Genomic DNA, 72,089 nt, shown 5'->3' on the forward strand with positions numbered 1-72,089 from the left:
ATACCAGTATTAACTGATGTATACCACCGAAATGTATCATTTTGATAGGAGAAAATATGAGAAGAAATCCTTGCGCACAAATGTCTGTTGTCATGATCACTTTTGTGTCAGAGCTACATCGAGTTTCATCAATGAGGAAATTGCAGGAATGATATTACCATTTTCTTGATTAAGCTTTTAGGAACTGTGAGCAACTGAGTGCGCTGTGAAAGACATCATAAACTAATTGGTCAACATTCCGACATATTTCATCAAATCTGTGGCCGACATTATGCGGTGCAGCATAAAACCATATTTTTATATTTATTGTACCTAATGGAGTCGATATATTTAATTTAATATCATAGATACAAATACGAAATTCTGGAGCTCGATAGTCACATGTTGTCATGGCACACAGACATTGAAAACCGTTCATTGTCATGTCACATATGGCCAGAAGGTTGCGCTGAACTCAGTATCTCGTGTGACCGCCCCGGGCATGCAGCAATCACGGCTCTGCGTCTCCTCGCAACTGACTGGATAAGTTGTGCTTGTTGTGGGAGTGTTGTGGGAGTGTCTGCGGCGTGTTCTGACGTTGACGTACACGTCGATCGAGTTCATCCCAGAGGTGTTCGATTGAGATCTGGAGATCTCGACGGCCAAGGCAAGTCGTTGATGTTGGCATTATGAAGGTACCATGACACGAGCTGTGTGCGGTGGAGCGTTGTCCTGTTGAAACAGCTCCCTCTGGTGGTCAATGATTGGAAGGTGAGGTTGAAGAATTTGATTCCTTTATCGATTTGCAGTCAAATTTCCCTGAACCACAACCAAGTCAGATCTCGTGGTGTAGGATATGTCTGGTCCGATATCCTCCTCAAACTAGGGATGCGTCCTGCAGTTTCCGTAGCTGTGGCATTGCGATGACGTGGGTGCAACAGTCATCGATTTAGGCTATGAATGATGCAGGCTTTGAAGTCAGACAGATCCTGTATATGTCTGGTCACCGGAATGAAGCGTCCATTTGAAGCTATAACAGAGAACGTTCGACTAACCAAAAGAAATCACTGAGCTACACACTATCGTGCCTCAGTAAGTCCAACCGAGCCACCTCAAGCGGTAATCCCCGTCGTCAGCAGCCGTAGTATGACTCAAACACACACCAAAAGCTCACAGAACGTTGATATGTCTCCATTGTCAGCATGAGCCGGGTCTGGATTTTTTCACCGCTAACTTTACTGGGTGCAACTTTTATTTCAAGCGAATGACATTGCGGTAGCCGCCATTTTCTGCCGTTTGTAAAACCAACGGATGTCACTCTAAATGGAATGTTTGGGACGGATAACGTCACGGCGTCACGACTCTCCGCGTTGATATATTTCGCTAATAATAATTAAAGTTTCATGTCTAATGGGTTGTTTTGTTATGATTTATGTATATGTCAATATAAGGATTGAAGTTGTATTTGTTGATGTTCATCAGCTGATGAAGACAGTGCCTCACGTGAGCAAATTTACCATAAAGCGCGCATCGTGGAATTTGCTCACGTGAGGCACTGTCTTCATCAGCTTATGAACGTCAACAAATACAACTTCAATCCTTATATACCATATATCCAATTTATATTCCGGATTTTATTTAGTGAGGTCCAATGGCCTACATGTTACCTGTGCGTTTCATTTTTTTAAGAGTGTATATGATACAATAATAAAGATAGGGGAATATCGTATCAGTCTGTATAAGAATCAGAATTTTTTCATAAGAGGGCCTGATTACAAAATACTGGGGTAAATATTTCATTCTTGTGTTACTGTATTCCGGGCAAATCTTTACCACGTAATATTCATCTTCTGTACCATGGTTACAGTAAAAACATGTAACAGTTGTATTTTCTGTTTCTTGAGTTTTGGAAAATCTGGTAGCTCTGATATGAAAATCATGACAATGACATCTTAATTTTGTTAATACCCGGCACATGTTTAAGTTTGAAATCTGAATAGTAATTTCCAGTTTTATATCTTTTTCTGTGATAAGTCTAGTTATTTTACTGTCCTTCGTTGGCAGGTTTTTATATATTAAGTTTAATTGTATTTATTATATTTAACCCTTGATAGTCACGATATGGCTGAAACATTGCCTATATGACTAACTCACTCACTTAAACTTTCTAACAATCACCAGTAGCTAGAGGAATGGTGTAAATCCTCCTGGGGTACCTTGCAGGAAGCAGATGTATCGTAAGTCCCCATGGTCCCTTGTATGGTGGCCTAACTTTGGTTGATGGTGATCTCTAGCCAATTTTTATAATGTATTGTTCTGAATAGTTACATTATTATGGTTACATACTTGTTTTAAATCTAAACCTGTGATAATCTAGTGCTTTTACTGTTCTTCGTCGACAGATATTATAGTATATGATCATGCATTATTACTGTACACCTTGATATAGCCACGATATGGCTGAAATATTGACGATTTGACTATAAATTTTAACTCACTAACTCACTCACTGAATACTTATTTAAGGATGTCGACTCTTTGATATCGTTGTACCACTCTTGTTGGTAGATGTCTTTACATCTCTGTGTAAACACAAGAATAGATCTTTATTAAGATAGTTGACACAAATGGAACCCAATTAATCTCCACTATCATCTAATTTCTTTAATAAATCATAATATCGTTTAGACTATTTTGTAGAAAGCTGTCTAGTTAGTCTTATCCAGTAAGTTATAACTCTAGAACGGGCATCAATCCATAGATGAAAGCGACCACCTTCTGCCAATATAACTTTGTTCGATGCCTTATAACTAATATTTAGTATAAACTTGCAGAATTTATTGTGAACATTTTTCTATAGAATAATGAAAATTTATATCCAAGAGCTACGAACCATATAATAAAATTGGCTGAATTTTCCCACCAAATAATTTAAATGCTGAATCAAGTGGCAAGTCAATGAACGTTGCTTACCGCTCTCGACAATGGTGAATATGGGTAGCTCCGAAATATTCTCATATTATGACATCAATACATGTGTAATCTGATTTCGCGAAAGCATGCATATTACTATTCTCAGTGGAGCAGCTCTGCACTTTAGAAATTGAGGGAACTGCTTAAATATCAGCAAAATAACATATAGAAATTTGATATTTTAATAGGAGGAATCGGGTTTTGTGGATGTGTGGTGAATGCATTGAATCGCCTTAAATGCTCGTCATGATACGTTGATTCACAAAGCTGAAACGACAATTATTTCCCTTATAGCCCTTTAAAGTAAATTAAATGTGTGCGTGAACGCCTGAGAATGATGGTCTCGAATAGTGCCAAAAGAGTTTCAATAGGGCATACATGTCAACATCAGTGATGACACCAGGGCCCACTTGCACAAAGCGATCTTAGCGCTAAGATGATAGTAACTCCCATACTTTAGCATAGGCTTACAATAGTCTTAGCGACACTCCCGCAATTTTCACTAAAACAGTAAGTGCCACATGGTGTAAAACTGCACGTAAAGTTCACAGCATGGGGCAACATCGTGCATCACGTAGACATGAAAAGGTGTGAATTTGGTTTTGACACAACAGGTTTCAAGACCATAAAGTGGAATGAAATACATAGTGACCTGTCCTTTAATTGAAATTTGAAAATCACCTTTCTTACCAAAAAGTTAAACACGCTTATTTTAAATCAGCAGACATCCTTAAATTAGATTAATGTAAAATACATGACCAACCTATCGGCGGCATTGGACCATGATTGGGATTAAAACCTTCATAACGACGAATCGTTAAACGGTTACTGCTTGATATGATTTACCAACTGAAGATTCAATTTCATATATGTTGTTGTGGAAGTTACAAGTTGCACGACAATATAAATACAAAGATACACGTTAGGTCTGTGTTTTCCCTTGACGTTTTAAATAATTATGCATGGAATTTTAGAAACGATGGAATAAAGATTGTATTGATAATTCCTTTGACCTTTCATTAACACATATCGCTATGACAACAGGGATATATGCCATGTATTTTACACTTATTTGTGTGTTTTGATTCGAAAAGAGAATATAGCTCTAACGTGTGAAAAGCTGTCGTTACTGACACTTTTCAAATCGTATATACTTGAAGGTTTAAATAGCCACAAAAACACACCGAGAGATTTTCTTGAAACTAGGTTTGAAAAGATAAGTTTTCGAAATTTGCAAATACGTATTTTATACACATGGCAAATGATATGGCCACACAATATTCAAATGATAATTTCAAAACTTTATGAAAAAGTTACAAATAATTAAAAAAACCATGCAAATATCGTTTCACATACATATTCATGAATTGCATTTTCGCTTTCCACATATAAAAGGAAATATTGTAGCTCGTGTTCTATACTCCCACGCATGTAAATGTTCCATACAAATAACACCTAAAATTAGCAGGAGTAGAATATCAAAGTTGGCCGTGGGTCATAGCTTTCCTCATTAATTTCATAGGTTCTTGGGCATTGCCGTCTTTAGTGTTTCACAAACAGTTGCTCAGAGTATATTCCCCATGAATGAAATCATGATCGATCAGTAATGTATATATAATGAGGTAAATGAATGTTATCTGAATTAGATATAAAGCTCGGCTTCGAGGCAATTCGAGTTTTTCCGTTCGGCATTTTGGATATTCAAATCTCATAACAGACTGAAGTAAGCTGGATGTTGATCATATGTATATTAAAATCAACTGGAAACTAACTGTAGGTCGTGGTATTAAACATATCAGCCTTGTCTATTTCAAGACGGGGCAGATATAGCACTTCTGAATAATAAACACTAAAAATTGATGTAAAGGTATTCATGGAAATGGTCACGTTGCCAGCTGAACGACTGAAGCCCCGGGCATGCATGATAAACGGCAACAGATCGTTAATACCACCTTTAAGTATTCTTTGGCAAGTGTAAGGACTAGTGAGGCGAAGACAGCATGCGAGGGAGACACTGCCAAACTGTGTGATCAACGTCAATAGTTTACGTCACTAGCCGAGGCCGCCATTGTGACGTTTACCCGCAAGCGGAAGTGTAACGATTTATGCTAACTTCGGAAGGAGACGGTCTCAGTGTTTACTTTTCACAAGGGAGATAATTAAAGATTTATTGAGCTATTCCATTTAACCTGCTCGTTGAAATGGATGTAAACGGACATTGCGCAGCTTACCGTTTGTTGCGACAGGCCATGATCCTTACCCCATGAGCAATACTGAGAGTTGCTCCCATCTCCCACTCTTTCTTTACAGTCCTTGAGGACTTGTGTAACTTAAGAATATAAAGGCATATAAGAGAATATCATGTTAAAAGTAGTATTTATGGAACAGATATGGGATGATTTTAGGATAATCCGTTCAACCGTATGACGGCTGCATAAAAATAACCAAAACGCGTAGTTTATTTAAGTCTTTATCTCATTCAACCTAATGTTTAGATTTAAGATAGGAATTAAAATATCTTAATAAATATTTTCTATGCCATGTAGACAAAGTTCCACGTTGTGATTATTAGGGCTAACTGGAATATATTGATAAAAGATACCAATTGTCAAATTAAAATTAATGAGGTTCACTAAGTTATTTGTTTTTTGCTGATCTGTCTTTGCACGTTCATCTCGAATATTCCTAAAACTCGAAACATGTAATTGTTTGCCACAGTTTCGAGATAACAACGTCCACTGTACATAATAACCTAATAAATATAAATGATGCCCTCGTGGCTTGCTGAAGAGCATTGTTATGGACTCGTGCCTTGGTTATATTTGATATCACTATCTTGGATTCCTGAGAGAAATGATGCGGTCCAACAAATTATGGATAGTATAGTTCTTTAACGCGATAGAAGCCCATACGACTTATCGATGTTAAAACCACATACTTAATCTGTACGTATATTTGTGGTTCAGAAACGGAAACACTTATAATTCGATTAAACGTTGTACTTTGATACAGGTAAACGTGCAGGGATGCTGAAACCCTGCAACAAGTACCGATATGCATTGGGAATGGGTCTTCTAAAGTTTTGTTCTGGGTTGTTGGTTGAAATGATAACCTGTTACACATTGGCTTTAGTGGCATCTCCCGACTGTAAATAAGGTGATAAATATATTGTGTTATACATGTAGAGCTGGGTTACCCTGTAGATTTAACCCCTCTAAATTGAATTTGGAACCGAACGCACATCGTAACCTAGCTCTACATTCAAAACACAGTATGTTTATCTCCATTCTACCATGACTAAATTATACGCGAACTCTTTGGTTTTAGCAAATATATTTAGTGAAGCGGCATGGGTTGAGTCCAGTGTTTTGAGTGGGTTGTCGCTCTGAATTATGAAATCACCGACACCAGCCTGTCAACAAAATATAGCGCTGTATATACTCAAGCAGTTTGTTTACACCGTAATAATTCACTCGAACACATGACAGGCATTGAAAGCATATGAGCACGGAAACTTGGTAAGCTAACATGAGGTGTGCATCCCTAAAGAAAACTAAACAAGCTTTGCAAGGCTTAAGCCCCTATCTCACATTCACGAATCTGAACACGAATGAACACGATTTAACGTGTTTCCTTAAATCGTGTTAGAACGTATGAAGGTCGCGCACTCATTCGTGTTCACTCGTGTTAAGTCGTGGTCGGTCGCGCGCGGTCGTATGGACGTCGCAGCTCGGCTTAAATCGTGTGCAAAAATTTATAACACGATTAAAGCCGAGCTGAAAAGTCGTGTTCAGTCGTATGAAGGTCGTATGAAGGTCGTATGACAGTCGTGTTCAATCGTATGAAGATCGTGTTCAGTCGTATGAAGATCGTGTTCAGTCGCGTTCAGTCGTGTTGTTAAGCGTGGGAAGAAACTCATACGACCTTCATACGTTTTAACAGGTTTCAACACGACGTCGACTTTCATACGCCTTTCATACGACTCCCATACGCCTGAACACGAAATCCATACGTTTGTCAGAGCCCATCACGTGACTGAGTGATGCCTCCTGCCCCTCACCATCAAAGCCATAGCTACCAGAAGTACTTCCTCCTCCTCCAAAGCTGCTTCATGCGGGTCTTGTTCGTTGTTGAACATGGTGAAGACTGACACAGAAATGCTGTTGCAATGCAGCTTATATACTACATGACCCACGTGACCAATATAAACAAAAATATGTCGTATGAAGGTCTTGCTCAGTCGTATGGAGATCGTGTTTATTTTTGTAGTCGTATGGACATCGTAATGATTCGGGATTAATCGTATGGCGGTCGTGGTCATTCGTGTTAAGTTGTATGGGCGTCGTATGACAGTCGTGTTTGGTCGTATGACGGTCGTATTGGGGTCGTGTTAAATGAGGTTAAATCGTGTTGTATCGTATGAATATCTTATGACGGTCGTATGAGTGTCGTGTTCAGTCGTATGAAGGTCGTATGAGGGTCGTATGAGGGTCGTGTTTGGTTAAGAAATTTGCATAAACCACAAGGTCGAGCACGAATCAACACAATTTTTCAACTTTTCTTAAATCGTGTTCGCAATTTCTTAAATCGTGTATGTGAGACAGGGGCTTTACGTTCTACACACGTCACCATTATATATGACGTCATATCACTCATTGTTACGCAAAAGATATGACGTCACAGTCGTATATAGAAAAGCGCCAAATTCCAAGCTCTCTGTTCTCTCCAAAACGTAAATATATTCTCTTTGTAGATTTCTGTCGTGTTATTGCGTCACACCCTTTGAATATTGTAGTAACCGCATCTGTGCATTTTGTAACATGTAATTGTAGATATCATTATTTAAATATGCCTGCAATGACTGAAAAAAGTACTATTCTGTGAATATTAGCTCCCTCGGTGATGCGGCCATCAAACCAGCTGTTTCAATCAGAGGGGGTTTATTGTGATTTAATAGCCTCTGAATGACCAATCAGAATCAAGTAATTTCCAAATCCAATAACGTTTGATATAACTTTAAAAGACCAACTTCGTTCATTAACGCAACCCACTGATCGTGACGTTACCGATCACAATATCGTACTCATACGTATCTTACTGACTAGATTACGATATGACACTTCACAAAATATTAAAATAACAATAACAAAATCAATATTATGGTTGGTATTCATGATAGTTTGGTGTTCGTCTAACCTCTTAATGCCGATCAAAACCTCTATTATTCTATGCTGTGACGACAGCGTTGTTCGCGACTTACCAGTTGAATACACCAGTTGTCCCAATATCTTGACAAATGTGATCATTGAATTGTTCTGCTTAGTAGTCTATTATTGAACGTGTAAGTGTGTATACCCGGAACTAAGATGTATAAGTCAAATATCTAAAGGGCAAATATCAACTATTCTACATTAAGCCACTCCGTGTAGTCACGATACGAATGGCGAGACAAACACGAGATAATGTTTACACTTCATGCTTGTAATTGCACAGATTGGACAGATAATAAAGACATGCACACGATAGTTGCAATCGTACAATCGAGATTTCTTTTGAATATATTGAAAGAGCTTTATCGCTATTATTCAAATATGCAAGCACTGAAAATACCGCTTACATAGATCTCTGTTTTGAATACAGGTGGCCAAACGAATTATCTAAATTCGGTACGTTGAATCATTATTGAGGAAGAGACATTGCCTGTGAATGATCACATCGCACCTTGCGTCACATTTACCGTTACAATACGCTATCAGATCGAACTCTAAGGAACAAGTATCACAACTTTAATGATAAGGTTAAACCGTTAATGTTCAGCATCTTCGTTAATTCGGGACACATTAAAATTTGCATATGAGGCGGATCCAGAAATTTTAGCAATGTCACATACAACTTGTATATTCAACATGATCTAAATGGTCACCGACAGGACCGTCTGTGTCAAAAATGCTCCCTAAGGTAGTCACAAGTATGGCTTGCAAGATTGTCGAGCTCAGACAACGACCAGGGCTTCTAGTAATGCTATGACGACGATGTATGAACCTGCACTGAAATATACATTTGGTTGTAAATAGCATCATCTTGCAAAGGTTAAAACAGGTACTAACCGTGATAGAAATTGATCCTTGGGACAGCGTTGTTTAGGGAGTGGCAGTTATATATCATTCTGTATCCTTCTTGTCATGATCAGTTGGGATGATACAGAACTTTACTTGTGCGCGACTGTACTCATTACCCATTGATAAAATGTCCAATACTTTGTCACTACTTAGTAATACACTACTACATTGATTATATTGACTGAAGGAGTTTACGTTAATATTTTTCATTCACGTTGATTCTTTCCAAACCAACAGTCTGTCATAAAGCTGATCATCTTGCGAGATAATGATTTAATTGTGAATTATTTACAGTTTCTAAGAAAAAGGACGTACGACGTATGAACACATCCATAATGATAAATCAATCATTCAAAACTATTTGAAAACGTTTTCAAAAACATATGCGATAACCTAAACCCATCACGTCACTCACAATTGACAAGGCCTGACATTTCCGAATGATCTAATAATGTATTATAGACATAACAGATCTTTGTGTCCGTAATGTTGAATATCTAAATGTTTTGTGAAAAAAATGTACTACAAATTAAGAAAATGACAACAAACAACTGTCATTTTTGTTCTGTTCAGATTTTAGTTTTGAACGTGGAAACCTGCTACAATACGACAATCAAGTGCATATTTATTTTGTTGGATATTTACTTATTTACCTTGAATTACACAAGAAGGAGATTAGTCACTTCATATGAGCAACATTCGATGATGAGTAACCCAAGTGCTTCACACGAACCTTGTAATCGGTCACAATGTTTTCTTGCAACGGTGGCAATATCGAGCTTTTCTAGTGAATCAGGCGATCTGCATTGCGAACTTCATACTGAATATGCGAATTAAGTTTTGACGCGAGTGGGCTTCATAAACGCGATGTTTTCATTGATCTTGGTATTGTGTCTGTGACGAGTGCGCGAGCAGTTCGCTGTGAGCCCGCCAGCACTAAGTGAGGAAGCTGTCTCCATCTCCCACTGTGACTGCAGCCGCTTTAAGACTAAGTTTTGGACGCTGGATTCCCCAAAGGTTCTATCGTAGTAATTAATTATTAATCTGAAACACGTAAGCAGTGCCTCCCACTGTATCAGGAAGCTCCAGCGATGAGCTAATCAAACTGATGCCGTATCAATTATCACCGATATCAATGCTCAGTAATTAATTGGTTCCGCTACTTGTTTGAGCGACGAGTCACGCCAAAGGGCGGCCGCTATCGGCTATATATTGCGACTCTTTCACCAATCATCTTAGTATTTTCTTTCCAGGCTGACGACCCTCGTGACAGGGAGACAGGTGAGGTGAAGCCAGTTAGATCAGGCGCGGTGAACTCTGGGATACATCTTGCCTGCCAGACGACAATCCCGACTCAATAGTGACTTGACAAACTTTCCTGGCGGGTGACGGACTCCTCAAAGAAACGTCTTTTAGGTACTGAGATATCTTATAAAGTTCAGTCAAATACTTCTTTGAGTCAGAAAGAGCGACAGGAAGAAGACTAGCGGTCTTTACCGGAGCTCCGGGAGCAACACCGGACTCCATCTTTGACTTTTCTCGGTCCTTGTCATCCAAATGGCGTCCACACCAGCTCTGTACACCCTTGCCGTGCTGTTTGTCACATGCATAGTTATTACTACACACGGATTTAGTTTGAAAGGATTCTGTGCCTCAAACTGCGCCAGAGGAAAAGGTGGTAACGTGTGTAAATGTAACGGCTTTCACTTTGCCGGTAAGCGAGGGGTTCCCACCCTGGACTCCGATCTTTTAACAGACTCCATGGGCGACTCGAAAGAAGAAAACTTTCTTGAGTTGGATTCCGAGGGTTTTGGTGTTTTTGGATATCCTAAGGATGACTCGAGGAGACGGACCCTGAAAAATACAAACAGTCGAGGGAATTTTCGTGCTCTTCTAGAAAAATATCTCGCTGAAAGGTAGGTTTTGAAAATTGCGATAATTTCGTTTTTATGAAACATGTTTTTTAATTGTTTTTCTTTAACGAATTTATAAACGTTTATATAAAACGTCAACGCCAGAGAATATCCAGTCTCGATTATCTGCCGAAACAAATCCCACTAGGCGTAAAAGGTAAACTAGAAATGAATGCGAATTGACAAAGTATTGATAATCAAAATATATTAATGTTCACAAGTCGCGCAAAACGTTACGGACATAAGAATGATTAGGACTTTGGCAACTTGATAAAACCATATGATATACCAAATATATAATATACATTTTAACTAATTTCTTCAATGAAAAGGGTTTCAAATTAGCCATTTACGCCCCACACAGGTGTGAATGTCAGACAGTAATGTACATATATACAACCATGCTTAGCTGACATTATCAATCAAATTCTCAGCTATCTTTACGACAGACAGACAAAAAATTACACTGAAAGCATAAGAATCTCTACTGTTTGGCTGATATGCATTATATATGTGTACCCTTTATCTCACATTACGCCCTCGATTCCATAATTCCACTTGTAAGTTTATTCTTGATATTCGCACTGCGCTATGTCAATATATTTCCCCAGAGAAGAAAACTGAAGGGAAATCCTGACTAATGGAAAGCTGTCTCTGTCTTAGACCTGCTAGATAAGGTCTGGAATAAAACGAATGTTACCAGAAACGGAAATTTGCATACGGCTTAGACTTGATGGCTGGTGTATCCTTTGAAGAGACTATTGCGTGTCCATAGATCTATTAATAGTACATTTCGTGCATTTGTAACATGTGCTAATCACCCTTGTTAAATTCAGGGTGGGGTGTTTTGATAGTAAATGTTAATCGGTAGGTTTAATCACATTGTTATATCTCTAGACCTCGGTGGATCCTGTGTCTATTTCATTTAATGTCGTAAAATAGAAAGCGAAACTGTTAATGGTGTTGAAGGGGGTGAAATGGGGATTTTGAAATTAAGAATAAAGTACAATTACATTTCCTGAACGAGTATGACGCCAACATAAAAGCAACCATGGAAACACGGGGACAAACTGAGCCAAGTATTCGGCGTATTCAGGCTTTATCGTTGTGTTTGGCAGTTCCTGGTGCCCAGTTGAATTAGGGGATGCCTAAACCAAATTAAGGGACCTTTTCAGGCTCGGCAACGGCACTCGAGTTTAAATTGTGTAATTATTTGCTAAGTTCGCAATGTTTCGTATAATTTGAAGACAACACTTGTAAGTCACAAGATTGTCTTCAATTTAAGAATACAAGTCAACTTTCCATGCACATAGACATTCTGTTGATCACAAAAACAAGATAACAAGAACAATTTTTCAGATAACTATTTTCAATATTTGTTCACTTTGAATAGTACTGTCTGGAATAGTTAAGGTATTACAAATTCGAAAGAGTGTTAAAAGGGTTGAAACAATAAATCTAACGTCAATGCCACTGCAAGATCCTATATAGACTACAGGGACTTGGTTGATGCATGTCATCGTATCCCAATTGCTGGGATCGATGCTCATGATATTAATCACTGGATTGTCTGGTCCAGACTCGATTATTAACAGACCGCCGTCTTATAGCTGGAATATGGCTGAGTGCGGCGTTAAACAACAAACCAACCAACCAACCAACCAACCAACCTACAGGGATGACAACTCTGGTAAGTGTGTATGTCGTATGAAGTCTGCATCAATGAAAAAGTTAGTATCTATGCATTAACTATTTACATCCTGATGCCATTGGGATTTGTGTTTGTGTCGTATACTTTCTATACTGATGACAGCGTTGTTACGTGTGCACGTCGTATGATTTCTTTTCTGACAACGCTGTTAAGTGTGTATGCCGTATGATTTCTATATCGATGACAGCGTTGTTATGTACTTCACTGAAGAAAAGGTATTTACACTTCCACAAATCGATTTCGCGAAATTAAAAATAACAGCACACGCTGCACTCTTTGATGAACACATTGCCGCCAGGTGTTCCAACAAAAGGTTTGTATTTTTTAACGTAGTAGCATACGCCATGTGTGACGGCAAGATACCTCTGTGTATTGAATATTCATGAAGCACACCTGTGAAATACAATAAATTAAGTACATTGCGCATGCACAAAACACGTTTTGACATGTGAGGTTACACTTGCACAAATATGTTATCTGGTAATGTAAGGGAAAGGGCAATAAACAAACGTACGTCATGTTCACAGAATGGCATGCTTTATTGCTGTTCAAACAACGTGTAGACGTGACCCGAGTTGATATAAGCTCTCTCATGTCCAACGTAATGTCGATTTTAAGCTGTTTAACATCATGGTAATGAATATCTTAGCAACATATTGAATCAATACCAAAGTAATAGACTCTGCAGATGCTGTGTTTTCTTCCAAAAAATATTGACATAGGATTTTATAAATATTTGGATTTCTAAACGGTGTAGGGTGCTATTATAGTTTATAGTATTGATAAAAGGTCGCGATTTTTAGATATGATTATAACTGATCCCTCACCTTAACTAAACAACACAAAGAATCATATCCCCAACCCCGACTAAACAGCACTATGCGTTTTAATGAAACAAACGTTAGAGTGACGAAACTTAACATTGGTGTTAGTATGTGAACAAAAGAACCCTTCTCTGAAAAAACATCCATTCAAAAATTATAGATGGATCAGCAACACGGGGTACAATGTTACACAAATCACCGAACTTTACCACCTTTAATACACATTTTATTACGGTTATCTACGAAAGGACAGTTGAAGGTATTAATAAACTCTCTCCTGATACACATGGCATTTGTAATTCCTTCGTTGGATTGTTTTTTACGATAGTCAATTAACACAAACCAAAGTTGGCATTTTAAGATGGAAGATACTTTGATGCCACCTAACGGTGGAACGGATGTTTCCCTGAGGTAAGGGACTCATGTTGCGTTATGATGCTGAGGGAAATAACGGTTGGATTTAGGAGATGAATTTAGTCAAACGTGCTTGTGAGGTTTCAGATATGTTTAAGCATGAGCCATTCAGGTCTCAGAGGTGCCGATTATGTGCCATGGTTCCAGTATTTTGCGCATTACAGGATCGGAGATGATGAATATGCGCTAGCCATAAACAAATTATGCTGTTTGGTGAGTCGCGCAAATAAGAGACAGTATTTAACTTTGTAGTACACAATTACTCAAATATCGATCATTGTCAATACACAACATTAAGTGTTTATGAACATGACCCACCGCTATACAAAATATCATATCAAAATAGGATGTCTGTAAAGTTACGACAAGCAAAGACAAAGTGGTATCGCCAAGGGAGATAAGTCCAGTACTCGTGACTTCTATTTACTCATACCGTAATCAAATCCTGAACGATAACAACAGGGTACAATGCATTGTAAAGAAAGATGTCACAGCTAAAAGTGATTAGATATGTCTGACGACACACAAACAGTCCATTAAAGAGGGCGTGTACAAGACATAAATACTAATGTGCAATATTTCTTGAGGTATTGTTGAACAAATTGTCATTACACTTATGCCATTGTCATTTTCTTTATACCACGAAACAAAACAGTGTTCTCATCTGCACTGACAGACGTCTATGTCCAAACGAAACCATCTGAAAAGCTGCACTCATACTTGAGCCATGGCCACGAACACATTGTAATAAATGATATAAGGATTAGAAGTTAGCCACTTTAAAGCAACCACTTGAATAATTGTGCCTTCACCATTTTCATGAGTGCCCCAGGAAGTATTCGCAAGTGATCTTCACAAACAGTATAACTGTATGGCACTAAAATGTGTGTTAGCTTGTGGTGAACAATTAGTTATACCACACTCATTTTGGAATACTGATGAAATGGTATCATTCATACCGGGAAAAATAAATAGCTTCACAGAAGGAAAGACATTTTGATATTTGTCTATTGTAAGATAAAAAGATACTGCCCAGTGTTTACGGAACTGTTCCGTTTCTACAAACGCTTGGACTATAAATCTGTAGATTTCTTCTTTTCTGTGGCTCCAATGCCAGTTCAGAGTTGAACGCGGTTATCATACGTAGACTTTTGAGTTTGTTAATCCAGGGTCAGAGCTGTGTAGTAACTGTAGCCACGACTCTGCTGCTTCCAGAGTCTTGTCCACCACAGAATGTTGACTGTAAACATTGCCACAACGTCATTGCGGACACATCCCCTACCAATGTCAGAATTGATTCCTGACCTACATTCATGTCATCCATACTAAAAATTATGATATGTCAAACACAGCGCCACCTGTCTAGACATAGTTTAGATCCATTCATGGTTACGGACTTTAGGTGACCCATTAAATATATCCTTAATTTCTATTATCATACCATTAATGATACGCGAAAAAAGCTTAAATGTGCGGGATTTTAGTTCCTTGGAAGCGAACGAATTATTTCTGAAAAAGGGTGCTATATTCGAAAACTTAAATCGTAACTAGATACCTGTAGTAACAAAGTTTTCTTTGATGTACTGCAAGATCATTCCGAACAACCTTCAGACTGGAGGGATAATATTTGCTTTTTCTGGATTCTTGATTCTGCCATAGTTATGACTGAGACTAATTAGCTTCTTACATATATCGAAAAGCCTTCCACTACCTCTACGGCTCATATATGGTTCTTTTAAAGACAACTATTTTCATTTTGATGTCCCTTAGATTTGATGTTTTAATGTAGGTGAGAGTTATTGTGGTCACAGTGGAATACCACTGGTATATTGCTCATGGAATAATTTTAGTATTTGTATAATTATGTCTATATTATCAGACTAAATGCTACATTGACTTTAAGACCCAACAGATGTGCGTTCAATTATTATTGTTGATTGATCATGATGACTCTATTTATGAAAGAGGACGGTGTCATCTTTGGGACAGCTTCTGTTGAATTGTAGAAAAAAATGTTTGAAACCTGCCTCTGCCTGCCAGCAAATCTTCATAATTAATTCCCTGTTGACGACAGACGTATATCCCTTCTTAGTTCTTGGTGCGTCATTAAAGACTATCATCACGCAATTGCGAACACCAACACTAGTGATGTCACTTAATGATATTATGTAGAATCCCTGATCAATGAATGTATAAATGAATGTAATATTTCTGCGATGAAGTTAAGCGACCTCGGCTAGAACAAACCGGTTACGGATTTGTTTGACAGAAAACAGAACAACCTACTTCAACTCCATAGTGGCGTATTTGTTTTCAACACGCAGTGTATGTCATTGATAAACAGTTTCAGAAGGCCATATTGACAGAATATCTATTTTCCAGTCATAGGCATATTTGCAAATCCAATAAGGTTAATATACATCTGCTGAATGATTTACCATTCGTAAGCACGATGCTGTTGGGAGATGGCCATCGTTTGAACAAGCAAGGAAAGGCTGTAGTGTACTATATTAGTCCAACTACAGAGAGAGATAGTGTTGTGATCAATGCAACACTCTTGCGCCCGTCGCTATATGGATGAAATAATGCCAATGCGACGTTAAATTTTAACTCACTCACTCTTGCGCCCATTTCTCCATAATGGGAAGTTCAGTTCAAATAGAAAATAAATCACAGCGACTGAATGCAATATCAATTTCCAGATATCCTTAGTTTCTTGAGCATGAGTGAGTGAATGATTGGGTGATTGATTGAATGAGTGAGCGATTTTGGTTTGAGGTCTCATTTCAGTTATTTCACTGCCTGTCAGCTTAATTTTACAGGAAGCCTGACGGGATGCAGTTCGTATACGTTTACCACTTTGGTGAAACCAAGGTTCTGTAGTGCTGAAAGCCCAAGGTTCATAATCAGTGCGAAGTTGGAATTAAGACCCACAACTAGGAAGATCCTAGAACCTTACCACATAAGGCCGGCTGTGTCACTTTATGGTTGAGTCCACCTCTACCTTTGCACAAAGTAAATGGTTCTTTTTAGACTCATACAATTGACGAATGTTGCAATTGAACAGGCAATGTTTTTAATGCAAGTGACAATTGCGTCTAAGTGCGTCTGCTGAATGTTTGGAATTCTCTTCACTTATTCAATTTTATCTTCATGGCCGTCTGACCTTCTTGCATTCCAATGTTGAACTGCCACTTTTGAGATGTTGTCAGTTAAGTGCGTCACATTTACACGGAATGTCCTGTACATTATTAAGGAAAGAGACATTCTTATCTAAACTCTTACCCTCAACACGAACATGTTTCATAATTTATACCCGTGCTGTCACAAGTTGATGTCGTTTAAGGTGTCGACCAATCAGAGGCCTTGGATGTTTTGAAAAAAATATTATCTGTTCCATAAAATACTGTAAAAAATAATTTATCACCAGGGTTGACAACAAAAAGAAATGTTCACAAAAATGTGTTGTGAAATAAAGTTTAACTTGCCGAACAAAAATCCCAAACATTGATGGTCGGTGTCGTGAATAATTTAATATAATGAATGACAAACGTTTTACTCAATCTGTAATGACATGCTCAAGAACGTGTATTCTAAAAGGGACCATGGCTGAACATGACGTATCGCTGAATGCCCCAGCATGTCTGCTTTAATGGGTATAGGTATTTCCCGTAAGGTTATTGTAAAAGTTTTGGGAAAGGTCTATGGGACGTATGGATATTTGAATAGAAAGTACATGCATTTCTATAAGGATTTAAACAATTGTTTATGACTTGCCGTGTTTGCTCTTCTTGTAAAGTATTGTATTCTAACCATTATTGGGAAATAAGAATATCTTAATAATAAAGGAGTTTGATGGTTTGGTTTTAACGCTATAAACTTTTGTAAATATCAGCACCGTGAAATGGAGGAAAGCCCCAAGTGTGACATCAACAAGGGGTGTTGCACATTTAGTGAAACCAACCGCAAACCTGAAATCACGAGCCAAATTCTTGCAGCTGTGGGTCGCAACACTTCACGGCTAGATGTACCGCTACCAGGAAATGTTGTATACGTGGATGATCAATTGAGTTAAATTTGAACTGGATGAGATGTCCTTGTGTGCAAATCCGCCACTCGAAGAGTGAGGTAGTTTGATTTCGGTAGTTTGATTGCAAGGGCCATTTTGTGTTTTTCTACAGCAGCTCTGGGAGTCAGTTAATGTTTTCTTTCGACATAGCTGAATCCGTCATTGCATTCATCTCATCCCCCATCCAATCCCTGATGTTGAATTCATATATCCAATTCATCTCTCGCTCTTCCTTTACTTATACTAAATATTGATCAGCGAGGTTTTATACAATGTACCTCGAAGTCGTGAGGACCATTGAGTTCGTACCAAGTTAGCCGGAGTTCGAGACAAACTAATATATATTTGGATGTACTATTAGTAGGCTTTGGTGTATCTCTCCAGAGCCTCTCGGATGTTGACCGTGTGCTGTGCCTACTGTCATGTAGGCCTGACCACAAACTGAAAGAAGACGAGTCTGAAAATTCATCTCTGTGTGTGTTAGGTCTTCACACCTGATGTGTAGAGGAATCTCGCTGCACTGTTACAAAAGCATTGAACGCAACGAACTCCTATGAACATTCAGTAAAGCCATTTATTTAAAATCTGCAAATAAAATGGACACTTCCCATCATTACGTTATCTGCTAATAATGTTATTATAATCTCCCAACTCGGAAAATGAACAAAAAATATACCTTTAAACTAACTGTGGATGTGACCTTATTGTTTACCCTCAATGCCTTAATGAACATTTTTCTTTGAAACATGATGAAAGTTAAAAAAAATTAAAGGTTGTAATGTACGGGGAATGGCTTGATATTCTGTATGTAGTGAATTAAAAAATCTGAAGTCTTGTATACAATGGTCTTATATTAATTATGTACACTCTATGTATATGCCAAAGGTTTTCACACATCTATTGACCTTATTGCAATATATTGTTATCGGTGATCCTTTTAGAAGTATTCGTCATGGTGATTTGAGAATCTACAAAACTGTTTCACTTTTTCATATGACGTCTTTCATGACGGGAATGTACCTTTGCTCTTATACCTATCAATTAGTACATTTTGTACATAAATAAATTACGATATTGGGTAATTGTCGAGCAACGTAACTCCACCCATTTCGATTTCTTTCATTGATCGGGCGTCTCGACGGTCATTACTTCTCTCGTGAACTTGACTATCTGAATGCACTTGTATGTGAACTGACGTAGTGTCATCGGTGGAATGATTGAGAAACAGATGTCAAACGCATTGTAGAGGGGAAATAACAGGCTTCACATTTCATCAGCTCTTTCTCAAAGGGTGAATAGAGGTAGTGAAGCTCGAACGTTCTTCCCACAGACATTAATTGTGTTTCCGTTGTGTGAAGTCATCCGCTGTAGCGTCATGTTCTAGGTATCTGATGACATTAGAAAAGGAGTCTATCTAACTTCAACATAATAATGATTATTGCGGGGTTTATCAAATTATTTGTTTAGGGAATAAGGAGTTGACAGGAAACAACTCAAACAGCTGGCAAATAACTTTCAATCATTGTTCAGTAGGAACATATAAACCGTAGTTCCGGAAAGTTGTTTGATATTTATTATTTCTTCTTGATTTAAAAAAAATAAATGATACCAGATGACGAGATTTCCGAGGAGCCTACACAAGGGTAAACATGTCGTCATGGAAATAGACTGGGCTATTTCCTATTTCTAAGACACCGGAATTTGTTGTATAGAGTGCATGCCTCAAGCGTGCCAGGATCCTCTGGTTGTGAATTCGAATCACAAATCGCCCTGTTCATACACCAAAATAAGTTGACACGCCGTAATATAAATAACTAAAATGCAGTATCAATCGGCGTTAAAACCATTTCACTTCCCCACTCACTCATGTTGTTTCGAAAAGAGAATAAAATTTGGAGATATCATCCATGTAAAACGTCATAAAGGAAACAGTGTTTTTTGACCATTTGTTCGTCATTAATGTTGGTTATTCGATTATCTATTTACTATACACTATGTAGACTTTCCGTTTAAGGATCTTGATCATGTAAGTGTACCCAAACTTTATGTTCAGCTCATTTCCATACCTTATTTTAACATTCAGGTGGAGCAAGATAACCTCGCGTCTCAGATAAACGGTCTTCTCCATTGTCGTTAATGTTTCAGGAACAATAATAATTGCAGTTCATATGCTACAACATATACACAGGTAACAACGACATCAACTATTATGCTACTTAGTAGCAAGGATAACAACTACTACCCCTTATAGTCCACGAATACCAATACAAACTACTATGGTCTATCGAGCATAAACTACGTACAACGATACCAGCAACTATGCTACTACTTTTTAGACGCCACGAACAACGATAAGAGCTACTACTCTTCGACCGTTTATACTCCACGAACAAAAAAGGAAACTACTATACTCCACGACCACCGACAGCAACTACTACACTTCTACCCCACGAACTACGATAACAGCTACTACACTTCTACCCCACGAACAACGACAACAGCTACTACACTTCTACCCCACGAACAACGATAACAGCTACTACACTTCTACCCCACGAACAACGATAACAGCTACCACACTTCTACCCCACGAACAACGATAACAGCTACTACACTTCTACCCCACGAACAACGATAACAGCTACTACATTTCTACCCAACGAACAACGATAACAGCTACTACACTTCTACCCCACGAACAAGGATAACAGCTACCACACTTCTACCCCACGAACAACGATAACAGCTACTACACTTCTACCTCACGAACAACGATAACAGCTACTACACTTCTACCCCACGAACAACGATAACAGCTACTACACTTCTACCCCAAGAACAACGATAACAGCTACTACACTTCTACCCCACGAACAACGATAACAGCTACCACACTTTTACCCCACGAACAACGATAACAGCTACTACTCTTCTACCCCACGAACAACGATAATAGCTACAACACTTCTACCCCACGAACAACGATAACAGCTAGTACACTTCTACCTCACGAACAACGATAACAGCTACTACACTTCTACCCCACGAACAACGATAACAGCTACTACACTTCTACCCCACGAACAACGATAACAGCTACTACACTTCTACCTCACGAACAACGATAACAGCTACTACACTTCTACCCCACGAACAACGATAACAGCTACTACACTTCTACCTCACGAACAACGATAACAGCTACTACACTTCTACCCCACGAACAACGATAACAGCTACTACACTTCTACCCCACGAACAACGATAACAGCTACTACACTTCTACCCCACGAACAACGATAACAGCTACTACACTTCTACCCCACGAACAACGATAACAACTACTTCACTTCTACCCCACGAACAACGATAACAGCCACTACTTTAATAACAGCTAATACTTTACGAACAATGATAACACCACATACACTTCTAGCACTGATACTTCACGAGCAACGATAACAGATACTACTCTTCTACCGTTTATACCCAACGAGCAATGATGACAGCTACTATGCTACAGCTGTTTGTTCTGTGAACAACGACAACAGTTACTACAATTCTACCGCTTATACTTCAAGAACGATAACAGGTTATACTCTTCTACTGGGTATACTCCACGAACAACGATAACACCAATACACTTCTATCGCTAATACACCACTAAAAACCATGACAATTGTTGTAATACAACGGCGTTTCTTCACATGCATCTCATAGTATAGTGTAGCTGGACATCGGTAACAATCTGGAGGTGAATTAATACAAAGTTTCTGAATGTTAGTCCCTTAATGTTACTTCTTCTTTGACCAATATCGCTACTACAATTATTACCACGACACAACGAAGCACTATTGTTGTATTGACACTGTCCTAACATTTATTATTTGTATAACCATCTTTCTTTTTCCTGACAACTATAAAAACGGATTTGCTTTTGTGTATCACCGCAGCTACATTATTAATTTTAATTATCGAACAGAATTACCTATTGTAATTTGTTTTCATTGTTTCTAATATCGCAACACGCACATGTTCAAACCGTAAGCATGCCTTCACTTGGTTGCGCTATTATAAGATGTATAGATATGCTGCAAATCGATAAGTGACAATGCGATTCAGTGGAGACTAGGCTTGGTTTTGCTTTCATCTTTGCTCTCCTCTTTGAATTTGTCTTTTATTCTGTGACCAGTGATATTCGGTTTATAAACAACTGCGACTATGATATGACAGCTGGAAATTGTTTTTAACTACTCCCACAAAATTACAATGAACATGGGCCATACAACTTGTATTTCGCGTCATCACGTTGCGTGGGAAAACGGAACTATTTACCTATTTGACAGTGAATCTGGCAGAAGTCTGCTCATTAGATGCATGAACACATTTCCTCAAGTGAGGCGTAAGTAATTGTCATTGTACGTGCAATCGCTTTTCACTAAACGCTGTTTTTCTGGTTTCGCTCTCTCCACGACGCAGCGATTGTCTTTACCACCAATCCTGGTCGAATCGGGACAACCTCAATAAATAATTTTCAACTTGTCTCTTAAAAGCAGCCCCTCCGAGAATTTAATTGAAACTAGTTTCTGTTATGTGTATCCAATCCTCCTCCCGAGGGAGGCCAATTGCCGGTAATGCCTCGACCGAGATCATGCTTTCTTGGGATTACTCCGGCTCTACCAGCCGCCATTTCCTCCCGGCATCTTCAAAGACGTGGGTCGGGGATTCGGAACCCTTTTTCTAAATCTAAAGGATTTTGGAAATTTGAGCAAGTACCTAAATAATTGCTAACGCGTCTTGGATATTATATGCCAAAAGAACTTCTGACCTTTTTGACAGTCCCCAGTGGTCGTCGCGTTGAATTCTGAACCACGGTTTTTTGTTCCACTCGGTTTATATACATGTATCACGAGAGGACACTGGGAAGCAGTGGAGCAATCTGTCAACACCAAATACCCAAAACAAGGTTTCATACGTTGCATGTCATGCCGCAGAATACAAAATAGACTTCATTATGATTTCTTCGTGACGAATCGATTGTAGACTCCACGATATTTGCTCTGGTTACGGGAGAGTGAAAACGGATCTAAAAGTATGTATCTATATGTGACTTTTGTCATAACGTTTCTGTAACGTGGTAAATAAAACGGTGCTTTTGTCGTGGATTTGGTGGTAGAACGGAACCAAACGACTCTATTTGTGAACTTGCACCCTATTCACGAAAAATAGTGTTTATGAATCACTATCAAATAGTAATAATACCAGGTTTTTGCGAAAAGGTGAGCGTACCCTGCCCCACCGGTGGCGCCCGTCACAAACACAGGCAAAGGCAAGCAATTGGTCACCTGAAAACATACGGAAACATGTATTAGTCAAAATAGAAAATTGCATCTGACATCAGTTTAGTCACTGATGTGTGAAATATAGAAATATCCTCCAAATGAGCAATTTAAATAAGCATTCCTCGGCGTTGATATTGTGCAACGTTGTATATTTAAAAAAACAAAAACCATAATCAATGTCTGTGTGATAATTAGCATATCATAAAACATGCGCATGTATGTATTCCTCTCGATGTATTACGTTCAGCTACTTTCCGTTGAGAATGTTATAAATTGCTCATAAAGTGACGTCATAGTCAAAGAATGGTATGACGCTACCCATGCATGAATTCGCTATTTAAAAAAAGCAGCCGAAATGGAAATCCCATATTTTCAGTTCAACTTATCAGTCAAGTTTTGTATTTTCCATTTGGAACTACAAAAAACTTTCAAGACGTAAATTCCACCTATCTGATTCGACTTATCGGAGGTCAAATACTGATACAATTGAAGGAATTCGTTATAGTTAGCCAAACCTTGAGTTTTGTCCCCGAGTTTAATCAAAAGCTCAACTGCATTTCCCTATCTTGACCTGCACAATATAAAACGTCATCGTCAACGTCAACGAAATGTGTGGGACGTATCTGGCGTTAACGTTGTATATATCCTAGATCTTGATAGATGTTTCAGCTGGCGGACTGAAGTCCCCGACGTTTATCATAAGCTCAGTAGCATTTATCTGTGCTCAGTGAACTACGAAGGAATGTTTGGGTCGTATCTGGCGTTGACGCTTTCTATTCAATGTAATTCACAGATAAAATCTTATAAAAGGAGTCATCTTTCAGAGTGAGATTCGTGACTTTATCGATTCATATTGGCGATAGAACGAGTTTCAAATGTATTTGTGCACTCACTTTCATGGAAGTTTCAGTTACGCAATGAAAAAATATTAAGATATACCAGCAGACATCGTAAATAGCTTTCAGTAGATCCCAGAGATTTGTGGTTTGGCAATGACACAGTGTTAACTAAGTTAGTAATTGCCTTTAAGTACGGTGGCGTTGTTTGTTGTTTACCAACACACTCAGCAGCAGTTTAGCCATGTGGCGGCGGTCTGTAAATAATCGGAAAAGACCAAAGAGTGATTGATATTATGAGCAATGTCGACGGGTACTCGTTCGATGATATTCCATCATGCAAGTCACCCAGTCTGACCACCGATCCATCTATCCATCACACCAATGGTCCGGTTTCAATTACCAACTTGTGTACAGTACTTGATATCCCCTTCAATGATGTGGCTGAAAACGGCGTAAATGTTTACTTACTCACTCGCTCATGTCGATTACCGATATATCGTTCACGTCTAACCGTTGTTGTGTTCGTTATACATTACTTTATGGCGCACTAGCTGGGAGGTAGGAAGCATTATGTTTAAAGCGTTGGCTCGTCATTCCGAAGACCGGGGTTCGAGTCCTCATGTGAATACAATCTGTGAAGCCTATTCCTGGTTAGACTATCGCTTCATCTGTGAAAAAAATTCATTGAAATAATTGTAATATCTTTTCTTAAAAACCTTTCATCTGCTGTTGTTTTCATGTGGCATCAATGAAACTGTTTGATCTAGTTTTGCATAGGCTTTTAGTAAAAACTTCATATATATATTTCACAGTTATGGCGCAGGGCTAATTCTTCGTGTTCCGTCGTGATAATGGCTGGAGTAATGTTAGGAGGGGCGTAAATCTCTCTCTCTCTCTCTCTCTCTCTCTCTCTCTCTCTCTCTCTCTCTCTCTCTCTCTCTCTCTCTCTCTCTCTCTCTCACGTGGAGTCTTATTAAGAGAAATTTAAGGAATCCTCCCCAGCAGTATTACGTGTTGATTTAAAACAAAACTGATACAGTTACCGCGTTTGACTGGAATACAGACGTGCAAACTTGCTCCAGTAGATATGAATGAAAATGAACATAATCTGACTCACACAACTGTTCGAATTCGTGCTTAACTGCAAATAGTTTTTCTTAAAAAACAAACGTTTAGTAGAAAGTAGTCTTAATATCAACACTCATTTCTGTCATCGTGAGAATAAAACACTTGGGCCAATGACACGGATTTTGTGAACTTCTTCCTATCACACATCGGATCGAAATTAGAAAAAGTTGAATTGAAATAACCTGACACATATGTTTGATTGGTGATTCTATCTCGTCATTCAAAGAACAATGAAACCTTTAGTTATCGCTGAACTTGGGGGTAGAGGTGCACATTTTATGTTGTGATTAGCTACAATGTATAAATCATTAAGAGCAGTATCCTGATTTAGTAGAAGACTCTTTGATTGATCTCACATAGTGATACCGAATGAACGCGCTTACCCCCAGGTAGGAGAAGCACATAAAACATTGATCTTAGTCTTTTTAAGCTAAGGATATAAAAGATGTTTTGTGTTCTTGTGTACGGTGAAAACATTTTTCGTATACATGTTGTCATGGTTTGTTACCGCCCTATCTCCCGACAACGGTAAATTCTTAATCTACTGATTCGTTAATGCGAGAGTAATTAGCACACGTTTTCGGAATGGTTAATTATTTACCAGTACATAGTCTATGCCTGAGATACTGATAGGGAGTTGGTCGTACTCTGTCATGTGTTCAGTGGGTGCTTCCCGTGGGCGTGCAATGTTCTCACAAGGCGATGACGCAGTATCATTATGGAGTATAAAGTTATATGAAGTTATTGTTGTGAGTGTTCTGTATGAAATTGTTGTGAGTGTTCTGAATGAGATTGCTGTGAGTGTTCTGTATGAGACTGCTGTGAGTGTCCTGTATGAGATTGCTGTGAGCGTCCTGTATGCTTACCTGTTTGTATGCTTACCTGTTTGAATGCTTTGAGCGGGATTTTAATGCGGATGTGTGTGTGGGTGAATCGGTGTGGGTGTGGGTGTGGGTGTGGGTGTGGGTGTGGGTGTGGGTGTTGGTGTGGGTGTAGTAATATACAAAGTTGCAACTAATTTTTCCTTTCTTTTTTTATATATTTTAAATGTACCATTATGTAATTAGTGTCTCGTAGGCCAACTGGCCGGGTGCTGTTTTTTTAATGAAATGTTTATATGTCCATATATTTAGTACTGCAGCATGTGACACTTTAATAAAACAATTTTCTTCTTCTTTTTTTTTTCTTCTTCTTCCTAAGATACTGATAGGGAGTTGGTCGTACTCTGTCATGTGTTCAGTGGGTGCTTCCCGTGGGCGTGCAATGTTCTCACAAGGCGATGACGCACTATCATTATGGGGTATGAAGTTATAACTCACTATTCTTGGACTAAAACCTAACAATGCAAAAAGTTTGTATATAATAAAATAATAGTTGTCTGACAGTCTAGATACAATGTGGTTATTTGTGTTTTGGACTTATGTCGATTAATTCATTCATACTTTTACAGTCGTGTTATGCAATTATAATATCGTTAAAACTCTAATTTTACGAGCGATATATCATCTTGTTATGAGTGAGTACGGTTTTACGCAGACTTTAGCAACATTCAAGCAATATCATGGCGTGGGGCACCAGAAATGGACTTCCAACATTGTACCCATTTGGGAAATCGAACTCGGGCTTGACGAGCGAACGCTTTTACTATTAGGCTACCCCCATCGACGCCACCCGTTCTCATTAGTACTGGTAATGGTGAAACTATGAATATTATAGTTCCATTTAAGGAACTGGAGTTAAGTCAACGGACATTGCACTCTATATTTTTCACGGGGCTTCTAAACTGCCGGGCAAAAGAAAATATACACTTGAAAATTGGATTTGACCCAAAAATCATAAACGTTATAAAAACGTTACTGGGCTGAAAACAGTCGCCGAAAAACTGCAAACGTAAGGTAGACAACACGACTATAATACCCGTATCAAATACATCATCATCGAATAATTGTTTCTTGTTTGTTTCATTTCTAGCCACCACAAACATGGGTGTATACTTTCATTTGCCAGTCAGGTTATTTAAGTTTTGTTCTTGAATCCATTCATACTAACATCTGTGGATATAAATAGAATAGGCAATTACAACACGTATAATAGTGTGCAACGTGCATGATAGTGAATGAAAAACGACAATTACATCACATTTCTAATGTGTAACACGTATAATAGTGAACGAATAACGACAATTACATCACACTTCTAATGTGTAACGCTTATAATAGTGAATGAATAACGACAATTACAGGACACTTCTAATGTGCAACGCGTATAATAGTGAATGAATAACGACAATTACAGCACACTTCTAATGTGCAACACGTATAATAGTGAATGAATAACGACAATTACAGCACACTTCTAATGTGCAACACGTATAATAGTGAATGAATAACGACAATTACAGGACACTTCTAATGTGCAACGCGTATAATAGTGAATGATTAACGACAATTACAGCACACTTCTAATGTGTAACAGTTATAGTAGTGAACGAATAACGACAATACAGGACACTTCTAATATGCAACACGTATAATAGTGAATGATTAACGACAATTACAGCACACTTCTAATGTGCAACACGTATAATAGTGAATGAATAACGATAATTACAGGACACTTCTAATGTGTAACACTTATAATAGTGAATGAATAACGACAATTACAGGACACTTCTAATGTGTAACAGTTATAGTAGTGAACGAATAACGACAATTACAGCACACTTCTAATATGCAACACGTATAATAGTGAATGATTAACGACAATTACAGCACACTTCTAATGTGCAACACGTATAACAGTGAATGAATAACGACAATTGCATCACACTTCTAATGTGTAATAGTTATAATGGTGAATGAATAACGTCAATTACAGGACACCTCTCATGTGCAACAGTTATAATAGTGAACGAATAACGACAATTACAGGACACCTCTCATGTGCAACAGTTATAATAGTGAACGAATAACGACAATTACAGGACACTTCTAATGTGTAACGCTTATAATAGTGAATGAATAACGACAATTACAGCACACTTCTAATGTGTAATAGTTATAATGGTGAATGAATAACGTCAAACGCTATTCATAAACTGACGGGTAACCTAAAAGTATAATTTAGCTATGTGTTATGTTATATAAATGAAATGATGAATTCAAGCATAAGAACCAAATGACTGTGTGTCTATGAAAAGTGATGACATGTACAGTATGGAAATGTTAGACGCATGTGAGTTGGATCAGTAGAATTCCAGGTAGGAAGGGCCATAAGTTATATTTTGGATAACATTTTCTTAGTTAAGTTCACATTGTAGTAGTTTTTTCCATCAGGGATTCGAAACCACAATCTCAGAGTAGGGCACCTAATCGCCAGCACACAAAGTCAGTGACTTAACATACTCAAAAATGAAAGTCCGACAACTGGTTTGTTGTGTTGTTTAACGCCGCACTCAGCAATATTCCAGCTATATGACGGCGGTCTGTAAAATAATCGAGTCTGAACCAGACAATCCAGTGATTGACATCATGAGCATCGATCCACGCAATTGGGATCGATGACATGTATCAAACAAGTCAGCGCCCTGATAGTGCTGGAATATTGCTAAAAGCGGCGTAAAACAATACTCGTTCACTATTATGTTTTCTTTTGTTTTAGATGTGCGAGATTATAATGCACCGGTAGTCAGACACAGTGACTTAGTTCATATTGTGCAATCTTACAGACTTGGTTATTTACAGGTCGTCGTGATATAGCTGCATATAGGAATTTTAATAACTGGACTGTCCGCCGGATTACCGATTGGCAATGGTTTGTGTAGGTTCATGTAGGTTCATGTGTACTTTTGCTTCAGCACGAATCTGATCGGAAACAAGTAAATTATTTATTAATTATATCCAAGTGAGGAATCAAAGTACGTGACAAGCCACCATTCTGACCTCTCACATACTCCTGAACTGTACAAAAAGCTGATGCCAATCTCAGGCGGAATAGAAAGAACTCGTTATTCTATCAAACAATATTCACTTCCCGTATATACTAAAACTAACGTAGACTGCAATGGTATTCCAGTCCATGATTGCCAGTCATTTACACAGTGCTTTATCTGAACTCCATGGGCCACTGCTGTCTTCTAGGCATACTGCTATGTCCTTATATAATGAGGGAAGTGCGAGAAGAAGCACGTGCAAATGTCATCATCGCCACTTCCGCAACATGATGTCTACTAGAGAGTGAATGTTCCTTCTTTTACGTATCGATAACTTTTAAAGAGTTAGATAGTTTTAATTGATAGACTAAGTGTATTTTCTTTTTTAAGCGAGCTGGTGGAGGCGTTTTCTCCAGCCGGCGGTCTTTCGTACTTGGTCAGCTTTTCGTAATTAAGATATATCGAACCGACTTTTCGATCATCATCACTATTTGATAGTAATTTCTTAACACATTATTATGGAATAGTCGAAATCGTACTACGGCCTCTGCTTTTAGCAGATGTTTCTTATGATTATTGAAATGACTTTGTCGCTTTTATTTATATACAGTGACTATATGATCAAATACAAATCTGATGATTTTTTTATTTGAAATACTGCTTTTCATCCAATAATATAATTGCACTTATTTGTTTGGTATATTTTGCAATAGGCACTTATCAGCCAATAATCATGAAGCACAATCATTACAACAAAATGAACACATGAAACTCATCGGCATCAAACTAAACTCGGATAATACTGTTATACGTCTGTACGATAAATATAGGGAAGTGATTTTTTACAAATCTTCATCACGGTATAAGGCAATAAGGACAACAAAACAAAAGATAACGTATCGTTATGCCCGAGCTTTATACCCGCATTATGCAACCTCAACACCTATGTCGTCTCATTCGGACACCACACTGGAGAGACGCTGTAGTATGGCGTCGCACGTCATCACTGATTTTCAGTGATCCATTCATATACTTTTCATATTTCATTCTTAAATAAACTAAGGATCTTAAGTACTTCGCATCCTGGCCTAAGCGCTGCAGGTTTTGAATTTGTGAGACCTTACAATCGAACTAACTTAGACAAATACACATTATATTATATGACTATGGATGTGTCAGTAGGGGCTTATATATAAGTTAGAAACATTTCAGCGATAGGTCGCCGCTACCTGTAGTGCAAATTACAGCGTCTCAAGGAGTGAGAAAACAATCAACACTTACCCCTTCTAGACTATGTCATCAACGTTCAGATGAGAGTACAGGGTTTACAAAAAATGGATCACTTTATAACAAAGGTACTGTTCACGTTATCTGTACGCATCCATTTTTGAGTACACTAAACTATTGTTTTAATTTCTATTTCTTAAACATATCTATGGAAACATGACGCATATGTGAAACGACCCGGGCTAAGAGTCAGTCGTAATGGATGCAAGTATTTCGCTAAAGTTCTCTTGCAATTTTACTTAAGTTAGTTTTCAGAACTTCTGACCCCCATTGTCAAAACCGAACGAGGGCAAATTAATAAGGGACACGTAAATGATGGGGAAAAGAGAAAACAACCTTGCGCTCCACCTACCCATTATCACGACGATTGAACGCTTAGCGTTATATCGTATGACTCTTGCCATCTGAAGGCCGGATAGAAAGGATAGCGTATCTCAAATGTATCCCTTCTTGAAAGATAGATTATTCTGATTTTTCAGGGTGAGGGAGACAGGTGTCAACCGATCTCTGCTTGTCCTAAGATTAAAAAGCATCTTGCAGGGGATTTTAATCAAGATATGCAGCATTCACGGCCGTATCGTTGTGACGTTAATCTATCACACTTGATGATTAATTTCGACTCTAATAGGGTTCATGGGATTACTTGTGGTAGAGATAGAGCTAGCAAGAAAGGGGATGTGGAATTTTGAAAAATAATAAAGACATACATTTTACTGGATTCATATTAGAAATTTTGTGACAGGTTTATACGTATTGGATTTTGTTAACGTCATTCCGGAGAAAGATACATTGAATGTTGGCTAACCTAGGTTGAAGTTTCATTTATCTTCACCTCTTTTTCCCCATTGTGCTGTCAAAGATGCGTTTATTGAATATATGAACGAACGACTGCAACAATGGATCGCTTTAATATTCCTTTGACTTTCTGGTAGCACTTTTAAAGCTTTGTTGCTAATTATGTTGTTAAGTGGGCGGCCGATCAATTTCTTCGTTGACCTTACACGCTTTTGTTTTGGGCAATGTTGACCGACGTCTGACACTTCCTCATTATAAACATAGCTTTATGCCCCAACACTTGACCATCAGTGTCCAGACCTTAACTGCGTATGGTTTCATGCCTTCTATTTCGATATAAAAGATAATCAGCATTCTGTTCCCTACTATTTGTACAAGAGGAATCGATGGTTAAGCGCCTAAAGTATTTTGTAAAATACGTTTTTCCTAGATTTAAGTAACTTGAGTGATGTTTAACAAGGATAAGGACTCACAGACTGGCAGACAGACGCAGGACAGAGACGCAGGCTTACATGCATACTGGCAGTCGGACTGACAGCAAAACTGGTTGTTTCTGGGGTGTTATGTACTAATATGTCTCAGTCGGCTGGCAGATTGTTGTTGACACTGTCTGGAATCTCAGACGGCATAGATAGACGCCAATGTCATCCTAATTATATTTTCTGATGAAGCACCGTTCTAATGTAATTCCGAAGCCATACTATACTCTAGGTTCGTTGCATCTTTCTCACACGTCTGCGTAAGGCATTGCTGCAATCGCTTGTGCTGTGTAGTTAATTGTTCACAGAACATATCGCCTTTACAACCACTAAATTGCGCGAAACTCACTGATACCCTCAAAACAAACTCGTGCACTCGATTATCATCAGATGAATCTTTGCACTACAATGTTTCATTTAACCCTTTTTAACATTTTTGTGGCTGACAGATTGAGCCGTCAATGCAGGAAGTTTGTTCATTGTTCAAATATGTGTGAAATGGTCAGCCAATCATGCTATTGAGTGGTGGTTTCATTGAACAATTTGGCAACAGCTGGGACTTTCAATATATGTCCTACAGAATGCAAGTATAAACAATAATAATGCTTTTAGAAAGACATGTATGTCTCTTATTCAAAATTCTTGATGAGCGTGTTGGTGTTGAGAGCAAGGTGGGGAACAGATATTGGAATTGGAATTGCTTGCAACGGGACTCTTTGTGTCTCAGACAGGATGACACTGGGTTCAACTGTCATTATGATCCTTGTATCGATTTTGCAAACAGAATCCTGAAAAGGTACCCATACAAACGTGATTGTTCTTTTCATAAACCTTTCTGTTCCCCTGTGAATACCTTTGATATCAGTGACATTTCGTAATCTGGCATACTAAAACCTGAAAATGAATTTTAATTGTTTCAAGAACATTCTCACAGCGGACTTATGACTTGCCGACATTTTGGAACCAATGAAACTAGTATTAATATTTCAAGAGAAGCAAAGACCTCTTTTTATGGCGTTTTTTTGTACATAGTTTTGCGTGGGAAGGACTGATAAAAGTCGCAATGGTCTTATCATGCATTTTCTATGATGAATGTGTCTGAATCGGATCTGACGAAATGCACAGACATATTTTTGTAATATTGTTCTTTTTAAACTGTTTTAGATCCCACATATACATATTTTGTTTCTTTTCACACTTTTTCATACTGTTCCAACTTGTACTTGTATGTCCAATGTGATAATTGTTTTCCAACAATTGAATTGCGGAACAAATACAATATCGTTATCCACGTACATAAACACACGTATCCGTACTTGTTGTTACCCTGTCTGGCGCTCGACATTAAGGGGCTAAAACAAGGACTGGTCTGCTCGGAGTCAGTATACTCTGTCTGAGTGGGGTATTCATGTTAAACTGCGGCATGGTATCTCAGTGGGCTAGCACTATAAACCGGCATCAGTCCGGACGAGTACAAGCAACCCAAAACACTATATAAATGCAATAATCGTGGACGCGACGTTAAACCCCAGTTCACCTCACCTCAACCAACACACGCATTCACACACCAGAAGCGACAAGAGTAGATTACGCAAATAGATATGACATCATTTTAATTCTTCATATTGAAAAAAAGCGCTAGAAAGTTATGTAGTTTTTATGACGTCTGTCACAACTTAAAGCCTGTATGGCATCATGTACGACAGGATTCCTTTAGCAAATTGTAAGATCACATAGTGCTGTGGACATTGACTTTCCAGAAAGTCCTGGTTCTACTCCCCATACTGTCACATTTGGTTAAATAAAGTCCCTATGCGATTTATCCTATACACCTCTGGTTATTTCATTTCGTTAACGAAATAATATATCGGTACATGAAAATTTACGTAAAAATATCAAATAGTTGATAATTTCTATGGTCCATTTTCATTAAATAACATGGTCTACATCCTCAGTATAGACTATCAAAAGCATACCTGAGACTAGATGATCGACCTTGGAGTGATGATAAGAGGTAGTAAAATATGGAACATTAACACCAGAGAATAACCAATCTCGATTATCCGCCAAAAGACATTCATTTGTGAAAAGTATATGAGTGGATCACTGAAAATAAGTGTTGGCACAAAGCCATCTCATTTTGTGAGTTAGGTTTCCAGTGCATAAAAAGGACTCAGACACGTGTATTCTTTAAGAATCTGGAGAGGGAAAACTAACCTCGGTCCTTCATTTGAAATTAATGCATGTGCAGCTACGCTTTGTTTGCTGTATTGTTTGTCATATTGACAATGGTTAATCATCACATATACGTGTGTCGTTATGAACAATAAAGCACTGTAACGTCATACATGTCTTAATTACAGTACAAAGACGCCAAGTGAAAGAGCATCCGTATCACTGTTTGTGAAAAGACATGTTGCCAAGAAACCTACTACAACAAGAAAGATATCACTTTGAACAGAAATCAATATTTAAAATAATCCCACCGGCGCACATACTGATAAAAACACATTGGCTTAAAACGCAATCGTATTTGGTCACATACACGTCATATCGATTCAAATGAATTGCCGATATGGTAAAGTGTGATGAGCGCTCATGACTTTGATCTTTGCTTTGTTATAAATATTTGATAGGAATCGAAAGTATAAATCGCTGATTGCTTGACCCTGTTGGTTATTGGCACTTGGCAACAAGATTGTTTGTCCGCAGTAAACTAGTTTTACTGGCACGTTTGTTAGTATACATTTTACGCTTAAGCATGTACTCTTTCTTTAGATTTAAGAGAAAAGAATATGATAATGTCCGGTTCTATTATAAATAATTTGAATTTAGAGGGAAATGTTCATGATCGAGTCCAATCAACATTGTCAAGCAGAAGTATGTTTTTTGAAACAGAAAACCATGCTGCAACCGTTAATATATAATAGTTGCTTTTTTTGCATGAACATGATATTGGTTTGTCACCGACATATGGAGACTACCTGACAAAAAATAACGATTTCGACATTTGATTTCGTCTAACGTTGCTGTATTCCTACCATACCTGGTCAATATAATTCTATTTCAAGAGACAGCAATGTTACAAACCTATAAAACTTAACAAACAATGTCAATTATTGTATCTTCACCGAAATAGGTTATTTCGTCAATGTGGGAGTTTGTTTTCATAGTTCCATCGCAAACAAATGTTTGAAGTGCACTGGCATTGATGATAAATGTAATAACGATCACGCTACGGATATTTACTGTTAACTCAAGAAATACATCCGCGACTGATTGTATCAACATATCACCATTAGCATGTGCATTGTAATTAACAGTTGTATCAACGTGGCGTTCTTATATCCATGTTTAACATTGTGACTCAGTTGTGTAAATAGGAGGATGTACGTGGATTATGCCAACTTGTAAACCGCGAGACCGAATCCATCGTAAATGACAGAATTTATCTTTACGCGTTCGCAACGTACATTACTTATTATTGGAAAAATATTTGTGAGTGATAATTAAATCTATGTTTTGACTGTCACTAGATTTTCAGCATGGTAATTCGAAGTGAGTGACGGTGAGTTGTGGCGTGACAAGCAATCTCGACCGATTTGTATGGGGTTTTACAAGACAAGGATTGTTCTTTCTTTAACGAGTAATGACAAATCATACAAAATCATACCATACAAGTCATATACAAGAGAGTAGACGTGGATTATTGGCCCGTGAAAAGCAGCTTTCACCATAAATTATGTTTCTCATTACCCTAATACGTCACGTATGTCAAATACAAGTTACCCTCCCCATCTTTGAAAAAGTTTGAGATTTAATCATTGCGATCGCAAAAAGGTGAAATGTCTTCCAAGAATATCTTTTATCGGCTTTTCTCATGACAAAAACAATGACGTACGCATAAATTCCGTTCACCTATCGACAACTTTCACAAGTTAATAAATAATACACGTATATATATATATATTTTTTCGGATCAGTTTTCGTTCTTTTTTTTAAAATGAGATGCCATTGGGAAGACATATCGATTTGTTGTTTAAAACGTAATATTTTAACATTGATCAGCGGATGTATTGTATTGGACATTCATACAGTGATGAGGATGAGATATTACGGTTATAATGTTGTTATAGCACACCCAATGAACGAGCAAACCTTTCCCAGACTTCAAACGTTCTCCTAGAAATTGAACGAGAGTGGCACTGTCACTGCCGTAACGAGCAATACATGCTGAGCCTTTTTGAGTTTCTCGAAATAGCTTGCATCCATGTATGTATGTCTCCAGCTAACAGCCTTAATGACATTGCTTTCGTATTTTTGTGATGGGGCGAAGGAGGCGGCTAATTCTTTGAAAGTATGCACGTAATTACCACGCAGCATCTCACACAATTCTAAGCTGTTGTCACGCACGCTTACACATCCATGTCCGCAGCAGAACAGATAACGTCAGGGAGCGCGGTGACGTTCCAGGAGTTGGGGCGATCAGATGGTATTGACGTGGAGATGTGATCGCAGCATGAGTGACAGCGCTCTCGACACGATCTAGTAACTCCTCGCACCACGACGTCGTCACCGTGAGAACACTCCGTATGCTCATTCAACACGACCATTGTTCTTATTTGTTATTTCAAGTGCTCATCAGTCTGTTTGTAGCGGATAATGACATCTTATACTCGTATTTTAAGACGAAAAATTGATTCGCTGGGCCTTTACATAATAGATATGAATGTAGAATCAAAGAGGAACAAATATCTAGCTTTCTCTGACAGTTGTAAATTTTTCATAGGCTCCTTTATTGAATTTAGGGACAGAAATAACCATCCCTGATCGATGATTCATCGGTATTGTGTAATGAAATACAGACTCAAGCAAATTACATTGATAAGGAACATTGCGCGTCCTTCTAAATGGTGTGTACTCAGTATAGATGCATGTTACCCAATGTTTAACAACAGAGATGACGTAAAGTAAAGATCCGAAAGATCTCACTTAAAGTGATGCGATATGTCAATATCTGGTAGATATGTAATTCCTGCAATGCAAGCAAAAGCAACTCAAAGCACAGGTCTAGTGTTCAAAAGTTTGGTATCAAGACATACCAACAATATTTGACATCCACTGGAACCTTTGTTTGACATTTGAGTTACCCTAAAGTTTTACTTGTCATAGAAAAACTGGACGCATTTAGAATGTGATATCTCACGATGTTATGCTGCTCATTAACTGTTTTTTCCTTTAAACGATTATTGTCAGCCTGATAAAGTCATTATCTCTACTTAGTGACCACTGTTGCGTTTTAGCTCGCCTTACACGTTTGAATGACGAGGCAGGTACCCGGTACGCAAGTCCAAAACAATGATACACCTACGATTGTTGCAATGGTTCGAACACCTGGTATCTTTACTATTTGATAGTGAATCATAAACACATGCTTGTGATATAGTCGGAATCATACAAAGGACTCTGCTTTTAGCAGATAGTTCAGTCTTATGATTATGGAAAGGGTTTTGTCGCTCTTATTTATCTAAACTGCACACATATTGAAAACATGATCTAAAGTTATCTTTTATAAAGCTGCCTTAACGATTAAAACGAAACTTGGTGTGCATGATTCTTCAAGTGATTGCCCCAAACAGATCAGCATGAAGGGGAACACAATTGCTGCCCATGGAGATGCCTACTTCTTGCCTGAATTGTCCTATCCCAAACTTTTACATAGATGCTATCTATGACGAAGTCCATCATTTTACATATTCATTTCCCAGTAATCTTCAGATGACAATTGTTTACATTTTTGATAGAATGTCCTGAACCACGTTTGTAAGAAATTGGGTTTTTGAGAATGAACATGGTATTAATTCCACTTGTCTCAAGTACTTTCTGTGAATATAAAGATAGTCCTTCCTTGATTGTATTAACGAAAGAAGACCTGGGGTAAACACGTATATTTTGATAGATCAGACTGCTTTTTACACACAGGAATCATTTAAAAGAATGCCCGATCACATCTCTTAGCCGTAAGCATTTTTCAGATTCATGAAATAAGCATTTGATATTGACAAATGTTTTGATAAATATTTGATCGGTTCTTGAAGAACCCGAAGAACATTCTGCTAGGGAATTAAACTTGCCTAACTGAAACATTCGGATTAGAAGTTAACGGGTTGCATTCGGAAACAGTGTATTGAAAAAACAGTGAGGCAGTGCAGCCGACGCCTACGCAATATAATTGCAGTCTGTGTGGGACCTGATGGGGTCGAACAAGAAAATGCTTTGCTTGGAGGTCGATAAAGTTGTTGACGCTTTGCTGCACATGTTATCAACGTTCACAGTCTTATTCTGTAAGTCTCTACGGCTTCTGACTCTGGCAACCCTAGATGTTGCACGTATGACATTGCCTGTGTTATAAACAGTCTTCAGTGGGCACTCACATGAAACCTCTGGCAACTTGTCTTTGGACAACGAAAGGGAATGTGTGAAGTAATACTTTGTAAAATAGGATCCAAGGCCCGAAGTATGAGTACTTCAAATGAAGATGATTCGTTTCATTTATAAAATCTGGAGTCGAGCAATGAGGACATACATATTCATTATATTAATATTTTAACAATTTCCTTTCGGTCTGTTTTACCACCGCATGCTGCCAGACATTCAATTCAGTTGTCATGGAGGCATTTGATGTCATCCATTGTACTCTGACGATCAAATCATTGCAGCGTGACGTCATGCCCGTCTCACAGCTGTCTCAGCACACGTACAAGAAGTGGAAAATTACCCCCAGCATTTCGCATTTACAATGTCGATAAACATTGTGTGTTTGCAGATTTGTTTGTGTTATTGAGTATTCTTTGCGCGGAAAGTTTACTCAATAACACCAGCAAATATGAAAACACTTAGTGTCTATTTTCTAAATGACTCCTTCCTGCTGAAAGCACACCGATAATGTCCCCCTCTCAGCGTGGCCGACAATTGTTCGAATACTGTTGACTTACATTGGAAACACAGAAGAGACGTAATGAGTTGACTCCCATCTGCCTTCTGTAAAGTATGTTGTCTTGGATGTGTTTGTGCGATTAGTTTCAATGGTCATAAGAACAGCCCACTGAACTAATCACTACTTCAACCTTGCTGATCATGACTCCGTGATGTGGTGTTCGTTCGATGTAATAAATACCCATTGGATTTAATATTCCCAAATCTAAGGTGCTCAGATGTTACATACATCTCGACTAATAAAATAACGATCGTTCAATGGTAGCAATGTGCAAATGAATAAGTCTAAACAAACACCGTGTTGTACTTTGTTGTGTCAAGCTTTCGGCTGTCTCGAAGTCAAAGCTTGTTCCTTGTGTATTCCTCAAACACAGGATTCATAAACAAATGCTCATGATACATTCGACTCTGTTTTTGGCAGAGATTTCCTATGAATATGGGACGTTTTTTGTCACTTATATCCTTATTCATCATTTTTCGGTTGTGTCGAACCTAGGCTAGCTCGAAGTATTTACGTAGGTCCCTTCAACCTCGACACAACGGTGTTTGACTGTAATGTGTACGTATTATAGTAGGAAAGCGTTCCGTCAATTTGTTTCTGGTCTCATTTTCATCACTCTGACTTGAATTTGTTGCATGCATGAAAACCTCTCAAGGTGATGGTTCATAATGATTTGCTGTTTGATTTGACACAATTTTGTAGATGAAAGATGTCACTTGAGCCAATGTAACATCATGAGATTGAACAGTTTTATGGTGTGGAATTTTCATTAACCATGTGTATGACATTCGCAACAGAGTTCAATTCGTCCAAAATTTTACTGATTCATCAGTAGATATTGCCATTACTTATACATCAATATGTAGTTGATTGTTTCTTCGGCGTTAACCGAGATATCTCCATCACACACAATTTGGTTATCAGGGATCTCCCTTGTGGCACGAAGATAACGTCAGTTTACATGGGAATACTGATCAAATCACACGCATGTACTGTTATAGAAATAACAAGTTCCAGATGTATCAATGTTTCTGCATTAGTTTAGAACCATACACAGAATATGTTCGAAATATGTACCATGTGGTCAAAGAAAAGATAATTGCAGACAACCGGTACTTGTAACTCCTTGAATGTTTCACCTGTCAAAGAATTCTCATATATCTGAATATTTCTTATTGTTGTAGGTATTCCCGAGGGGGCGGATTCGGACCTGCTTCCAACCCGGATTCATGGTCTGAAGTCTACCGTACTGGAAACTGATAACTGCCATCAAAGGGAGGCAACAGCCGTGGGAATATTTGACAACTTCCAGCACCACCATATTTCAAACACGTGACGCCCAGGGGAGATGACTAACATCAGAAATTTGCCGCTATGTCTGTCCAAACATGAATTGAATATTAGACAACATCATACACATACGCAATCAAGACTGTAAATGTTCCAAATGTTGATAGTTATATTCTTGCAGGACTTATAACCATACAAATTGAATAATATAAGGTACTGACGTTTGTTTACCATACAAAATGACTTGAGATTCACTGTTAAGTTATTTGTATCTTAGGGCATTAGTTGTTAGCAAATAGTTGCTCACTTAGGTACATTCCCGCTTCATCTATCCTGACCCCGCCTTGCCCGAGTTTTGAAGAGTGCAGAAAAATGTTATGAAACGCAGCTACTTTGCCAATAGCGTTGACAACTGTGCGTTTCAAGCTCAAATAATTCTTTATGACCACTAAATGACATGATAATGATTCCATTTGGTTCAAAATATCTTTCATTCAAGCATGCAAACCATGTCAACATTTGTCCGGCATCACATTTTACTGGAAACGCTATTGGTATAGTACTCTCACAGAAACAACTTTGAGAAACCCCATTTGGGCAGAGAAACCCGAGCGGGCACGTACCTTAGGAGACACGACTAATGTGTTTGTTTGTAATGTGAAATAAGATGACACGATTAAATCGCTTCCTGGTAACCTGTTGCAATTTGAAACCGACACCATCTATGCCCATTACGGCACATGGTACAGTCATATTGATTATTTTGAATAAAGTGTCACGGACAGATGTGTGAGTTTTTGTATTTAAACTTTTACTGTGTACAGCATTGCCTTTATGAGGGCAAATATAGCCCTATCTATTTTCAACTTATCAGCTACTGAGAGCAATGGGTTAAGGCCAGAGTCCAGCCACAGTATCACTCCCTACTGTCAAATATAATCGAAACACCTACAGTAAACTACGGTTATAACGAACTCAAAGGGACCACAAATTTTAGTTCGTTATAGGCGTAGTTCGTTATAAACATATATACAGCAAATGGCCGGAACAAAAAAAACCCAGTTCGTTATATCCGTTCGTGTTCGTTATAAACGTAGTTTACTGTAGTTTGGTAGGCTATTACATGAGTGGTGGTTCTGTCTAACACTATAGCCATCGGGACACTTTTGAATATGTGATACATATACATAAACATGTGGACTAAAATGAAAACACGTGTGTATTAGACCCAGAATAACACCAAAGAGTCGATTCTGAACCATATCTGGTAAAGGTGAATTTGATTTAGAAACCAAAAATATCTGACAACAGCACATTGATAAGCGAATGTCAATACTAATCATAAATGACACCTGTGATTTAAAATCACTGCAAAACGTAACGTACCACCATCCAGTACATGGACAGATAAGATCAGTCCGCATTGTACATGTGTAGATAATAACAACTCAGGTGTAGGAATAGGGGAACAACACCTCAGTATGTGTTTTGTGTGTAGTTGAGCTTCGATAACCACCATGCATACCTACATTATGTATACCTACACACTTCGAACTCCGATGAAGTAAGATACAAAGAGTTACTCTCTGACTGAAAAACTTCATACACGCACGACCACCTATAGTAATATTTCTTACATTAAGGACAAAAATTGCAAAATGTGCTCATCAGGAAATACCATTTTGCTAGCGATAAACATCATCGTTGAGTTTCGATCACGTGGTTAGAATCCGGGCTAGGTCTGCAGTCAGGTGGCAATTATTGAGAAGCACACACTGATATCTATAACTGATCTCAGTCACATGACTGCCGACCCTTACCCGGACTGGAACCACGTGATTAAATGAAAGCTAACAAAACCCTTTCCATTCCATAGTAAGAATAAATTTGCAGAGGCGAGTGTACGATTCCCGCTGTGTCATGAGCATGTGTGTATGAATCACTATCAAATTGCGATGGCACCAGGTGTCCACTAAAAGGTGAGCGTATCCTTCCCCAACGGTGGCACCTGTCATAAGCATGTCATGTTTTGCCTGAAGAAACACGGGACCATATAGTACAAGTCAAAGTAGGGAATTGCAAATCGAAAATGTCAGTGCATCCTGCCATTCTGGTAGCAGACGTCACAAACACATGCAAATGCAAGTCAATTTTTCACCAGAAACAATACGGAAACCTGTGGTACAGTTCAAAATAGGGAACAGCGTCGGGCATAAGTTGTGTCACTGATGAAATGTCTTCCACAACAGGATGGTCGGGCGCACTATAGGAGCCCATGGGGATGATGATGTTTAACGGTAGAAGAAAATGTGATTTCATCTGCAAACACCCAGACAATTTGCATTTTAGGATAAAAATCTAAATCTTGCTTTCGTCGACTGATTTTACGAGAGCTTTGAATCTTTTCTGGTTCAATAGGTTAATCCGTGCGGGAAGACCAAAGGTATGGGATATCTGTTTCTTTTTTGCTCATTTCAAACATAGGTCTTATTAACATAGTCTGGGGTTGTATGTCAAAACAGCTACATTGTCTGATGTAGTTTTCTTCATGATCCAAACAGATTAATGTTGATCACATGACAAAAACACAATATTGTTGCAAATTGATTGAGTTTGGTTTTACGCCGCTTTTAGCAATATTCCAGCAATATCACGGCGGGGGACACCAGAAATGGGCTTCACACATTGTACCCATGTCGGGAATCGAACCCGGGTCTTCGGCGTGACGAGCGAACGCTTTAACCACTAGGCTACCCGACCGCCCCTATTGTTGCAAAACAACAATCCGCAATAATCGGGGGTGGGGGTTGGGTGGGTGGGGTGGGAGCTAGTACCTTCTAGTCCAGAATGATGCCTGTTTTGTAATGGTATCCCATTGAGATACAATGTCGCAGTTTTAACATAAATATTCTATTCAGACATATTATACTTGACAGCAAGCCGACCAGTCCTTGTTTTAAACCGTCCATATCGAGCCCCAGGCAGGGTAACAATATTTAAACGTTTTATGATGGTATGGCGCGGTCGGGGATCAAACTACCGACCCTCGGGATATGACATGAAAATTTGAAATTGTACACGAAATAACATGATTCCGATGCCTTCGTAAAAATGGGCAGCAGAGTTTAAGCGTGGTATGGAGAGTAGAAGACGACCTGTGACGTCAGCAACACCAGAAATGATCCATAGAATCCATGATATGGCGATGACAGACCGGTGAATGAGCGTCATATTGCTAGTTCGGTAGGCATTACTAGGAAGATATAGCACATCCCATTATCACAGAAAATGTTGCAATGAAGTATCAACACGTTGGGTTCCAAAGCTTCTGACATCTAACAAAAAAGAAACATCGAACACAACATGTCTCGTGGCATTCTAACTCTGTTTGAAGCTAATCCAGAAAGGTTCTTGAAATGATTTGTGACTCTGGGTGAAACCTGGGTTCATCACTTCCAGGAACAATCAAAACAGTGAAATCATTTGACATTGCCACAATCAAAGAAGGCAAAGACTGTCCTATCAGCTTGAAAGGTTATGGCCTCCGTGGTTAGGCCTAGGGTGTCGTGGTAAAATTGAGATAAGAGATTGTTGAAGCTGAGAAAAGGTTTTCTCTTCCATCGGGACATTGCGCCAGTGTACACGTCACTCATTGTAAAGGCTACAATCGACCAACACCCACCTTTTTTTCCTGATCTGACTCCGTCAGACTTCCATCTGTTCCTAAGCATGAAGAAAGCTCTAGCCGGATCTTGGCCAACGTTTTGGACAGCCAAGGGAAGAACCTCTTCCAAACTTCGAAAAAATCCCTCCAACGTCGTTGCAAAAGTGTAGCAAGGAGATTATGTTGAAAAATAAAGCATTATGATGAACTTAGTCTTTCAATGTGATGCTCTGAATTCGTGCATTACATATAGATCATCGATGACAATAGATGGGGAGGTCTGGGTCTCTACATGTACCAAATTACATATAGATCATTGGAAACGATAGATGGGGGAGGGCATGTACCAAATACGTTACGTAGAGGCTCCCTTATTTTTAAGAAATGGAGAGGTACGAGGATATTTCCTTACTTAAAACACATCCCTACTTTTTTACAATATTACAAAACATTCTCGTGTGGAAAATCAGAACTCTTCACAGACTGCATTTATGTTATGTCGCTCTTGAGTGATGCACATGGCAACCGTTCTGTGCCACTGTTGCACGTGCACCAGGCTTCGTCGCGAGCATATATTTACAATGCATTGTACACGGCGCTTCATAATTCCACATGGTCTTAAAGAAGTATTTTATAAACCTCTTGCACGTTTTTGATATATGCTGACGAGTAATATAGGAAATATGGAGCCCTGAAGAAAAGTATATATGTTTAGGTCTTTGAAAGGCATTTAGAAGTGATTCACATAAGGAAGAGAATATATGGGTCACAACTTCTTTATTATGAGGAACACAACGTTTCGGAGTATAAGCTTACTCCTTCATCAGGTGAACGATTGCCTATCTAGCTGTCATTGGAGATTTAACGTGCGCTTCCCGCGTGTAATAAATTACACTTTAGCGTATTTCGCACACGGGGTTGCACTTATACTATTGGGGAAAAAAGCGTGAAGAATCAATAAAGAAGTGCAACCCAAAAATTTATAAAATTTTACGGCCTAATCTAATGAAAAGCTGAGGGGGTGGGGTTTGGCTGGGTGGGGGTGGGGGTGGGGGGTTAAAGAAAAGCCAATAATATGGAAAGGTTTGGCTTCGGTTGGAGGGGTGGGGTTTAAGCGTGAGAAGGCGGCTTCGGCTGGCGAGCGTGTGGCTAGAGGCTTATCGGCGGTGGCCTGCTAGGTGTCTCTTGGTCAAGTTTTCTTCCTCGGGGAGGGGAGACTTGAAGAGACTCTTGGCGAGGAGGGCGGCGGTGTTGGCGATGAAGTGCTTGTTCGTCTTGAGGTCGCAATCTAGGATGAAGTGAGATAGGTCCGAGTAGCTGTGGATGTCGTGCTCGAACTCTTCATCATCTATAGTTTGCACCAAGACGAGCGGTGCCCCTTCTCTGGCGCGTATCTGCTCCGAGGGAGTGGAAATGTAACCACCGCGGAGGTCAGGGTGGGACTTGTAGCACTTGAGTACTAAGTCCGCTTTCTCTGGAACAGTTTTGCGGAAGCCCTGTTCCCGTGGGGGGTCCTCGACCGGAGTGGTCTGGGTTTGGCTGTGGTCTAGGTTGGGCGGCTCCTGAGTGGCTGTCTGGGCGAAACTGTCGGTCAGAGAGGGTGGTGCTGGTGTTGGTGTCTGACACTCAGCAGTAGCGGTGGTGGATGGTCGGGGGGAAGGTTCAGGTGAGGGGATGTCTCTCCTTTTCCTTTTCTTCCTCCCGTAGCCCGTGGCTTTATGCGAGCGAAAGGGCTCCTCCCCTCTGGATTCGAGGGGAGCGAGTTCCAATGCTGCTACTGGGCTTCCTTTGTTAGCTTGTACCCTTTGTTAGTTTCCACCTTTTGTTATCTTATTATTTTTTTTTGTCCCTACATGTACACATACATGCTATCTGCCTCATGGCATTCATTCACCTGATGAAGGAGTACGCATATACTCCGAAACGTTAAGTTCCTCCTATATCCATATGACATCTATATATTGTGTTCCTTATATATGTTTACTTTGGTTTTTGCTCCTCAAAGTTTTATGTAATTGCATTAAATATGAACATGTTTATAGGTAACCCACTTTAACATAACATTATAAACATATTTATTTACCTTTTGTTTTAGCTTTTAAGGATTATTTGAATATTTGAAAATATTTAAAAGTTAATTTCAGACCGTAACTGTGTTTCATGTGTTGCCGTAACTGAGGTCGGCAATTAGACGTGCTCAAATCAAACAATGGGTTAGAATCCGGCTGGGGACACGATTTCGGACAAAACGTAAAGATTTGTCTGATAGTTATTTCGTGTAACAATTTCAATGATGTTAGGGTCACCAGAGTATTGTCTTCGTGATGTTGAAGGAAGGACGTGTATGCTCCATGCACAGGTTTCACAGTGCCATTTCATTTGTAATTTATTCTAAGACTTACAATTTATCAACGCACCTTCACTGTCACACACCACTTGACCGTTGATCGAATGATTCCTATTGACAAAGGCAGCTTCGTTGTCTGATGGTGCCTGCATCCGTACATGTGTCGCGTTCATAGATCCGATGATTACAGGAAATCGAGATCTATGGTAGAATTCCTTTCTAATGTCACCTGTATCCCTTTCGGACGACCAGGTAACAAAGGTGGGAACAGGAGACTCGATGCAAGCGAAACCTTCCAAACAACTCATGAAGCCGTTGATTTGTTCATCACTATTGTGTCGCCAGTGACTTGCAGGAAACTTCCACATGCAAAGAGAACCTGATTTAATGGTTATGAAGAAGCCTTGGATATGTTGATCGTCACGATATGGCTGGAATATTGCCGATGTGACGTAAAGCATTAACTCACTCACTCACTAATTGGATATGTTTAACAAATTTCAAATATATGCACAATGCTTATATCTACTTTGTCATTTATGTTCCTGCGTTTTCATTACGTTTCAGTAAGCGTTGTGTTAAGGATAGATATAAGATGTGTATGCTTTAATAATTAAAATGTTCTTTAAGCCAGGATCGAACACGCAAAACTTTTTCTCTTCAGTGCGCACGACACATTTAGTTTAAGTCTTTAAAGTAACTCTCCCTTATGAAGGGGCGGTCGGGTAGCCTAGTGGCTCGTCACGCCGAAGACCCGGGTTCGATTCCCGACATGGGTACAATGCGTGAAGCCCATTTCTTGTGTCCCCCGCCGTAACATTGCTGGAATATTGCTAAAAGCGGCGAAAAACCATACACACTCACTTATGAAATTGATCATGGCTGACAAAGCCAAGTTGAAAACGTATCTTTCTTGTGTGAAGTGAAGTTGATCCATGAATTTACATTACTTCTAATTGTGAAGTGTATTTACTAGGTGGGTATCATTAGGCTGCATATGTGACTGTACCAACACACGTTAGTGTGCAGATCCACGCAAAACTGCGTATCATTCATTGTATATCGGCTATACATATGCCCGATTTAGCGCTATTATTATGTATTTATTTCAAACTTGCTGAGTTTCCAGTAACGACGTATTAATAATCAAACATACACCCGACGTTCAACAGTTACTGCGAGAGACCTTGCAGATTTGGGGTGTAATTCATCTCACACAAGATCGCAGATATATCTGATGCTTGCCTTCTCGAAAATGTAGCGTGCCCGAACTTCATCTCTCATGGATTAAGGGTTACGTGTTAACTCTTAATGTAAAAAAAGTTTCATTTAGAGTAACAACCCACAACCCTTAATGTAAAAATTATATTTTTTACATATCTCCCCTTATTGTAAAAGATTCTTATAAACAAAGTTTGGTTGGAAATATAGGGTACGTTTTGCTATTTCCACATTTTTCATTGTTTTTGCTCGGTTTCTTGTAATTATTCGTAATATGCGACAGCGTGAGAAACTAACTTTTCTCAGATCGGAGATCAAGAGGGGCTATCATTAAAATGGCAGGCTCGTTATTGAGGACATGCCAGCTACTGCTCTGGAAGGTGATGAGCATCAGTTGTCCGCTTCAGTCGCAGATCGCAACTCAAGTGAAACATCGTCAGCTGTAGATCAGGAGCGGGTGCTGCCGTAAGGTCGAAGGTTTACTCCGGGAAATAACAGGGTGGCCAGGGCTGTTATAGAGAGTCAACAGGCAAAAACATACCTTACATTGCAAGGAATATAGAAGATTTAACCAATAAACTGTCCGGCTTTGTTTCTTTTGTATCGCTACATGACATTGTTGCTTTATATGAAACATAGTCAAAAGAAAATTACTTTAGTGACATTTTTCCATGATATAAACTTTTTCGTTTACTAGCCACAAAAAGGTTGTGGAGGAATATTGGCTTTGATAAAATATTCACCCGTCTCTTACGACTAGCACAGTCGCCTTTTACGGCAAGCATGGGTTGCTGATAAAATATTCACTAGGAAGATATGTTATTGATGTTCGATACAGAGAAACTACTATGACTATTCTCTTGGATTAAAGTATGTTTGGTTTCAGTAGAGTAAATAATCGAGTCTGGACCAGACAATCCAGTGATTGGCATCATGCGCATCGATCCACGCATTTGGGATACGATGACAGCGAGCCTGACCACCCGATCCCGTTAGTTGTCTCGGCATAAAAGTATGTTTGGTTTCAGTAGAGACACATTATGTGTATTTACATATATCAGACCGGAGAGATCAACCTGGTATGATAACAAAGATAGACAAAATGGGGTAGAGACTTTGCTGTATGTGTATTGAGAAGAGTACCCAGCTGTTACCATCATTGTACTTGGATTTGTTTGTTTGTTGTTTCACGCCACACACAGCAATATTCCAGCTATATGATGGCGGTCTGTAAATAATCGAGTCTGGACCAGACGATCTAGTGATTGACATCATGAGCATGGATCCACGCATTTGGGATACGATGACATGCATCACCCAAGTCAGCGAGTCTGACCACCCGATCCCGTTAGTTGTCGCTTTCGACGAGCATAGTCGCCTTTTACGCAAGCATTGGTTACTGAAGACCTACACTACCCCGGATCTCCATTGTATTTGGAGACATGAAAAGTAGAACCGATGTGACGCTGGACTATAATTATGGAGAACGATGTTATTCACCATGTTGAAAGTAATGATTACTCTATAGAATTTGAGATGGAAAGATATTCATATGATAAATTACTAGATAACTTTTGAAAAACTCTTTTGGAAATATGTTCAAGTCTGAACATATATATATTGTGAATGGAAGATTTGGAACTGACTATTAAATCGGTGACTACATTTTGGGGGCATTGAGGTTCAAGTGTGATAGATTATATTTTTAATCTTGGTGGGGTGGGGGACAGTGACATGTCAAGGTTATGTGCAAGAACTGACAATTGACATATTAGATCTCCAGATCCGAGCCTTTTGAAGCATCAGTGCCAAGAAAAATAATAAATCAGCTGGTTTTGACGACATTCCTAGTAAATATCTAAAATATTCGTCCGCTGTTATAATACCTTATTTAGAAAACATATTTAACATCATTTATCAAAACGGTGTTTCCCTGAATGCTGGGGTACTGGGATAATGATCTCATAAGAAAGGGGACGCCTCTGTCATTCCGCGTTATCTTTCACGTAAATAAGATAAATGTCATCTAGTATTTAGTGATTTCTCTAAAGCATTCGACTCCATTCAGCGTCATCTATAGAAGCTATTGTACAAAAATGGCTTGAGTACTAAAATGGGTAAAATGTTACAATCCATCTACAGTATTGTAAAGGCAACAGCGTTTATGGTACATTTGATTGCTTCGTGGGTGTGAGGCAAGGGTGTATGCTTTGTCCCTTTTTGTTTCATATTTTTATAAACGAATTAGTTACTGAAATGGAACAAAATTGTCATTTCAGTGTTCAGTTACATCCGGAATTCATTCATATTGTTCTACTTCTATTTGCTGATGACCTTATTGTGTTTGGCAATACTGTCAACAACTTACAAATGAAGTTGAATATGTTGCATGATTACTGTTGTACATGGGAAATGTCAGTCAATCTATCGAAAACAAAAATAGTTGTTCATGGTCCTGGTAAAGTAGTAAGTAGTATACATTCCTTGAAACCATACTCACCTCACTTTTACTTAATATTATTTGATACAAATATAACACCAATACTTTCATACGGCGTAAAAGGCGACTAACGGGTGGTCAGGCTCGCTGACTTTGTCGATGCATATCATCGATCCCAATTGCGTGGATCGATGCTCATGATATCAATCACTGGATTGTCTGGTCCAGACTCGATTATTTACAGACCGCCGTCATATAGCTGGAATATTGCTGAGTGCGGCGTTAAACAACAAACCAACAACCAACTTTCATACGGGGATGACATTTTGGGGTTCAGTGACATAGAACCATTAGAAAAAGTTCAATTGTATGCCTGTAAGCGTCTTTTAAACGTAAAGTTATCAACTTCAAATACTGGAGTGTTAGACGAGTATGGTAGATGTTCTATTCAGTCACTTGCTGTTTTGAAATGTCTCAAAGATTTGCTGTCTCTTTTCAATTCAGATTAGGATTTGATAATGTCTGGTGCTTTCAAACATGTGGTTCGTAATAAAACCTTATTTTTAAATATCTTACGTCAGCGGTTAAGAGACAACTTCTTTCAGGTTTAGCATAGTGATCTATCTGAAAGCCCCAAAATGGCTTATTATGCACAGTTAAAAACATCCATTTCACTATTTGAGTAGTATAACTGTAAATAATTTCAGGTCCACATTCACTCGTTTTCGGCTCAGTTCTCACAATTTAGAAATTGAACATGGACGACATTTCAATATTCCTCGTGAATTTAGAAAATGTAAAGTTTGTAACCTACACCATATCGAAAATGAATATCACTTTTTGTTAATTTGTCCAGGTTATAGCCATCTTTGGCAAAGTTAAATAAAATCTAAATTTTACATCTTTCCAATATTCTGAAGTTTGATACACTACTGTCATCGCCAGACCCTATTATCAATATGAATACAGCAAATTACTTGTTTTACGCCAATGCTGTAAGAACACATGTGCAAATACTCCAACTTTGATAATATGCAAATATGTTAATACTGCTTTTTTCAAACAAAGAAGCAAAGGAATGTGTTGTATTTTATACTGTTTGCACCTGAAATCTATTTCGTGTTTTACAAAAAGGCCCGTGGGCTACAAATACTGAATAAAGTGAAGACCAATTATTCGTAATAGAAGATATTCTTCCTTCAACGCTTTCTCAGGAGCAACATATAGTAGAGCAATGGAACTTGTATAAGTGCACTGCACCTTTCATATTCTAACAACCTCTCAACAATGACGTGTCATTTAGCCGATTTTGTTAATTCTTGGTACAAAGATGTGTCACTATACAATATGACTTTATTTACGTTACTACCTTGATTCCATGGCAAAAGAAAGCGGCATCTGCAGAGCTGATTGATTGACATTCAGAGATTTTGTTCAAATTTGGTTTTCTTACCATCATGGCAATGTAACCGAGGCATCTGATTGGTCGAAATTTAGTTGTCAGATTTCGTTAAAAGATATTTAGATATAGTTTTGCACACAAAGCACATTTTATTACAATAGAAACGGAATGGAGTACGCTGATTGTCGAAATTAAGATAGTTAACCCTATATAAAACTATTTTCCCATACTAATAATTGCTCTTTATGAAACTAGATGTGAATGATCAGCACAACACCCAATAATATAACCTCATTCAGAAATCCAAGATGGTCTCACAGTCGGCATTTTGTAATTTACGGGTCACAAACATCTAAATGAGAAAATATCTATTTATGAATATCATTTCATTTTTAGTTCGTTGTACCCCTTCTAAGCTACTACATCGATTTCCTTCAGATATGTACCCAGGTGTAGCTACGGACACTGTACGACGTGCCTAAGGCTTCATTTCCATTACCATTGTGGTACCAAGGTAGCGGAACTGAGGTCTCTGATTGGTTGAAATTTATAACTGTCCGATTTCGTTCAAATATGGTACATTGACATGTTATGAGTCTCCGAACTCAACCAAACAGGTTTTGTTTTTACCGTGTCAATGGAAAGGAGGCCTCTGATTTCTCCTTGAAGTACTCTGCCCTATTTCTTTTAATCTTCGGGGGCACGGGTGGCCCAGTCGTCTAAGGCGCCGCCTTTCGCTGTGCAGAGTTGCGTCCCTTGGGTACGCCAGAAACCTGATGATTGTGGGTTCGAATCCCGGTTCTCCCCGATTATGTTTCTAGTTTTGTCAGCACCATAACCGTGCTTGTGGGTTTCACCGAAGTGGTAAACATCTGAGACCTGCATCACTTCGGGCTTTCCTCCCACATTAAGCTGACACGCCGTGATATAACTGGAATACTGTTAAAAGCGGCGTTAAACCCAACTCACTCACACTCACTTGTATAATCTTCAATTTTTTATCCACACATGCAAGATGTTCGAAAGGCTTTTGTGACGTATTGCCGACCGTCTTATGTCAGCTCTCCCACTAAATCGAAAGGTCGGTACCTAGCTGACATGAAATACTCCACAGGTCGTATGCCTAATGTTTTATTTTCGCTGTTTTCAGTCAACAATTGTTTTACTACAGGGTTTGATAAACTGCTATGGAAAGGTATAGACTTCATATCCGAAAAACATATAACTTTTCATGGCTATTTTTGACTCGACACGGTACTTGGGAAACCGACGGGATGTTTTATCTAAAACTGATTAGTCGTAAAAAAAATTACATTAAGAGTATTTTTTAACATTAAGAGTTGTAAAAAGGATGAACCCGCAACCCTTATTGTAAAATATTTTTACATATAGAGTAATTTTTACATACAGGGTTGTAACAACGCGCTGATGACAGCACGCCGTCATTAAGACGTTAGTACAGATGGATTTAATGATACATTAGTTAATGCAGGTCAATACATTATTATCAAGTGATACAACCGGGTTCTGGCTTGACTCACTACTCTCGATGATACAAGTGCAATCGACAATGCCTGAAGTATTTACATAAGGGACCAGTACACCTGAGGATACCCGAGAATCGCCGTCTGGCCTCAGCACAAGTCTGGAGACATATCACGTGATTCATCAAATATACCAGGTTCGAAAACTCAATCCTATCACTTAGCACTATTTGACTTTTTCAACGATGCGTCGATAGATATGATAAACAATAAGTTGGCTAATGATCTAAGGCTACCTCAGCTTCAGGGTACATTTCAACAGTCCTTCGCCAAACAAATTGTCAGTGTCAAGGGTATTGTTACATCACTACGGCAGGAGATACTGAGTATGCGCCAGCAGCTGACCAAGAGAACGGACGGTCTTGTGCACAACAACCGAAGAATAACTGATCAGTGGTTTTTAGGAGGCCCGTGGTGAAGAGGTCGTCATAGACGACGATGAAGTCCGTCCCAACATCAACAGCACTGACATCGACATATGTCATCCGGTGAGAAAGAAACTTTCGGAGACCAAGAGACACATAATTGTGTTCTCTATTAGCCAATCGGACAGACATACAGTCATGAGAAGTTGTTGAAACATACGAAATAATCTGTCTCAATGAGGACCTGACACAATTTTGGAGCAATGTGTTTAGTATACATCGTGACTTCAAAACACAGAGAAAGACCCACGCTGCTTGGATACATGGTGGCAGGGTCCACATGTGTGAACAAGCTCCTTTCCAGCGCGTGACACCTTCGTTACACTCTCGGTAACATCGCTGCCACCAGTGTGGGCGCGGCCATTACAAGAATCTTGAAATTTGCCCTCCAACCCCATATGTAGTAACGTTTATACTTTTGTTTATGTCTTTGGGAATGCCATCATATTTCATTTTGAAAAGGTTTACGACTGACCATGTTTTCCAGATGAATTTACTTTGTTGTTTTGATAATCAGATTGGTTCGAGATTTCAGACAAACGAAAAATCAACCAACTTCTCCCTTACATGCTTACTATATCAATAACACGTTGGTTTTAATGAAACAGAAATTCAAATTGACAAACGAAGAAAGTAATTTAGCAGCGATAAGTGTATTCGGCGTCACGACAGTCGTCACTTGTTCGTAAACATAACGGTCATTCGGTTGCGAGTTCAACTCCAAGCATGGTTGTGGCCACCTATTCACAGTGGGGAGTTTTGACTGGTGGCAGCGATAGTATAGAGAGCTCCGGGAACGTACTATCGCTGTGAGGAGCTTGATGTGTGAACAGCCAGGGGAAGTACTTCATGTTATCCCGTATGAATCAGACGTGCAACATGTGGGAGGGCATTATCCTGCTGCAACGTGACTTTACGTCCCTACCTTAAACAAAGGGTAGAACATTATCTTAGACGATGTCGTCCCGATAGCCTCAACCATTCAAATTGCCATTAACAATGATTCATTGCGTTCTCCCATGAATTGTAATACCATCCTTTACCATTACACTTCCACCTCCAAAGTGACGACGTTGAGTAACGCAAGTGTAACTAAAACGTTCTCGTGGAGAAAGCCCGTTGACCCTTGCACGACCATCAGAGCTCTCAAGATGAAATCTGTGAACAGTAGACTGTCCCAGTCTTGTCCTCTGAACCTCAGATGCTGTCTACACAAAGCTAGGCGTGCCTGACGGTGACGTGGAAGCCAAACTGGGCGTATCGCTGGACGTCGGAGCTGGATGGAGCGTTCCCTCCACTGGTTGACTACGGTTCTGCCACTAATTGATCCCAACCCAGGAATTGTCAAAGCTATTATGTCAGTGTGGTATCGATTTCATATAGTTGCACCAACCGTATATTGTCTTGATGACGTGAGGGGCGGTCGGGTAGCCTAGTGGTTAAAGCGTTAGCTCGTCACGCCGAAGACCCGGGTTCGATTCCCGACATGGGTACAATGTGTGAAGCCCATTTCTGGTGTCCCCCGCCGTGATATTGCTGGAATATTGCTAAAAGCGGCGTAAAACCATACTCACTCACTCACTCACTCACTTGATGACGTGACGTTACGTGTGCACGACCGGCCCGTGGAAAGTCGTGAGTGCTGCCCTTCTGTACATAACATCCCCAGAGAGATCATATTGTGTTTCGATGAACATTAAAATGTTCGTTTTGTGCATTTCTGTTTGCCACGCGTAGACTTTGATTTTCAGCAAGCCGTGTCATTGCGAGAGTTTTATTTGAGGTTCAACAAAAGTTATTTTTATGAGCACTCGGTAACAAAACAATCAGTGTTCTGTTCACATTAAAAACAACGTGTATGAGTATCATGCTTCCAACAAACACGCAAATATCTAAATTGTGCGCCGTGCAATAACATTTGCATGTGCAAATTGTGAATCACGACCTTAAAGTCGAGGCCATATCTTCATTTACATGTATTAAAAGATGCATAATTTAATTTCAGAATAAATATGTTTTTTGGTTTCCATGAATTACAGTTACCTTTTTATATATAGACGTTTATGTTTTCATGACACAGATCGAAAAACGTTTAAGGAATTTCAGAAATCAGTTCTAAGTGAACACGGCTCATGTTTTAGACACACAAGAAACACCGGTGAACGCAGGTTAAGTTTTCATTCTACCCCCTAATCACATTCCCCTAGATAAACAGAAGCAAAACAACATAAGCCTTCAAAGTGCACCGCGATTCTCCTTCCTGTGAATACCTAAAACTTTAAAGTCGGCTCCAAGCGAAGACCAAATTCAATAAGTATTGATGTTTTGCGAATCGTGATCCCATAAAAAACGATAGAAATTGATTTTGCGGTCGAAAGTAATAGACAATATTTATTTTTTTAAAAACTATATGGATACAGATGTGTTTTCCAAGACAATTATTACTAGTGTGTCTTGTGTATGGACCCGACTATATTAAGAACTATTTCTGGAATCACCTCGAGGACAGTGTGGATAATAGGCTCGATAGTACATGTAATTTCGTGATTGTCAGAGATGTTAATGAAACTCATTTGTCTGCGAGAAAGTTTCTTGTTTACGATTTGTCAGACAGGAAAAATATATGCAATGTAATATATGAACCTGCACGTAGTAAGGTGATTGATATTTAGAATTTGATTTGTGATCACAGGTTCACGTACAGTATAAACACATTTGTTAACCAAATAATCATTTACTAGAGATATATGGTGTTATGGAAGATGTGAATATGATAAATTATACAACCTTATTCAATCAAATAATTAGACTGATTTTTTTTAATAAAAGCGACGAAACCATTTCCATAATCATAAAGTCAAAACGCGAACCACAGAGACTACCCAGTCTCGATTATCTGCCGAAAGAGATTCCATTTGGCATACAGGGCAAAATAGTGGTGACAATTACACGAATGAATCCCCGAAGGTCAATCCTGATAAAATGTGTTCGTTAAAAGGGTAAACATGACCTGCTCCTCCGGTAGCACCCGCCGCACACCCGATTTGTATTAAAAAAGTGTAAGTTTGTTGCCTAATGGTGCATCCAGCATTACTCCCATCTTATGAAGGCATCTGCACCAGGAAATCCAGTGACATGATATCGCGTTTTCTGATTCTTTTTAACTGGAAACGACTTTGAATTACTTCTGCTGCGAGCGAGAGCTGGGATTTTGTTGCTTACAGAAGAGGACCACTTAATAACTATGTTCGTTTTGCAACGAAGTGTGGTCAGTTTTAAAGTATCAACCAAAACATACTCTCTATATCAAGTGTTTTATAATTTCTACCACAGGCATAGTCCATTGTACGATTCCGACTAGTATATCATAAGCATATGTTTTTAAATCACTATCACATAGGGATGTTCTCGAAAATGTGAGCGCATCCTGCAACTCAGGTAGCAGCCGTCACAAACACATGCAAATGCAAGTCAATTGTTCAAAACAAATGGGAACATCATCGGACATACTTTTTGTCACTGATGCGTCAAATGCAGTTGTCGGCCTTGATCTGACGTCATTCAGCCGTCCCAGATGGGGTGCTCAGTTGGGATTTAAATCGGGACTGAGGGCAGGCCACTGCATGGTTCTGATGCCATTCTGCTGGAGGAAGTCTCTTGTTGCTCTCGCAGTGTGGTCATGGGCGTTATCATGCTGAAACTCGTGGTTGCGGCGACGTGCCAAATGAGGTATGGCGTGTGGTCTCAAGACTTGATCAATGTACCGAGCTGCTGTGACACCACTGCCTCTCCCTGGACCGATGTTCTGGAAGGCCACAGGGCCGACCCTCTGTGCAAGACCAATTCCACCCCACAACATGATGCTCGGCCCACACCATGATGCTCGGACCACCCCACGAGTCTCTCTCAACAACACAAGCATCCGAATAACGTTCCCCACAGCGTCGCCAGACTCTCCCTCTGTCATCTGCTGTTGAGCTACAGTAACGGCTCTCATCTGAGAAGAAGACTCTTCTCCACTGCTGGTGGCGCCAATGCTGGTGCTGTGTTGCCCACTGAAGACGGTTCCGGCGATGACGTGGTGTCAGAATGGGTCCTATGACTGTAGGGGTGTCTGCTCGTCAATCGTCAACGCACGGTGTCCGCACTAATGTGTCGCTGGTGTGTCCGCATGGTCTGTCGAGCAGTTTCCGCAGCAGTAACAAAACGATCTGTCCAGCTTGCGTATAGGGGAACGCATGGGCATTTCAATTTGCGCGGAACTCATGTGCAACGGGTTACCATGGCCGTTGCCGTGATGCGTTTGGGCGATCGGTTTTATTGTCATCTGCTTTGTTTTTTATCATCAAATTTCATTTTTCTGGACAAGGTAATGTTACATTTTAGAAACTTCGACAACTTTTCATGCAATGTAACTTGGGGTGACGTTTCTTTTGCGGTTCAGTATACATGTCTCTTTCGTATTGACAGCAAACACACAGACAATTTGCTTTTTGGGATGACAATTAAAGGTATGAGCTATCTGTCTGGTATTTATTCATTTCGACATAGGTCAGACGAACATTGTACGACGTATGTGAAATCAGCTTCTATGACTGGTGTAGGTTTCGTTATCAATGTCAGTCACAGCACGATAAAAAGATAACATTGTTGCAAAACTACAATCAGCAATAGTCATGATTTTCTTTTAGTTTGGGGACGACATAAGATGTTGTAACAGTGATAATAAAACGTTGGAGCAAGGGTCCTATGACGTTTTTGAAATCTTCGTAGAAAGAGCATGCTCGATTGTTCCTCAAAAGTTGTGAAATGCAGACGCCAGATCTTGTGCTGCCGGAATATTGTCCGACATAAAGGGAAAGTTTACAACTGGAAGGTTGAGGTCATCAATCTTGTCATACAACCCAACGTTTTACCACTTCGCGTAAATACATGTCTCTTTCGTATTGACAGCAAACGCCCAGACAATTTGCTTTTTGGGATGACATTTAAAATCGTACCTACATCGGCTGATTTTACGAGAGCTTTGAATCTTTTCTGGTTCAGTTGATGTAACTGCAGGAAGACTAAATTTAATTTATTCATTTCGACATAGGTCAGACGAACATTGTCTGGGGTTGTATGTGGAATCAGCTTCAATGACTGGTGTAGGTTTCGTTATCAATGTCAGTCACAGCACGATAAAAAGATAACATTGTTGCAAAACTACAATCAGCAATAGTCATGATTTTCTTTAAGTTTGGGGACGACATAATATGTCCATAACTGAAGGAAAATAGGATATGTACCAAGCTCATTACATATAAATCATCGATATCGATAGATGGGAGATAATCGGTAATGACAGTGTAGATTATATGTACCAAATGCATAACATACAGATCATCGATAATGACAGAGGGTTGGATATGTTCTAAGATACATTATATTTGGGCCATCGGTAATTATAAAGTTGGAAGGGTGTGAACCAAGTACAATAAATATCGATCATCGGTAATGATAGAGGTTAGGACTTGTACCAAAATACATTTTTATATATGTGCCATGGGTAATTATAAAAAAATGTAAGGGTCGGACCAAGCACATTACATACATGTATCGGTAATGATAGATGGGGGAGGGTATCAAATACAGTTAATTAGAAGAGCCATGTGATTAACTGGCGTAAGAATAGCACCACATGCTTATACACGTAGTAGCATAAGATGATACATCATTACATCTATTTGGTTAATTAAGTAAAATAGTATAATCATGGTTTGTCACGAAGGTCGGTAGAATGTATTGGGTTGAATGAAGCATGTATAAAATACTTATGCTAAGTTCATGAATGATGCCAATGCCCGAATGTCACCTGATTTATCACATTCACTAAGTGATTCCGGGTTAGTAAAGGTCCCCAGCAACCTGTGCTTAATTATTGGAAGAGGCGACGGAGAGGATCTAGTGGTCAAGTTCGGAGACTTCGATGCTTTTGGTCATCGTACACCAACTACACTGGGCTTTGTTCATATCACCAAATCGATGGTTTGTAAATTAAATGTAACAGAAAATGAATACTGTTATATAATTAATGAACAAGCATATCAACATTACCATATCTTTATTCATATCAATCAATCTTGTGATTTGTTTTTTGTTTTGTTTTTTAACATCGCATCCAGGAATATTCCAGCTATATGACGGCGGCCTGTAAATAATCGAGTCTGGACCAGACAATCCATGGATTAAAGTCATGAGCCTCGATCCACGCATTTGGGATACGATGGCATGCATCAAACCAAGTCAGCGAGCCTGTCCACCCGATCCCGTTAGTCGCCTCTTACGACAAACATGGGAAACATTTTTACGGCAAGCATGGGTTTGGGCTTGGATGCCGAGCACTGCAGACGTGTTTTCCTGGCTCTCGCGAATGAGAAGGTACGTGACGTAACTGGGCTAAATGGTACAGCGAACTGGTCATATCTCTATAATATAGACAAATCGCCCTGAATATGACATCTAGAACCCCCAAGAATTTACTTAACAACTGCCTAACCCACAAATAACACTGGGAAATCCACAGGATATGGGCTATTCATGCCAGCTGAATATATCGGGATCTCAGAGCCAGGTCAATGTTGATTCGAATAGTACTAGCTGGGTCAAGACATTGTTTGATCAGATGCGTCACCTGACTAGCATGGTACACTATGTACAGCAGAGATTGCAGCGAGTAGACAGCGTTGATGATAAACTCACAATGATTGATGGTAGACTGACCTCGCTTGAAAATACCCTGAAGCAGACCATCACAAGAGTAGTTAAAGTTGAGTCTTGTGTCAAGAATTGTGTCTCAACAAGCCTAGAACTTAAATCTGAAAGCACTAAAGAACGAAAGCGGCTGACAGAGCATACTGACTACACTTCGTCGGAATATGCTAGAATCGGTAGGGATGTGCATGATGTATATTACGATGTAGACTCCCTGTACCAACAACAGAGGGATATGAAGGAGGCTGTAGTTGATCTCAAAGTGAGATCAATGAGAGACAACCTCCTATTTCATGGCATACCGGAGATGGTTGGCGAAGAGCCGAAAGATATCATAAAGGACTTCGTAAAGCGGGAGATGAAGTGTAACACAGAGATTGGCCTTGTGGGAGTTCATAAATGGGACCACGTGCGATAGTGGCTAAGTTCTCTAACTGATGAGAGATGGAACGTTCTGACCAGTGCGAAGAACCCCAAGGACACAAAGTTTGGAATGAGTGAACAGTTCCCACCCGAAAGTGTTGAACGGCGACGGAGCTTCTCCCTTTGCCGAGAGAGGCCTAACGCAGAGGACTTAAGGCAAGTCGAACTGTTGATACACTGTTTATTAACAATAGAGGTTGTTTCCCTGGTGAGAATCCGTTCGAAGATTCGAGACAGTCTATGTGGTCACTCAGACCTTCGTATGCCAATGTTCATGAACATTCCCGAGATAAACAACCATGCAAGACGCGACGAATCGAAGAGGACCGTGACATAACACATCTCTAGGCATACAATGAACGTAGGCCTAACACAGAAGATGCAAATGACAATGTAAATATCTCGCTAAATGTTGTGCGTGAAGACCGTTGTGATGTGTTGTTACAAATAACAATAATGTGTCACCCAACAACAAATCTAATTGTGGCGATATTTGTGTACATGCAGATAATGATATACCAACAGAGACGCGTGTGTATGAGCCCTCGCCAACAGACGCTTTCATATCACGTAACAGTGATGGTTCTCATTTTAAACTGATTTACTTATATGTATGTGGTTTGAAATCTAGATTACTTACTCCTGAATTTACGAATTATATTACAATCTATGAAATGTTATGCTTTGTTGAAACAAAACTAGATAAATTTGATTGTATTGGCATTCCTAGATATGCAATGTTTTTTAAGCCTAGAAATACAAGTACTGGTAGAAAATCAGGCGGTATAGCCGTTGCTATGAAGCATGAATACGTTGCCGAATCCTCGGAATATGCTATACGGTTTCTCGCTTCCCATGAAATATTGAATGTATCCTGTAATATATATATATATATATATATATATATATATATATATATATATATATATATACTCTTCAAAAAAAGAAACTTGACACTGACTTTCAAAATGTAATATAATGCTATTGTTTCAAAATAGGACACAGAAACCATAATTGAAACACTGTTTGAAGATCAATGTACACACTAATCGTGTCACCTAAACAGATACACGTACACGATACAGTTAATGTCACAGGGGTACAGAAAATGTCCTTATCGGTTGTGCCCACCACGTGCCCATCAATCAACGCTTGACACCGACGACCCATAGATGCAATCAAGTTGTCAATAACACGCTGTTGGATTTGCTGCCATTCATGCTGAAGTGCATCAAGAGGCGCCGGAAGTGTTTTGGGCGGTGAATTCCTTCTGCGAACGCGTCGATCCAACTCGTCTAACAGATGCTCAATCGGGGACAAATCTGGTGACCGGGCTGGCCAAGGTGATGTCTTGATGTTGTTGTGCTGTAAGAAGTCCTGACAAACACGTGCAATATGCGGTCGAGCGTTGTCCTGTTGGAACTGTCCGCCATGAACGTTGACGTGAGGAAGAACGTAAGGCTGTAGAATCAAGTCTCTGTAACGCACACCTGTCAATTCACCTGCCACATACACGAGAGGCGTCCTAGCACCGTGATGAATTCACGCCCATACCATGACACACCCGCCGCCAAATGGGACAAGCTGCTGCACACATTTGGGGGCGTAACATTCACCCCGACGTCTGTAGACACGTGCGCGCCCATCAGCACGTGTGAGTAGGAAACGGGACTCGTCAATAAACAGTACATTTCTCCACCTTGCACGTGCCCATCTAACCCTTTGTTGGCACCAAAGCAAACGGTCCGCCAGATGACGTGGGGTCATACATGACGTCGAACAGGTCTTCGTGCAAAAAGTCCAGCCTCCCTCAGTCTGTTGCGTACCGTTTGATCTGATATTCTGCGTACCCCAGGGATCTGTGTGATTGTAGACGTGGCTGTGGTAGTGCGGTCTCGGAGGTGTCGCAGCCGGATGTATCGACCTTGTGCTTGGGTTGTCACCCTTGGTCTTCCTGACCTTGGTCTGTCGTCAACTCTGTTGGTGTTGTTGAATCGGGTCCACAGTGCGGAGATTGTCTGTCTGGATACGCCAAAGTGCCTGGCCACTTCTTGCTGAGATGCTCCAGCTTGTAATCTCCCAATGGCGTTGTTCCGTTGAGCTGCATTCAGTCTTGGCATTCTGTCACTGCCTCTACTGCCGTTATAAGGACTGTATGAACAGCCGTTGATATGGACTTTTATACCCATTCAGCAGGGGGGCCTGCATGCCTAAATGCAGGATCCTGTGCTGCACGTTACTTACAGGCGGTTGCGTTTGGATGAAGCTGTAAAATTGATCCCCAAACGCTACGTTTATGTGCTTTGCATGTGTTTTCGCGAATTATAGACACATCATCTTTCTGTTTGACTTATTTGGTTCTCATTTAATGTAATTATTTTAGATATTTGGCAAAAAGTGGTTTCACATCTATGTCAAGTTTCTTTTTTTGAAGAGTATATATATATTGGTATCACATATATCCCACCAGAGGGTTCACCATCTTACTCTGACGAAACATTTCCAAAACTACATAATGAAATCTCGTGTAAATTATCAGCGACAATAGTATTTTTATCATTGGTGATTTCAATGCAAGGACACGTACTTTGTCAGATTGTATTACAACAAACTCCACCTCTATCAACGAAGATATATTCCCCAAAGACATTGTTGTCTATATGAATGGTGTTGAGGTGGTGCATTCCCTATTTGCCTACGTCCCATATGTCCTAAAGAAACAGAAATGACCTCTCCCATTTGGCCTACCACAGATTATTTTAAAGAACCTACATTAATGTAACTTTCTCACAGTTAATTAATCCTTTTTTATGATCATAAGGATTGTATATAACTGTCTTCTTTGATCACATACCATTGTATACGGGTAATGATAACAAAGTTTATTTGAGAAAAAGAGCCCGAGATGAATCGGATCCTATGCCGCAAATCTACAACCTTGCCCCAGCAGAAGCTGCACAATGTCCTCCCTTTGTTAGTATGAAAAGTGGATTGTACAGACAACGCAGAAAAACAACACCAGCATTGTGTACCTCAATGGTCAGCTGTCCAGACTCCGAGACAGACGCCAGCAAAGAGAAATATCTTCCTTGGCATTAGCAGATGCAGTAGGAATCCTTATCAAATTACATTAAAAAGATTCTGTTTCCTGAGAACAATGGTTCAAAATCAAGGACCTCGAATCTTCTTTTGTTGGGAAAACATTAGCGCTCGCTACGGCATAATCAACCAAGCCTACTCCTTTACATGTGACTTTGCCAACTCCTTTGTCATTCTCCGGCTATTGACAATGTATATATTATTGTTTTTACATAAATCAACTAGCTTATAACCATGTGTTGTTGGAATCCCTACATCCTGACTCGACCTTTCTAACAATACATTAGCATATTTTAGTCTTTCAACATCATTCGACCGCCTCAGTGTCCTAGTGGTAGAGCGTCCGCCCGGAGAGCGGAAGCTCCGGGGTTCGATCCAAAAGACGTTAAAAGATGATACTTAAAAGCTTGTTGTTACCCTGTCTGGCGCTCGGCATTAAGGGGCTAAAACAAGGACTGGTCGGCTCGGAGTCAGTTTTCTGTTTCTGAGTGGGGTATTCATGTTAAACTGCGGCATGGTATCTCAGTGGGCTAGCACTATAAATCGGCATCAGTCCGGACTAGTACAAGCAGCCACACAAACACACACACGTGCATGCACGTCGCTATATATGCGCAATAATCTTGGACGCGACGTTAAACCCAATTTCACCTCACCTCAACGGTGTCCTCCCCATTGGCCTACTTCCCATTTGGCCTACGCTTTTAGAGGATTAAAGTAATGGAGAAAACAAGACTCAGAGGTTTTGGTAGAGAATGTAAAACCTCGGGAGGAGGGAAATCCCGAGGGGCGATTTCCCTCCTCCCGAGGTTTTACAGTCTCTACCAAAACCCCCATCAGACCAATGGATCCATCGCCACGTCCTCAGATTCCAATGATGTCGAGTCATACACCAAGCCAATCAATGTCTCTGGTGATGAGCAGTTAACAAGGGATGAATCCGAGGTTCTGTAGGGGTTACCCAATCACGTGTGCCGGGATATTTCAATCTTAATTTGCTGGATGATTTTTTATACCATCAAAACTTGACCCTTAGCAAACTTTAAGTTTGCAATAACATACTGGTATCTAGGATTAGACAATTCAGTTTATTGCAATTTTACGCCGTAATACTGTGTTTAGTCTTCGTTACTAACCGTCCCAACTGCAAAACAGTAAGCCCAATGCCTCACAACATTTGTTGCTCTTTCTCGCTTTTGAGAACATTTTAGTGGACGATGTTCCGGCTGAACTTCCGGTTTCATGTTTTGTAATTTATCATATCAATTGTGGGGCCATCACAAATTACTTTGCAATCTCTCCTATCGAAATGAGTTGTCAGCTGTGGGCGCTTGTGGCGAGAAACCGTAACAGTTTAAATACGATATTGTGTTTCTTCTAAGTATTACTGCCTTTGGTAATAAAGTACCAACAAGGAAGGGCAGAACCTAGCGTCATCACTGATTTTCAGTGATCCGTTTATATACACATGGGGATACGGATGTCTCAGTCGTGTGAGGCACCGCAATTCGCTGTGCAGAGTTGCGTCCCTTGGGCAAGCCAGAAATCTAAGATTGTAGGTTCGAATCCCGGTTTGACCCGATTATGTTTCAAGGTTTGTCAGCACCATATCCATGCTAGTAGGTTTCATCAAAGTGGTAAACGCCCGAGACCTGCATCACTTCGGGCTTTCCTCCCACATTGAACTGACAAGCCGTGATATATCTGGAATACTGTTAAAAGTGGTGTTAAAACCATCTCACTCACTAATACACATGTACTTTTCGCCGCTGTTTTATATTCCCAGTGAAATCAGTTCCCATAAATAATCAAGACTCATCTTTCTCTGGCGTCGACGGTTATATTTTCCTGTTTGCCATAACATATGTTGCTTTACAGAGGTGTGCCTTACCTGTCAGGGAAACTGGCTAAGATAAACACCGACTGTGCATGGCCCTTGATATATGAGGAGTCAGCATCACACTCCTGCTGGCCGCTTCCGTGATCTAGTGGTAGAGCATCCGCCCGGAGAACAGAATGTCAGAGGTTTGATCATACCAAAAGACTTTAAAAGATGGTTCTTGTTGTTACCCTGCCCGGTACTCGGCGTAAAGGGGCTAAATAAGGAATGATCGACTCGGAGTCAATATACTGACGTACTCATGTTAAACTGGTATGGCATGGTATCTCAGGGGGCCAGCACTATAAAATCGGCACCAGTCTGGACTTGTACGAGCAGCCCCCCCCCCCCCACACACACACACACACACCCACACACACGTGCATGCACGTCGCGATGTAAGTGCAATAATCTTGAACGCGACATTAAATCCCAGTTGACCTCACCGCACCTCACAATACCGATCAGGGCTTGAAGTGTGAGAGACATCTTCCGCTTTCTTCACACTTAAATAGATTCACTGAATACGGCATATGTACGGTATTTGCGAGAATTATGAACCCCTGGTGGTCTTTTGTTCCCCAAACCTTATGTGTCGGTTATGTACTCCAGCCCAATACCAAACGAATTATGAAAACCCTTCAATAGTGTACTTATTCCACTTTTTTTATTATACAGATTCATGTTATGAAAGGAGATTCCCTGAACAATGAATGGTTTTATGAACATCTTCCACGTAAATATATGTGTATAGTATATCTTTCCATAAACAACACAACATTACATTTTCAACTTTTTATTAAATCCCTCGGCTGATAAAACATTCCTAGTATATCTACACACACAAAAATAAGTCACACAAGAGTCTTACAATTAGTAATAAAGATAAATGACTGATGTTAATCACCTATGCAGGGCAAGAGAACGAATGATTAAAATATACGACAATATTTAGCTTTGAATGTGATGTACAAATTCATCGACTGTAAATGTATCTTATGTTGACATATCTAAATTATATGACTGTTTATAGTTGTGCGACATTTTCTGACACCTAATCAAGTTTAAAAAAATTAAGATTATGTATTACATAATGAAATGCATAAATTCAGGTTATTACGTAATAAGGACATGAAAATGGATCCGGTCAGTTTGTTACGTGGTGTTCAGGGGCAATATCGTTTCGTGGTCTTTTGTTCCCCAAACCTTGTGTGTCGTTTCTTTTGTACTCGAGCCCACTACCGCAAGCATCATGAAATATGTATCTTTTATTGCGACATATCTAAAAAATAGGACAATTAAAAATTGTGTGACTTTTTCTAATGTCTAATCTTGTTTACAATTTTTTAGAAAAGGTTTGACGTGATTTAACGCATACATTTCAACTTTCGTTTTTACAGGACGTTTTCGTCTGTGAATTTACAGGAGAAATCGTAGGCCTTAATCACAAAACTGTCACAATATAGGAGCTGAAGTTGTATTTATCCTACAACATAAACATAACAAAGGACTTAATAATAATTAATAAAACAATGACTTTAGATTCGTCATTGGCAATAGAAACAGTCCAACATTTTATCCTTTGGTGTCTGTAACAGGTGCCCGCCTGTTGATGAGACGAAGGCCAAGGAAAAGACAGGCTCCAAGGAGGACGAGGACAACGACAGCCAGGCCAATCACTGCGGCTGTTAGATTGATGGTACCAGTCTGCGCAACAGCGTCTTGAACAGCGCTCTTCACTGGAAGGAGGTTATTTTATAGAATATAAAATGAATGAATGAAATCGATATTTTCAGGGTCCTTCGGACTACTATCGCAAATGTATACGGTTTTAATTAAATTTTCTGTTTTTTAATTATGTTCACAAAGAAGTACAAACAAACGATATTATATGAAACGTCAACGCCTGAGAATAACCAGTCTCGATTATCTAGCTTATCTGCCGTCCCGATTCCATTAGGCGTAAAAGACAAAATAGTGGTGAACACTTTATGAAGTATGACACCAGCTGCAGGTGTTCGCCAAAAGGGTAAGCATGTCCTGCTCTACCGGTAGAACTATTAATCCGTTTGCCATGCTTGATAATAACGTACCATCTGATGTTGCAAGTGGGTCGTTGACTCTGATAAACGTGATAAGCGTTTTCTGTTCAGTGGAGTTAGACGGAGGGGTTTCTCTCTTCTTACGCCCGTAACCTGAACTTCCATCAGGACACATTTTCTATGAACAAGAATAAAAATGTTAGCCGTGAATCTGTAGTTAAACCGATACACGCGTCGTATATTTTTGATTTTTTCAGGGAGGATATGGAAAAAAAGAGGCGATTACGCCCGAAACCGGAAGATCCCCCACTTCAAAATGCCTATAAACAAACATATGATATAACGTTATCCCTCGATCTGTAGTTTACCCTTTACACTCGTCATGTATTTATCTTGAAACGTGGGGCGGTCGGGTAGCCTAGTGGTTAAAGCATTGGATCGTCACGCCGAAGACCCGGGCTCGATTCCCAACATGGGTACAATGTGTGAAGCCCATTTCTGGTGTCCCCCGCCGTGATATTGCTGGAATATTGCTAAAAGCGGCGTAAAACCATACTCACTCACTCACTATCTTGAAACGTAGTGAGGGAATCACACAATAAAGAAACAGTGCAATGATAAAGAAAAATGTTTTAACTTTATTGAGCTCACGTTTGCGTATTTGTTGGTCAAGTAATTGACATCATGAGAATCGATCCACGCAATCGGAATACATTGACATGCATCAACCTCGTCAGCAAGCCTGATCACCCGATCCCGTTAGTCGCCTCTTACGACAAGCATAGTCGCCTTTTACAGCAAGCATGGGTTTTGAAGACCTATTCTACACGGAATCTTCACGGGTTAATGAGCTTAGGATTTCTGCAGTATGGTTTACTTCTATTGTTCACAGAAACAATGTACCAAACAACCTACCAAACAATGTACCAACAATATCAAACAATGTACCAAACAATGTACCAAACAAAATCAAACAATGTATCAACAATTTCAAACAAATTATTAATTTTACATTATCTTCGAAGGAGTGAGTAACCGTTGTTTTACGCATATTCAGCAACGCGGAGTCCGAATCACGGTGGCATATAAATATTCGAGTGTGGAACAAAGAGTTGCGCTATCGGTGTGTATGACACAATAACCTAATTTACACATCATAACCACCCCATCGTCTTTAGTCGCTTCACACGACTTTGGACCTCATCTGACCCAGGATCCCGAAGGGATAACATTGGTTAAAACAATACGCCATAGAATCGTCAGTCTCGGAATCTGTAAACTTATTTTTTCTGAACATTTTCCGTAATTAATCAACAAAACCCAAAAAACGGCAATTTACCATTATATATACATTTTTACTCACCGCTGCGCATCCGCCCATTTGTCTGCAGACAAGAACTGTACACTCGTAAGTGACGGTGACACCTGATGTGAACTTGATAGCTGTTGTTTCAATTATTGCACTGCCATACATTTGCGAGGTGTTTCGAACAAATGTCTTTGCGGGACAACTGCAGTTAAAGAATTCAAGTTTTAGTTCAGTTTTCTTTCGAGTAATGGAAACTGTCGACAGTAAAGATTATTATGTTTTGATACTGACGATTAAAACCATACCTGTTTGTAATAAATTCAGCTTCCACGGATCCGCCATCTTTGGCTTTGCACGAGAGGACGCGTATTTCAACAAAACCTGTTGTAGAACATTTTAGAATCATGGAATTAGTCAATGTATTTTAGATGTACCTAACCATATTATGTCAGATGGTAGATTCCTCAGATGATAATGTAATAAAACCTCACACAAAGGTTAGTTCCATATATATTCATAAAGTTACATAGGGAATACACTTCATTTGAGCCTGGTATTGTACATATGGATAACCACTGACACACAGATATATCTCCGTTACTCAAAGGCTGAGCAGAATATTAAATATACGATAGTGTCTCGATGATGCATGAAAATGTATCTACTAAAACTGGAATGTAATAAAAAATATATATACCAGAGGTAGTATCAAGTGTGAATTCAAGCTTAACCGTCGAACCAATATCAACTGCGGACCCACTGGTTATAGGGGCGTTAGAAGCGTCCTTCATCACCATCGTAACAACATTCCCTGCAGGGTCTGCAACAACTTTTGTTCGAGTCAGTCCACTGAAATCAGTACATTTTAGAAAATATTGAATGCAAATTTCTAACATAACGAGTAATTATCTCTTACAAACAAATTTCCTACTATATTACCATTCACATATGTTATTAGCTTTCTTGCGTGCCCGTGTTCATACCGAGTCAAGTCAGGTTTCCAGTGACCAAACCTTGACGTGAAAGCCGATTTATTTGGGCAAGGTGTTTACATGAGCGACCTGGCACAACTGCGTACAACGATGCTCATGCAGTAAACTTCTAAATGGGTTATCATAGTTTGTACATTGATGAATGCAGCTTCAATTACTCAATGACTTCTGCCGAGGGAAGACTTTCAAAAGACTTTGTTTTGTTCGTTTGTTGTTTAATGCCGCACTCAGCTATATTCCAGGTATATGACGGTGGTCTGTAAATATTTGGATGACATCGTCACCCAAGGCAGCGAGTCTGGAAATCCCATCACGTCAGTCGCCTTCTTGCGACTGACATCGGCTACTTAACATCAATTATAACCCGGATGGTCACAAGGGGCAAACGACTTTGTGGATAACCGAAAATAATATACTGAACCGCAAAAGAAACGTCGACTTAAGTAACTTTGCATGAAAAGTTGTCATTTAAATATCTTGGTAATTTTTCTCAAAGTTTCTAAAATTTAACATTACCTTGTCCCGAAAAATGAAGTTTGATGATAAAAACAAAGCAGATGACAATAAAACCGATCGCCCAAACTCATCACGGCAATGGCCAGGGTAACTCGTTGCAGGTGAGTTCCGCGCAAATTGAAATGCACATGCTTTCCCCCATGCGTTCCCCCATTTCTTGCCCTATACAAATCCACCCAGATCGGATAACATTCATTCGTTATTGAATTGCTACCACATGCCAAGATTGGCAAGAAATCAGCGACACCGAGCCCTTGGACGATTGCAAGCTGGACAGATCGCTTTGTTACTCCTGCGGAAACTGCTCGACAGACCATGCGGACACCTCAGCGAAACATTAGTGCGGACACCGTGCGTTGACGATTGACGAGCAGACACCCCCACTGTCACAGGCTACACCGAGGACCCATTCTGACACCACGTCATCGCCGGGACCGTCTTCAGTGGGCAACACAGAACCAGCACAGAAGAGTCCTCTTCTCAGACGAGAGCCGTTACTGTAGCTCAATAGTAGATGACAGAGGGAGAGTCTGGCGACGCCGTGGGGAACGTTATTCGGATGCTTGTGTTGTTGAGAGAGACTCGTGGGGTGGTCCGAGCATCATGTTGTGGGGTGGAATTGGTCTTGCACAGAGGGTCGGCACTGTGGCCTTCCAGAACATCGGTCCAGGGAGAGGCAATGGTGTCACAGCAACTCGGTACATTGATCAAGTCTTGAGACCACACGCCATACCTCATTTGGCACGTTGCCGCAACCACGAGTTTCAGCATGATAACGCCCGTGCCCACGCTGCGATAGCAACAAGAGACTTCTTCCAGCAAAATGGCATCAGAACCATGCAGTAGCCTGCCCTTAGTCCCTTAAATCGTTTCTTTTGCGGTTCAGTATATGAATGTGTTTGTACTTAACCTATTTATTGGTAGCATGGAATGTAGAAGTGGTGAAAATGTCTAATTTTGTGAGTGAACATTATACGACACTGTTTTCGCGACAGGGACAGGAAGCCATTTGGGCAGCAAATCGAAGCAATTGGTTTACACTCAACATGCATATATTATAACATGTTATAAGTATGAATTCCTAGTAACTTGTAACCATAAGCACACTTGTCAGAATTGTCGCGAATAGATTCACTCACTCGCCCATACGTGTAAAAATAAGAAATAACAGGATCCAATTGATACCCTTGTATCTGGCCATTTAGACTCTTAACTATTTTTAGATAATAGTTGCGAGCCAACTCCGTCCCATGGTTTCAAGTATGTTCATACTTACATTTCTGACAAGCTCAAGCCTGCGGTTGTAACCGTCTTCTGCGCATCACCGCAGCAGAAGGTGGCCTCAAAATCGAGCCCTGTGAGATACGAGGCTTCATACCGGCAAATCACTGTAAAGCACTGAGTGGATATTCCATTCGTATCCTGTAATTTAACATTACATACAATAAAACCTTTTGTTTATTGAGAAATATAATAATAATTTATTCAGATGCCATGTGGATAGTACCGTGTATGCAGTTGCATTACTTCATGACCTTGTCATTCATTTTTATGAATCTTACTTTTTTATGTTAGCTTAATTACTACAACAGTTGTTCCAAACCGTAGTTGCATTCGGCGGTCCACAGTTTGTAGAATCTGTAAGGGATGCTTCCAGAAAGTTTCCCGTCCAGCCCGTCGGTGTTCCGGTGGGTGGATTTGTGGTAAAGCTGCAGGCGTTCTCAAATTCCATCACATAACACGTTGGGGTACCGGGTACGTTGACGTTCAGGATGTGGGCCCCAGCACTCGAGCAACTCACATCCACTGCAATTCCACAGAAAAGGTTTGAGTTAGCGTATTAGTTGTGGGTGTGACCTGTCATTTGTGAACAATATCACTTTATCACAACTACCTGCGTCTTTCCTACCCTATTTAGCTGTCAAGTCTTTGTATGAATTAAA

At 39.5% G+C, this 72,089-nt stretch overlaps 2 protein-coding genes across 3 annotated transcripts in view; one reads left to right on the top strand and one right to left on the bottom strand.

Annotated features, from left to right (window-relative positions):
- Positions 1–9,935: 9,935 nt before the first annotated feature.
- LOC124135815 lies at positions 9,936–40,876 on the top strand. Of its 2 annotated transcripts, none has more exons than XM_046501389.2 (3): positions 9,936–10,088; positions 10,325–10,987; positions 39,985–40,876. In XM_046501389.2, exons 2-3 carry the CDS (start codon positions 10,629–10,631, stop codon positions 40,058–40,060), a joined length of 435 nt encoding a protein of 144 aa, XP_046357345.1. In that variant the 5' UTR covers positions 9,936–10,088; positions 10,325–10,628; the 3' UTR covers positions 40,061–40,876. The 2 variants fall into 2 exon arrangements, with proteins under 2 accessions (XP_046357345.1, XP_046357346.1); XM_046501390.2 differs by having other exon boundaries at positions 9,962–10,124.
- A 25,191-nt stretch (positions 40,877–66,067) lies between these two features.
- The window catches only part of LOC124135814 (EGF-like domain-containing protein 2), an 11,631-nt gene continuing 5,609 nt past the window's right edge, over positions 66,068–72,089 (bottom strand). Inside the window, exons 5-11 of the mRNA XM_046501388.2 lie at positions 71,750–71,952; positions 71,423–71,568; positions 69,336–69,487; positions 68,944–69,019; positions 68,693–68,840; positions 67,381–67,507; positions 66,068–67,026 (exon numbers count right to left, since the gene is read on the bottom strand). Coding sequence (XP_046357344.1) covers positions 66,863–67,026; positions 67,381–67,507; positions 68,693–68,840; positions 68,944–69,019; positions 69,336–69,487; positions 71,423–71,568; positions 71,750–71,952 — 1,016 coding nt within the window. The 3' untranslated portion in view covers positions 66,068–66,862. The remainder of the gene's footprint in view (positions 67,027–67,380; positions 67,508–68,692; positions 68,841–68,943; positions 69,020–69,335; positions 69,488–71,422; positions 71,569–71,749; positions 71,953–72,089) is intronic.

Source organism: Haliotis rufescens, unplaced genomic scaffold, assembly GCF_023055435.1.
Source record: "Haliotis rufescens isolate VD_foot unplaced genomic scaffold, xgHalRufe1.0.p SCAF_4, whole genome shotgun sequence".
NCBI classification, from domain to species: domain Eukaryota; kingdom Metazoa; phylum Mollusca; class Gastropoda; order Lepetellida; family Haliotidae; genus Haliotis; species Haliotis rufescens.

What these genes read in the sequence shown, in the direction of transcription:
- LOC124135815 (XM_046501389.2), top strand. Translation starts at nt 10,629, where the DNA reads ATGGCGTCCACACCAGCTCTGTACACCCTTGCCGTGCTGTTTGTCACA. An exon ending in GAAAAATATCTCGCTGAAAG is followed by an intron (nt 10,988 to 39,984) that starts GTAGGTTTTGAA and finishes TTATTGTTGTAG; the next exon opens with GTATTCCCGAGGGGGCGGAT.